The sequence below is a fragment of the Vidua macroura genome, assembly GCF_024509145.1.
Source record: "Vidua macroura isolate BioBank_ID:100142 chromosome W unlocalized genomic scaffold, ASM2450914v1 whyW_random_scaffold_30, whole genome shotgun sequence".
NCBI classification, from domain to species: domain Eukaryota; kingdom Metazoa; phylum Chordata; class Aves; order Passeriformes; family Viduidae; genus Vidua; species Vidua macroura.
This window is the reverse complement of record NW_026530534.1, coordinates 1473466-1545554: the sequence shown is the minus strand read 5'-3', so window position 1 is coordinate 1545554 and position 72089 is coordinate 1473466. Positions and strand designations below refer to the sequence as shown.

Genomic DNA, 72089 nt, shown 5'->3' with positions numbered 1-72089 from the left:
AAATCTTCACAGCCATGTCCATGTGCTAGTAAAAGAAAGTCAATAGCAGCTCTATTTTGTAAAGTGGCATGTTTCACTGCTTCTTCATCTGTTAGCAAATCACTGATTATAGTAGAGGTAGCATTTACTTCTTTACTGAGCCAACACCCTAACTTGTTTAACTGTTTCAATGCAATCGAGGAACTTATCTGAGGTAGAAAAACACTTATAAGAGTCGATTTTCCTGAGTTCCAAGGGTGAAAATCACTATCACAGTCGTTCTCATATTGATGTCCCCAGGAGGATCTAATCCTCCTGCTTTTCTTTTTTACTACCCTTTTTACACTAGGAGAAATTATTGTAAGTTGCCCCATGGCACAAGGGCCACCATCTATTTTTGAAGGTATACCTTGCCAGGCCCTGTCTCCACAGATGAGCCAAATTCCTTTAGGAAATCGAATAGGAAGTTTGTTAAAATGATCTGCGTGAGGCTCATCATATATGAGAAGCTTAGTTTGATTGCACCAAGAGGTTATATTGCTATAAACTGGGTGATAAGGGGTAACGTTTAAATAAGGGCCGCCTTCACCTAGGAAATGAAAGAAGTAGCAGGTGTCCATAGTTAATGAACCCAGGATTTCTAGCTCTTGAAGGTCAGATTTATCAATTTTAGAATTATCAATATAAGTTTGGTGTCTTTGGCTAGGAGTGGGAGATACGTGATGATCGTCGTATGGCCAGTATTTGTCAAGAGTAACATTATCAAAACCTTCTGGAAGAGGTACCCCAACTAAGCAGGTTGAAAAAGGTTTGTCAGGGCTTGTGTCAGATAGACAGATGGTATCAGAGCCTGCAGACTTGGCTAAAGCAACCCAGACATTCGTCTTTGGTTGACTTACAGGTAAAGCTTCACTACAAGAACTAAAACAAAAGAACAAAAGCAACATGCACACGCACAAACGATAAAACTTCATTCTTTTCTTGAGCTGTTCCTGGCAGATCACTTTATCCTGATGATTCTGCGCAGCTCAGGTCTGGGTGCTTGCTTCTTGGTTTGTACTTGTGGAAGTACTGGCTGATGTGAGGGTGTCAGCGGGCTTCGATGTGTGGTAGGGCTTCACGTTCTTTGCTGGGACCCACTTAAGTCCTCCACCTGTGGAAACACATGCAAACCCCTTTCCCCATGTTATAAGATTGTATGGTCCTTCTATTTGTCCTGAATCTAAGTTTTTAATCAAAACTGGGGGGTGCTCTTTTAGTTTTGCTTTTTTGTTGTTCAAAAAGTGTCTGTAAATGGGGGGGTCAGGCTCTTCTGCAGAGCTATTTAGAAAATTGTAAACATACAGAGCCTTATTCAGCCTCCTTTGAGGTGCAGCCTGGTCTTCTCCCCCTTTCTGTTGATCTAAAATGCGTTTCAAGGTTTGATGTGTTCTTTCTATTATACCTTGACTCGTGGGAGAGTAGGGAATGCCAAATGTATGGCGAACACCCCAGTCATTCAGGAACGCAGCTAATTCTTGTGAAGCATATGAAGGGCCATTATCTGTTTTGATTTCTTGGGGGACACCCAAATAGGAGAAAGCTTGTGAAAAATGCTGGCAGACATGCTTAGCTGTTTCTCCTGTATGTACGGAGGCAAAAACTGCGTTTGAAAATGTATCAATGGAGACATGGATATTTTTAAATTTCCCGAAAGAGGGGTACTTAGTAACATCTGTTTGCCATTTCTGTAAGCTCTCCAACCCTCGTGGGTTGGTGGCTCCTGAAGAGGGGACCGGCTGAACATGCTGACAGTTTGGGCAAGCCCGTACAATATTTTGTGCTTGCTCTAGGGTAATGCGAAAGTCTCGTTTGATTGCCTGTGCATTTTGATGCAAAAATGCATGACTCAATTTGGCTTGTTCAATAATGTTAGGTAAGGTGGTTGCAGCAAGCACTGAGGTGGAATTTTCAATGCCTGCTGCACCTTCCTCATCAGACGTTGCTGATGCCAGTGCATCAGCTCGTGCATTTCCCTCTGCCATGAATCCTGGAAGACCAGAATGAGCTCTGATGTGAGAAACAAAATAAGGATTAATTCTGTGTGATAAAGTTTGATAGAGACAGGTGAGCCAAAGACACAACTTGTCGTTGTTCACATCCTTTAGAACAGATCCTTCAATTCTCTTAATAATATTAGCAACGTATGCCGAATCAGTGATCAAGTTGAAAGGTTCTGGAAAGAGCTGAAATGCTCTTACAACTGCTGCCAATTCGACAATCTGAGGGGAACCTTCAACTTTTTGAACATCCTGTTCCCAGGACTTAGTATTTTTATTTTGCCATGTAACAACCGAATTGTGCGTTCGCCCTGACCCATCAGTGAAGATAGTGACCGCATCTAAGGGTTCTTCACTGATCAGGGGTTTTTCTTTGTAACATAATTTAGCTTTGATCATTTTGTGTGATGGATAATGAATAGAGCAAGTGCCTGGGAAATCGAGCAAAGCATACAGCAGATCTTCTGATTTTTGCATTGCCCAGTCAAAATAGGCTTTCTTCATGGGCAAATATATAATTGCAAATTCATGACCTGCTATAGAAAGAAGCCTTGCTCTGCCTTTGATGATGATTTGAGACATCATTTCTAGAGGTGTGAGGATTGTCTTTGGCGACCTGTAAGAAATAAAAACCCATTCAATTATTAGCAATGGATCTTTGTGAGAAGAATCCCATTGAAAAATGAGACCGCACAGTCTCAGCTTTTCTCCTAAAATCGCAAGGAAAAAGGGTTTATCAGAAGCACAGCGATGCGCCTGCCTGTTCTGCAGAGCATCAGTAATGTTTTCCAGGGCCTTGTAAGCCTCTGGAGTGAGACATCTAGGGGATCTGATGTTATTGTCCCCTTTCAACAAATCAAAAAGTGGGGAAAGTTCATCAGCAGTGATTCCAAGGACAGGTCTAACCCAATTAATTTCCCCTAAAAGCTGTTGTAAGTCCTGCAAGGTACAAACATCAGTTCGGATTTGTATCTTTTGAGGAGTAATAGACTGTTCTGTTAGTTTCCAACCTAAATACTTCCAGGGAGCAGTCTCTTGTATTTTTGATTCGGATATTACCAGTCCAGCCTTTTTGATCTCAGCAACAATACAATCACGGGTCTCTTCCATCTGTTTTTGTGTTGGTGCTGCAATGAGCAAATCGTCCATGTAGTGGAGAATAACTGACTGTGGGAACTGTGCGCGGACTGGAGACAGCACGCGGGCCACAAAATATTGGCAGATAGTCGGCGAATTTCTCATCCCTTGTGGCAAAACTAACCAATGGTATCTCTGGAGTGGTTCTTGTAAGTTTGTGCTTGGAACGGAAAAGGCAAAACGAGGAGCGTCATCCGGATGCAGTGGGATGTTGAAGAAACAGTCTTTTAGGTCAATGATTACAAGTGGCCAGTTTCTCGGGATCATAGAAAGGTTGGGCAGGCCAGGTTGGAGAGGCCCCATGTTCTCAATTACTGCATTGATCTTTCTGAGATCATGTAACAATCGCCAAGTGTCAGAAGTTTTCTTATGGATCACAAACACAGGTGAATTCCAGGGGCTGTTAGTGGGCTTAATGTGGCCTTTTTGCAGTTGTTCGGCCACTAGATTTTTGAGGGCACTCAGCTTATTGTCTGGCAGGGGCCACTGGTCGACCCAGACAGGGGTGTCAGTTTTCCAGGTCAGTTTCAGGGTGCTGAGTGCTTTAGTGGCCCCTACGAAAAACCCAGTTCAATTTTTGCTCCCCATTCAGAAAGTAAGTCCCTTCCCCACACTGTGATGGGTTTCTGCACTACATAGGGACGGATTGACGCTCTCTTCTTGTCAGGCCCTGTAATGTTGATTACAGATTCACTTTGCAAGCAAGGAGTGACACCTCCAATGCCTGTGAGAGTACCTGGGGGAATGACCAACTTCCAGTCTGTTGGCCAACAGTAAGAAGAGATCACAGAAACATCCGCCCCCGTATCAATCATCCCCTTGATGTAAACTTAAACCCCACCATTTGACAATTCACAAGTTAGCATTGGTCGTTGCTGACTTATGTGTTGAACCCATAGAACTTCAGGATTTTCAGAAGCAACTGGGAAACAGCGTGGTGGCATTTGATCCATAGTCCCCATAGGCAGTGCTATAGCAATAGCTATAGGGGTTCTAGGTGGAATATGCAATGGGGGGTAGCAGGCATTGGCTAGCACCAGTAATTCTTCACTGCAGTTAACAGACATTACACAAGGCAAAACAAGCAGTCCCAAGATGCTATTCCTTTCTTTACCAACAACTAAAAAGTCTTGTCTTTGTTGTGAAGGCCCAGTAATCCCTGTTGAAATATAGTCATAGCCATCATCCTTTAAAAAGGTTGTTGGCTTGGAGGTTGCCAAAGTGCACCAGGTCCTTGGGGGTAGTAGGCTTGGGTCATAACTTGGGATTGTGCTGGTGATGAAGCGAAGAGCTTCTGGGTCGGGGTATTCACAAATTTTGCCTCGGGAGCTTGGGGTGCCATTACTTGTTTCATCGCGTGATGGCGCTGCGCGCTCACCTTGGAGTTTTTTGGATTGTATTTCCTGCTTACATCTTGTCTGGATCGACACTGCCAGGCAAGATGTTTTCCCTTCTTGCAGATAGAGCAGCGATCGGTGGCTTGTGCACTTCGTGCGACCTCTGGGCAATCCCTCATGATGTGGCCAGGTTTTTTACAGAAGTAGCAAGGTCCTGGAGGTGCAGCAGCTTGCATGACAGCTACAGTGTTGTCTCTTTGCTGGGAACTTAGATGCAAGGCAGTTAGGATTTCAGTAAGTTTTTGGTCTCGTGCTTCTGCTTGTGCTGCTTGTGCTTCTGCTTGCGCTACCTGTGCTGTAAGAGCCCTTTCAATTTTCTCTCCCAGAGTTTCTCCAAGTTCATTTACTCGAACTGTTGCTACATGCTGTGGGCTCCCAATTTTGCTGCAGGCATCAATCATTTCAGGCACTGTAGGTCTTTCTTTTCCCAGGGCTTTGATGACTCTCTTGCATTCCACGTTTGCATTATTTTCAATGATGTCCCGTATCACTATTGGACGGGCTATATCATCACCGCATTGTCTTTCTGCTGCTTGGATCACCCGGTCCACAAATGAGGTGAATGGTTCAGATGACTCTTGACTAATTAGATTGTAGGCTTTTTCAAAAGTTCCTGCAGGCTGAACTTGCAAAAAAGCTTTGCGAGCCATCTTTTTTATGTCATCTAACACCATTCTGGGTAAATTCACTTGATTTTCATTCTGGTCATCAGGTGGGTCACCTATTAATTTAGACAGGGTGAGGGCACGAAGGTCTGCATCAGTACATTGTCTATGAGTGTTTAGTACCCCTGTAAGCAGTCTCTTCCATTTAAGTTCCCATAGTATATACTGTGAGTCTGTAAGAATTATAGCAGCAAGATTTTTACAGTCATTTGGTGTGAGTGTATGTCCTTCCAGGGTACTTTTCAGCAGTTGTCTAAAATATGGAGAGGAGATACCATTGTCCTTTATTGCTTTTCGCAATTCTTTCACCTCATGAGATGGGATAGCTGTCCAAGTTCTGGGACCACTGGCTTGCTGGCTGAATATCACAGGCAGTGCTATAGGGTTTAGGCTTTCCTCTTTGCAAATGTCACGTGTGATTTCATGCCAGTCTGTCAGTTGAAGATTGTCAAAACTTTTCTGGGGATTTTCTGAATTTGCGATTGATGCTGGTGACTTTTCAGCATTAAGAGGGTTGGCATTTGGAAATGCAATACAGTTCTCTATGTGTGTCACATTCGACCCTCCCCCTTCTCGTTGCACAGTTTGTGTGCTTGGTTGTAGTCCAGTCCTGCTTGGGTCAGGTGCAGGATGCGGTGGCAGCAGCACGGTACCCAGTGGCGATGGAGGCAGGTGAAGGGCGGCTGGAGGCTGCGTCTGGGCAGGAGGTGCTGATGGCTGTAGCGTTGGGGTTTCCAGAGGCTGTGCGAGGCGCGCTGCAGTGGGGGCTAATTGTGATGAGGCTGTAACAGGAACCGGCTGGGCTGGTGGTGTGGGCGGAGACACTTGTAGATGCAGTAAACCCGGAAGTTCTGGCGACGCGGGCTGGTGTCCTGCGTCTGGAATTGGGAGCGGTGGTGCTGGCGTGGGAGGGCACGGTGATGTCGGCTGGGGGTAGACTGCAGCATGGAGCGTGTGGGCGCCGGGAGGCTGGATCAAAGGCGTGGTGGAGCCGGCGTGGGGGGGCGGCGGTGGTGTCGCGGCATGAGGCTGGACTTCCGAGGGTCGCAGGGACTGCGCATGTGGGGGGCGTGTCACGGGGTCCGCATGGTGAGCCATCATGGCGGCCGCCTCGGGGAGCGCAGCAGGGACCGTCTCTGTGGCCACAGAAGGGAACGCCAGGGCGCCGCCGCCCGCAGGGGGGTGGCAGCGCCGCGGCGTGTAGCCCCGGGGCACCCCTGCGCGATGGGGGCAAGTCGGGCCGCGGCGGCGCCGCGGCACTCCGAGCCGGCAGCGGCGCCGCAAACAGAGGTGCACTGGGGGGCTCAGAGGCAGGGGGCTGGGCTGCTCTCGCGGTTCCGGCGGTGGCCGCAGTCCCCGGCGCAGCTGCAGTGGTGGTAGGGACGGGAGGGCTGGCTAGGGACCGCCACGGAGTGGGGACAGGGCGCGGAGGGCTAGGCGGCGTCTGTGCCGCGGAGCTCAGCCGCTGGTAGCTCACAAGCTGGGCTGGAGCAGGGACCGGGCGGTCGGGGAGGCACGGGACCATGGCGGTGGGCGTGTCTGAGGGGGGGCGGTGACAACGGTGGGGGAGCCACCGCGCGGGAGGCGCGGGGCGGCTTGGCAGGCTGGACCGCTCCGTCCCGCGGCACAAAGGACGCTGCCGTGTCAGGCAGCGCCGCGGCAGCGACGGGAGCATGAGCTGCTTGCAGAAACGTGGCCGCGTGACTCTGCAGGAGGCCGGCAATGGCGGCAGCCACAGAGGCACAGCACATGGCTGGGGGAGCGGCGGGACTCGCGGTGGGGAGGGGGGGGTACAGCCGGGGCCGCGGGGGGAGGGGGGGGCCGGGGCCGGTGCAGCGCCAGCAGCGGGGGGTGTTGCCGCAATCACATTGCTGGGCGGGCTCGCTGGGGCGGAGGCGGAGGAGGGGCCCGACACGGAGCGGGGGGGGCGAACCGCGCCAACCGGAACAGCAGAGGTTAGTGGAGTGGGGGGTGTGGGGATGGAGGGAGCGGCGGGAGGGGCCGCGGGGTCCGGTGGGGGGGCTGGGGCAACGGACGCCGCGACCGCATGGGCGGGGGGAGGGGCCGCGGGGTCCGGTGGGGGGGCCGGGGCAACGGACGCCGCGACCACGAGGGCGGGGGGAGGGGCCGCAGGTGCCGCAGCCGCGCGGCACGGGGGGGAGGCGGGGGGCGTGCCCCGCTGCAGACTCGCGGCAGCATGGAGGGGATTTTCAGGGACAGCGTGGCCAGGCTGAGCGGCTGCCGCGGGCTTTTGCTGTGCAGCAAAGAGCTCAACCAATGCTCTGCACGCTGGGAGGAGATGGACGCCAGTCAAATCCCGGCGTGAAATATCATTAAAGAGTCTATTTCCAACTGAGTCCCAAAAGTCTCTGGTAAAGACGGCTGAACAGTCCGCATTCGGGAAATTAACTAGAGTCCATTCTAAAAGGTTTTTTAGCTCTTGTTTAGGTAAAGTACTGTTACTGCAGCGTAGAGAATGCTTAAGTTCCTTATAGAGATCCCGATCAGGGGCAGAGTGGGATTGTCCCATTTTTACACCAGTGTAGCTCACCTCGATATCGCAGGGGCAGGGTCCTCACTCAGAACTCCGACGTGGGGGGCTGGCCAGGCACTCCAGTCGGCGCTCAGGACTCTGCTTGAGGTCCCCCTCAGAGCTCCGGTTTCAGGCGTCGCTCAGGAACATCTTTCCGTGCTCGGGGCCTCCAGACTCCACTCAGAGCTTCAGTGCGGGCAGTGCAGAGCAATGCTCGCCTGTGCTCAGTGCACGTGGCGGGGTGCCATGGCAAGGTTCCTCAGAGAGCTCTAGGTAGCTGCCGCGCAGCAGCGGCTGCCTATGCTCGAGGATTACCAGGCAAATTCCTCCAAGAGGTACAGGTACTCGCTACCTTGTAACGAATTCCCGTGCTCGAGGATTGCCTCGGCAAAGTTATAGAGCTCCGGCTTCTACGCTGCTCAGCAACGATATGCTGTGCTCACGACACCGATTAGGAGGCTACAACTGGTTATTTAGTTACCATCCATGGAGAAGTGTCCCACAGGTAGAAAAGCTGAAGAGGTCTTCAGACACGTGGGGTTGCCGGTCTGCGGGGGTCAGTCTTCCTCGTTGGGCGCCAATCTGCGGGGATTGCTGGACTCCAGGACGGTTTGGGTGGGTGCTAACGAAGGATCTCTGAGGCCCGGTCTTTAGAGCATAGGGTTTATTATAAAGGATGAAGGGCCCTGCTTAGAGTTGCTAGCCACAACTCGTGGCAGGCCCTGGGAGAGCGGGGGGGAGAGAGAGGGAGAGAGAGAGATGGTGCCAGGTGGGTGTCCCAGCAGGAAGGTCCGAGAGAGAGAGCGTCCGGTCCCTCGGCCACACCTTATCAGGGGGCTTCAAGGTGAGATGGGACAGGACTTGGGCCAATGGGGTTACAGACATCGGATACTTCAGGGGAGGGTTACAGGTATGGGATGAACCATACATTGGGGGGTGAGACAGGACATTCCATTTGACCTTAGGATCTATCAGAAAGGGGGGATTGCTTTCAGCTTGGCTGTATCATTGTTTTCGGGATGCTCAGTAATGAAGGTTTGGTATTTCAAACCTCGTTTTCATCTCGATATCTGTATTCTCTGATTCTTTTGCCAGGCCCTCATATTTATAGGGCCTTGCTATTTCATCTTCCCCAACAGATGTCTATTTTAACACGCATGTGGAATTGGAGGATGTTAAAACGCGTGGCCATTCTGACCTCACTCTCTAGAACTCATGGAATCCTGCTGAAGGAGAACTGTCATGATGGTAGATCAGAATTTAAATCGAGACCCCTGTAGTAAAAGAATTTACTATATTTTAAGAAAAGGGGGGACTGAAATACAGATTTTTGGAGTTCACTTAAGTTAACAAAATGAATTTAGCATTTATAATTTAGCTTGTAGAGTTATGTATTGAATTTAAACCTTTTACTTAAGAAACCTCTGCCTGGTACAAAGGGCATAGGAAAATGCAAATTTCTGAATCTTCTTGCATAAAGAACAATACCAGAAGAGGCAAAGAACCCAGATAAAGAAGCTCCTCTGTCTCCAAGCCTATCAAGACTGACAGACGTACTCAGATAAGCACCAAAGGACTGAAAACATACGCGCAGAGAGGAAAAGTTCAAAAGTTCAATCATGAGGAAGACCACAATCTTCAGCCTCAGGACCACCGAGAGACCCCCGTACAACCACCACAGCAAACCACGCATGCCCAGAAGGGCGTGGACTTATTTAGCATGAGAGGCGAGGACAGGCGGGGCCAGGAGTTGAATATGCATGAAAAAGTTGTGCAATGTATTGCATATGGAACATCTTTGGGAATAAAGGTGTGGGTCAGACTGAGGCTCGGGGCACAAGTTTTGGAGAGCTATCTCACTTGTGCCGGGTGCTGACATACATACCCACTTCATAACTACCCCAGGTCGTGGAGTCTATTTATTTATTCCGTGTATCGTTTCAGAGGTTTAGACTGTGACCAGCAAGTCAAGGAGCCCTGCCAACTTGACACGGGTGAAGAGTTTACTGTGAGGAAGACATATTACTTCCTCCCCAGAAGCCCACCGACCCAATTAAAGAGGACAATTGCACAGCCGCAATGGATATTCAGCTGATTATAATATGAAGCAGGCAGGTAATGATTATGTATTATGCATCCTTAGAAACCGCATTGTCCTAGGGTGACGGTATGATGCTTGTATCCCAAATCATCTGTTCTGTTCATGCCTGATATTATGTTCTGTGCCTTCAGGACTGACTCTGAAAGTGAAGGATTGTTTTGTCTTGTTATCAGCCGGCTCACCTCCCCCCATGGTCTGTGTCTAGGAGAGGCTTGGCTTTGCTTTGCTTGCTTGCTTGCTTGCTTTTGCTTATTAGTTAGTTTAGCTAGGCAGTCCAATTTTTACCCTGGACTGTTTCTTTTTCCCTTCCCTTTCCCTTTCCTGAATATCATCTGAACCTGCTCTGGACCTGGACCTGGGAAACATCAAGAAACACCGAGAGTCTGCATTTTTGTGACCTTCAGCAGCCATCCCTAGCACCAGAGACTGATAGCTGGGCGACCACTCCCAGGAGAGACTTTCTGAATTTGTCATCTCTTCAGAAAGGTGAAAAAGTTTTGTCATCTGGTGTTGTTTTTTTGTATTGGGGAGTATTTTGCTTGTTAAATAAACAGGTTTTTTTCCACTTCTCTCTGAGGAAATTCTTCCCAAACCAGATGGGGGAGGGGCCGTGGGGGGTTTGTTTTCTGGGGGCTCCATCCGGAGGTCTTCTCCCAAATTTGCCCTAATCTAGGACACGCATGAATATGTAAAACCTTTTCTGTATACTCCTCATGCCTTTGGAAACGATTCTACAGGCGTCCAGCACTGTAATAAATACCCTTCTTTTCAACTTTAAGTAGTTGAAGAGTCCTCTGTCTGTGCTTCGAGGCTCTCAGGCAAAGATATGGGAGTAGGAATAACAGTTCTTCATTAGGGAAGAAAATTTTAAACAATAAAATAAACAATGCAGTAATACAAACCAACACTGACAGAGTCAGAATACGACCTGACACCCTGTTGGTTTTGTAGCAGTCCGATTAAATGGTGGCTGCAGTCCTCCTGGAGTGACAAATGTGGTTCTGTTGAAACAGTGATCTTGCAGAAGGGTGTAGTTTTCCTCTGAAGGTCCAGTGGTGGTGTAGATGGTCTTGGTCTTCCACTGAGAATCCAGTGGAAAAGAAAGCTGCTCCTCTGGGAATCCAGTGGAATAGGCTGTCTCTGGTGTTCTAAATCTCAGATTATATCCAGGTAGGAATGCTTGGCTCCTCCCCCTGGACAGAGCATCTCACAATGGGATGATGTAATTTTATCAGTCATGCAGTGAAACTCAATGGCCCATTAACAGAAGATATTTTCTGCAGGGAGGATTGGTTGTGGAAGAGATAAAGTAAACTTCCCCACCTGGTTTTAACAGGTGGCCCAATTAACAGAAGATAACTGCCCAAGTCTAACAGATGGCAATAGAATACACACCCCCAGCCATAATTTGCATTTTCAACCTAAGACACCCCCCCACCCCACAGGCTCACAAATGAGAAGGTAAAGTGAAGGCCATGACAGTTTATTTGGGAAAACTGTTTCTGATAATGTTGCATGTATACATATCGCAGCTTAATTTTTCCCTGGACATGTGTATGTCATTAATGCTAACTTCCTAGAATACTTAAAGTGGAACAAGATCAATTTTTGAACAGATTTTAATACCTCCATGTAGAATTAATTTGATTGTAGTTTGATCTAATTATTGCAAAGACATTTAATAAGACAATATCTGGCTTAAGTAAATGCAAGCCAAGGAACTCAGCTCAAACATAGCTCATCACTATCTCATGTAATTGAACACCGTAATGGAAGTTGGAGTACTGCTGGGAAGTGGCATTATGGGAACTGGCAAGTTTTGAATGTAGAACAAAACATCATGAGGATGATAAAGAGCAAGTCAGCCCTATGACTATGGTCCTTATATTGTCAACCTTGTTTGCAGCACTCTTTTAATAATTTGGAAATGGAGTCTTTCCTCACTGATTGTCCTTTCTTTTACACATACTGGTTTTTTTCCTCTCTGTTATTCTGTATTTTACTTCTTTGAGTACATAATAGCAGCACTGCCAAATAAAACATGATCAAAATGGCAATCTCCAAGCTTCTGGGGATGAATCAAAACCAACACTACATTACTACATTTATCCCTCTAAAACAGAGATGTGAGGTTAAGCTACAGAAACTCACGATTGAGCAAAAGAACAGTACATTTCTGCTGCATAGGTAAGGAATGGGTTGCACTTGAATGCAACTATTGCTTAACTTCCTTTTCCAGGCTTTCACTTGTTTAACTCTGATTAATTTAATTTAAGAAAAAAAAAACAAAGTAAACATTTTGCTTCCTTGGGTTGTTTTGTTATTTTTGTTTAGAAGAAAAAATATAGGATAAATAAAAACCCTCTTTCATACTGACCTATATGAAGAAAACCAGTAGGTTATAAACACAGACTTCAGACTTCATTCAAGGGAAATAATCCAGAAAACTCTTTAAAAGATATTTACATATATATATATAAATGCACCCTGCTTGTAAAAAATATTTATGCAAAAATTAAGACAACTGTTCATTCTCAAGTGTTATAAGTATAAAAATGTAACCTGTTTTCCAAGTCAGTTCAGCCAAAACTTATTTCAGATCATTTATATTACTGAACATCCCTGAAAATTTGGAACTAGTAAACTAATGAATCACAGTGGAGTCTCAAATCAGACAATTGGAAACGGAGATGGAAATCTGAATATAAACGAAATCAGCAATCAACAAGGACCAGATCAGTTCAAAAATAAAAAAAAATGTTCTAGCCATACCGCTTGTACTCATATCATCTTAATAAATTAAAATTTCATTTTTATCACATTAGCTCTTTAAATTTGCACTCACAGTAATGTTTTATGCAACACCCCCCCCCCCCCAAGCAACCTCACTGTAATATTCATTTTGGAAAGGGGATTTAGTGGTGTATTTTTGTATATGTGCTTAAATTCCTAGTGATATACCACTGGGCTTCCAAATAGATAAATTATGTTTAACATCTCAGTAATTGCAGCTTTAATAAGCTTCAGTAACTGCAGCTATAGAGAAAGAATAGAAAAAAAAAGAAACTTGAAGTAATATATCAAGTGAAACCAGACATAACAGAATGCTGAAAGCAGCTAACCAAGGACACTTGGTGAAACAACCAAGGCTAGAAGAAGGAACAAACAAAGCCAATCATCAATATAAAGTGCTAATTTGGGTAGAAGGTAATTCTGGCAGGAAGAGATCGTGACCACTGACTCAACACCACCAACCCAAGAAACCCATCAACTCAAAAGAAGACTGAACATACAGACTAATTAGCATAAGAAGTAAGAGAATAATTTAACCAATAGAAAGTAGAATACAAATTAATGAGAAAACTATGTAACTTGTTGCCAATGAACACTGGTGCCTTTGTATGCTAAAATGAATAAAAGTGAAAATTTTTGATACTCATGCTGCTGGCTTTGTGGATTTGCCATCCAGTGCCCCTTTCTGTACAGAACTGTGAGTAAATCAAATACCTCAACTGTGTGTGGATTGGCTTCTTGCACACCAGGTGATAGAATCTGTCTTAGGACAATAGTAGTCCATGTAACAAGTAGTTGCCATTTTCAGGGGAAGTGTGAATACATTTAAGTTCTCCTTTTTGAGATAACATTTGTCATAAGACATTCCTTGCTGTTCAAACTGGATGGGAGCTGATTTTTTTCCAGTCAATAATCAGTTTCATAATCAGTTCCTGTTATGGGCATCAATCCTTCATTCATTCAATCATAAAAATGTGGCTTATTAGAAAAGGAGAAATAGAGTCTAAAGGCACAGAATCATGTGGCTGCTCTACTAGGAATCTGTAAACAAAGAATCACTTTAAAATAAGAAATCCAAATCTAGGAAAGTAAAAAGGCATTTGAAGCCAGCTTTTAGCTAGTCAACTTCCTTAAAGATTCAAACGGTTTTGAGGTCTACAAAGTATGCACTAAGATACCATATTTCAAAAAGCAATAAGGCAAATAGTATACTCATTATTTTTAAAAAGTTACTACGGTAGTATAGGCATACACAGTATAACTTGGTTACAATGTGTGGTACTGTTTCTACTACATAGCCCTATAACTGTTTCCTTTCTACATAATCAGAGATTAAATTAAGATTACAGGTGAACACAAAACCACCCTTGTAACACAATCTATCACTGGCAACAGTTTTTCAGCAGCAGCAATGTTTGCTTTGCTTGTTGAGTCACATTCATACTGAGGAAAGTCCACAAATCAAAGTTCAGAGATTAAATACTGTCATACTTGTGAAGAGCTTCCTCTAGCTTGTGTGTCACTTTTTGAAAAAAGAGTATTTGCTGCTGCAAGAAATGCTTCATTTGTAATTTAAAGTCCCTCACACAAATTTTGTGGAAATGATTAATTTCTGCTAGGGTTGCAAAAGAAATAACGTTACAACGTTCTTGAATGCCCTCAGCTTTTAGGAGTTCCATCTTCCCCTCTTCCACATGTCTCTTGCTCTCCTTTACTTTGGTAAGGGCTCCTGTGTAAAGAACAAAACAAAATAGTTGAACTGTGAGGACAGTGTTGATTCAACTCTTGTACTTTAACAAGTGATTTAATAACAACAACAAGGATTAATAGAAGGCTCATTCTAAATATATTTATATGTGTGCATATATATATAGAAATGAAAAGGAATAAAATTAAAGCTTTTTCAGATCAAAAATCACAGAATAGTGAATCTTGTCAAAAAACCCCAAAACTTTAAGGTGTTAGCTTGCAAAAATTGCCTATTTCACAATCTTAAAAACTGATGGTATACTTCAGAGAATATCTGATAAATATATGCCATGGGTTGATGCTGGTCAGATGCCAGGCACCCACAAAAGCCACTCACTCACTTCCCTCTGCAGCTGGACAGAGGAGAGAAATTTAAATAAGGGTTCATGAGTTGAGATAAGGACTGGGAGAGATCATTCATTAAATACCATAATGGGCCAAACAGGCTCCACTTAGAGATATAAAGTGAATTTATTACTAACAAAATCAGAGCAGAATAATGAGAAGCAAAATAAGGCCTTAAAAACACCTTCCCCCCACCCCTCCCCTCCTTCCCAGCTCTGCTGCCTACCCCAAGTGGCTCACGGAGGCAGGGAATGAGGGTTATGGTCAGTTCATCACCCAAGATTTTCTTCCGCTGCTCAGGGAAAGGAGTCATTCCTCTGCTACACTGTGTGGTCCCTCCCACGGACAAACAGTCCTCCCAAAACTGCTGTGGTGTTGGTCACTTCCACAGGATGTAATCCTTCAAGGAGAGTCTGTTCCAGCCTAGGAGCAGGGCCCCTCTCTCCACGGGGCTCCCACAAGATCACAGCCTCCTCCCAGGCATCCACCTGGGAATCCATCTGGAATGGGAACCTCCCCTACAGGCTGCAAGTGGATCTCTGCATTCCCCGTGGATCCCCACAGGCTGCAGGGGGACAGCCTGCTTCACCATGGTCCTCCTCACAGCCTGCAGAGGCATCTTGGCTCTGGTGCCTGGAGTACCTCCTCCCCCTCCTTCTTCACTGACCTTGGTGTCTGCATAGTTGTTTGTCTCAAATATTCTCATTCTGTTCTTCTCTGATTGAAAAGTAAAACTGCCCCACAACTTTTGTTTTGATTTCTTCTTAAATATGTTCTTGCAGAGGCCTTACCACAATTTCTAATTGGCCCAGCCTTGGCCAGCAGCACATCCATCTTCAGAGTCAACAGGAATTGGCTCTGCCAGACATGGTGGAAGCTTCTAGCAGCTTCTCACAGAAGCTACCTCTGTAGCCCCCCCTCTACCAAAAACCAGGCCATGCAAACCCAGTACAGTATACCAGCAGTGGAAAGAACATGAAAGCACTAGAGAGCTAGTCAGATCAATTTAAGCCTACATAAACACCAGAAAAATAGCCTCATTCAGAATTCGGACTTTGTGGAACATCACATTTTACAATTTTTGTGAAATATAAAAAGGAGATCTGGATACACAAAATCTTGCTAATACACCATTCTGCTTTTATACTGCAGATATTCCAAAATTAATTATTGATTACTAGATTAGCTAAAAGTTTATTTCAAAGTTGTAGAAATCCAGGTAGAGCTAACACAAGTTTGCAAGAGCTAGAAGAAACACAGAGCAAAATAACTGATAGTCTTCCTTGTCCAAATAGCTAATTAAAGCATACACATCTTACAAAACCAAAATATCGCCCAAACTAGATTTGCCTAAAGCAGACTCATCTAGTGACACATAATACCAAGATGAGCCTTAGACATTTTTTTGTCTCATTTTCCCATAAGAGCAACTTCTTTGCCTTAAATATTATATACAAATTTTATTCATATAACTGAAACTCCTCAGACCAATAAAGCTTTTACCTTCTCACAAAATGTTAGTAATATGGCATTTTTCACAACCTTTGTGATCACACTTAAATTACTCGTTCTTTCAACTATTTGTAATGTCTTAACTAATTTACTCCTTTCACATTACATTTCTTAACATACATGTAGGGTTGACCCTGGCTGAATGCCAGATGCCCACCAAAGCTGCCCTATCACTCCCCTCCTTGGCTGGACAGGGGAAAAAACTATAACAAAAGGCTTCTGGGTGGACATAAAGACAGGGAGAGATCACCCATTGATTACTGTCATGGGCAAAACAGACTTGACTTGGGGAAATTATTGAATTTATTACCAAGAAAAAACAGAGCAGGATAATGAGCAATAAACCCAAAACTTAAAACACCCCTGCCTCCCCCTGTGAAGGACTGGAATGTTAATGGCTCAAACAATCAGGGTGCAAGTTGAGGATGTGCAAAATAACTGCCCAGGTGCAGAGGGTGAGCACACCTCAGGCTACAGCTGGGTGTTGAACAAGATAAGGGAAGAGGTTGATAAGAGGCAAATCCTTCGAGGTGGGATAATGCTTTTTATCATGCCAAAGTCCTTACACAAGTGGTTCAGCTGTGAAAACTCCCCTCTGGGAATCACCAGGACATTCACACGTAGCCCAAAAGTAATCACCCCTTCTGATGGGCCATAACTGACTCAACTGTGCTGACCTGAGAGGCAGCTGTGGCATCTTCAAGAGGTGTCATAAACCATCAAAGACTCAAAAAGTGTCCCATGATCTACAGCATTGCATCATTCAGTGTGAAACTCCCCACCCCAGGGGAGGTACCTGGGCATTCCCACCTGGACCTGAGGTATATAACCCATGGAACTTAATCAAGAACTGCTCCAGCAGGGGGTCCCTCATGAGGTCATGAGTCGTGACAACAAATCTGCTCCAATGTGGGCTTCTTTCCACAGGGTCACAGCCTCCTTCAGGCATCCACCTGCTCCAGCATGGAGTCCTCCATGGGCTGCAGGGGAATCTCTGCTCTGGCACCTGGAGTGCCTCCTTCTCTCCTTCTTCCCTGACCTTGGTGTCTTCAGGGTTGCTTTTCTCACATATTCTCACTCTTCTCTCCAGCTGCAGGTTCTCGCCACAATTTTTCTTTTCCCCCTTCTTAAATATGTTATCCCAGGGATACTACTACTGTCACTGATTGGCTCAGCCTTGGCCAGTGGAAGGTCTGTCCTGGAGTTGGCTGGCATTGGCTCTGCCAGACATGAGGGAAGCTTCTAGCTTCTTCACAGAAACCCCCCTTCTAGTTGCCCCGCCCGCCCCTACCCTCCCCCCCCGGCCCCGCTACCAAAACCTGTCCGCGCAAACCCAATACACCATACTGTGACTACAGTTCACAGACAGAACTCCCTATACATTGCCTTCAATTAATGTTTTCCTATGGTCTCTACAGTGACTCTAGCCAGAAAGCTAACAGAGAAAGTTCTCTGCCAATCTTTCAGGAGGACAATCTTCATGCTATCTGCTGCAGAAGCAGGTTTGTCTTCTTGTCAGCTGGAATCCACACATGTAGTAAACACGATTAAACAGTAAAAATGCAGTTTATTACCAGTGATGTTATCTTCCTTTCCTTTGCATATCCATTTAACAAGCCAGTTCTTATAATTCTTCCCCCAGTGCCCTGACATCTTCAATTCAGATTTGGAATATGAGATTGTGCACAGCAGTGTCTGAGTTTTCTCTATGGGCAGTGATTTGGGAGGCAATCGGGCAGCACAGCTGCTGCTCTGTGTCTTTTGCTCCCACTTCTCTTATTCCCCTGCCTGCTGTGGCTCACCACCTGCCCATCTCCAGCCCCTCACCAGGCAGTCAGGTAGAATGGAAGACCAAGGTATGCTCTTACTACAGTGTGCTAGTTTGGGCTGGTATAGAGCTAACTTTCTTCCCAGTGGCTGGTATGGGGCTGTGTTTTGGATTTGTGCTGAACACAGGGTTCAGAGCTATGGAACAACCCCTTATCCCCATATTGTCAACATAGTACCAAACATCATGCATTTTAATCACATAAAAAATTCCATCTGCTCCTCCGCAAAAATTACAATCAATACCCATCATGCCCCTGTCGTATTCCCACACCAAATTACTGAATCCAGGCCCCAGACTACAGCTGCAAGATTCCCCACTTTCATTTTACTCAGTCAAAACTCCATCTTTCACTTGCTCAGACCTTTGACACTTACACATTTCCTTCTATCTCATGTCTGTGTGGTTTAATGTACAGACAATGGCAGTAACATCCAGCAAACAGTGATATTTGCATATGAGTCTCACCCCACAATCAGATCTCCCTGAGGTACACATCATGTTGTTCCATCTCTCTGCATTATCCACCATGTGCAACCTGGTCCCTGAGCAAAGACAACCCCACAAATGGGTCTGTCTGTACTCGAGGCAGAATTCATCCACACTGTCTTCCCTAACAAACCTCTGACATGTACCACTGGGACTTTATCTCCGTCTACTATATTCAGGGACTCAGACTGGGCAGGACCTGCTCAGTTGGTGGAACCTCGGGTGTTAACTAACCAGGTGGCCTTTGCTAAATGCAGCTCCCAATTTTTGAAAGATCCCCCACCCAATGCTTTCAAGGTGTTTTTTAACAGTCCATCGTACCTCTCCACTTTGCCTGCAGATGGTGCATGGTAGGGTATCGCGGCTTGAGGTCCCAGGGGTCCGTCTGGCCCCCGGGGCAGCAGACGCCGTAGGTGTCCCGGATAGCACTGTGCTGATGAGGCGCAGCCTGTCTGGGCCCCCCAGCTAGCTCCGAGCCGCTGGCTACTTTAGCAAGCACTTGTGGAGTGATTTCAGCTCTTAGTGATTTGAGCTCTTAGTGATTTCAGCACTGTGCTCGCAAAGTGCCTCAGCAGACGCAGGGATGGAGAGAGGTGAAGGCTGTGTGGAGTTCTGCGGAGATGTCTTTATTGGCAGCTTCTGCAAAGGGTTCCAGTGACAGCTCTTCTGTCTGAACAGGGCAAAGGTATGGGTTTAAGTAGACTGTTGGGGGATCGGGAATTGTCCAATGGCTGAGGTCGAGGAGAATACGACCTATAGCCTTACAGAGAGATAACAGGTGTCTGATGTGCAGAAGAGAGACAGCTCTGGTCCACTCATCATGACTCTGCATTTCTTATCTTAGGCTAGTGACCGCCATGGAGGCTTTTCAGGGCCTCTGACTGCTACAGTAGGGGGATATGGTACACCCACTCAATGCCACTTTCCCTAGCCCAGGTGTTGATAAGGCTGTTCTTGAAATGAGTCCCATTGTCTGACTCAATCCTCTCAGGGGTGCCATGTCTCCACAGGACTTGCATTTCCAGGCCCAAGATGGTGTTACGGGCAGTAGCATGAGACACAGGGTAGGTTTCCAACCATCCCGTGGTGGCTTCTACCATGGTCAGCACACAGCGCTTGCTTTGGTGTGTCTGGGGCAGTGTGATGCAGTCAATCTGCCAGGCCTCTCCATACTTGTACTTGGACCACCGCCCACCATACCATAAGGGCTTCACTCGCTTGGCCTGTTTGATGGCAGCACACCTCTTACAGTCACGGATAACCTGCGAAATACTGTCCATGGTTAAATCCACCCCTCGGTCTCGTGCCTACTTGTAGGTGGCATCTCTACCCTGATGGCCTGAGGCATCATGGGCCCATCATGCTAGGAACAACTCCCCCTTGTGTTGCCAGTCTAAATCTATCTTTGAAACCCCAGTCTTTGCAGCCTGATCTACCTGCTGATTGTTTTGCTGTTCTTCATTAGCTCTGCTCTTGGGGACATGAGCATCTACATGGCGAACCTTCACAGGTAGTTTCTCTACCCGGGTAGCAATGTCTTTCCATTGTTCAGCAGCCCAGATTGGTTTTCCTCTATGCTGCCAGTTAGCCCCTTTCCATCACTCCAGCCATCCCCACAGAACATTGGCTACCATCCATGAATCAGTGTAGAGGTAGAGCTTTGGCCACTTCTCCCTTTCTGCAATGCCTAGGGCCAGTTGAACGTCTTTGAGTCCAGCAAGTTGACATGATCCACCTTCTCCTTCAGTGGACTCTGTGACCCGTCGTGTGAGGCTCCATACAGCTGCTTTCCACTTCCGATTAATCCCTACGATGCGACAGGAACTGTCAGTGAAAAGAGCATAGCGTGTTTCCTCTGCTGGCAATTGGTTGTAGGGTGGAGCTTCTTCAGCCCGTGTCAGTGGTTCTTGTTCTTCATCTGTGACACCAAAGTTTTCACCTTCAGGCCAATTTGTAATTACTTCCAAAATCCAAGAGCGATTCAGTTTACCAATACGGGCGCACTGCGTGATGAGAGCAATCCACTTGCTCCATGTAGCACTGGTGGCATGGTAGGTGAAGGGAGCCTTTCTTCTGAACATCCACCCCAGCACCGGTAGTCGGGGTGCCAGGAGGAGTTGCCCTTCTGTACCAATCACCTCTGAGGCGGCTTGGACTCCTTCATAGGCAGCCAAGATTTCCTTCTCTGTTGGGGTGTAGTTGGCTTCAGACCCTCTGTAGCTCCGACTCCAAAATCCTAGCGGTCGGCCTCTAGTCTCATCAGGCACTTTCTGCCAAAGGCTCCAGGACAGACCATGGCTCCCGGCTGCCGAGTAGAGCACGTTCTTCATATCTGGTCCTGTCCTGACTGGGCCAAGGGCTACTGCATGAGCAGTTTCCTGCTTAATCTGGGCTAAAGCTTGTTGCTGCTCAGGGCCCCAGTGGACATCATTCTTCTTGCAGGTGACCAGGCAAAGAGGGCTCACAATCTGGCTGTACTCAGGAATATGCATTCTCCAAAAACCTATGGCGCCTAAGAAAGCTTGTGTTTCCTTCTTATTGGTTGGTGGAGACATAGCTGTGATCTTGTTGATGTCATCTGGAGGAATCTGATGCCGTCCATCTTGCCACTTGACTCCCAGGAACCGGATCTCACAAGCTGGTCGCTTAATTTTACGCTTCTTGATGGCGAAACCAGCTTCCAGGAGGATTTGGATGATTTCTTCTCCTTTCTCAAACACTTCTGCTGCTGTGTTCCCCCACACAATGATGTCATCAATATACTGTAGATGTTCTGGAGACTCACCCTTTTCTAATGCAGTCTGGATCAGTCCATGGCAGATGGTGGGACTGTGCTTCCACCCCTGGGGCAGTCGGCTCCAGGTATACTGCACTCCCCTCCATGTGAAGGCAAACTAAAGCCTGCATTCTGCTGCCAGAGGAATGGAGAAAAATGCATTGGCAATATCGATAGCGGCGTACCACTTCGCTGCCTTGCACTCAAGCTTGTACTGGATCTCTAACATGTCTGGCACAGCAGCGCTCAATGGTGGAGTCACTTCATTCAATGCACAGTAGTCCACAGTCAATCTCCATTCTCCTTCAGATTTACGCACAGGCCAAATGGGACTGTTGAAGGGTGAGTGGGTTTTGCTGACCACCCCTTGGCTCTCCAGCTCTCGAATCATCTTATGGATGGGAACTACAGCATCTCGAGTTGTTCTGTACTGTCGGCGATGCACTGTTGAAGTGGCAGTTGGTACCTTTTGCTCTTCTCCCTTCAGAAGTCCTACTGTAGTTGGATTCTCAGACAGTGCAGGAAAGGTGTTCAATTGCTGGAGGTCCTCTGTCACTGCAGCTGCTATCCCAAATGCCCACCTGAGTCCTTTTGGGTCTTTGAAATACCCCCTTCAGAGGTAATCTATGCCCAAAACGCATGGGGCCTCTGGGCCAGTCACAATAGGGTGTTTTTTCCACTCATTTCCAGTCAGTGTCACCTCAGCTTCCACCAAGGTAAAGTCCTGTGATCCCCCTGTCACGCCAGCAATAGAAACAGATTCTGTCCCCACATGTCTTGATGGGATTAATGTGCACTGCGCACCAGTATGGACTAAAGCTTTATATTCTTGTGATTCAGATGTGCCAGGCCAACAAATGCACACAGTCCAGAAAACACGTTTTTCCCTAGCCTCTACCTGGCTAGAGGCAGGGCCCCTCTAAGCCTGGTTATCCATCTTTCCTTGGGCATATGTCTTAGAGGTTCCTTCCAGGGGATCGGACATGTCATCATCATCATCATACCTGGAGGCTTGGCTACGGGCAATTGGGGCTGCTTTCCTTTTGGTGGAACTTCCTCTCTGAGTCTTGTCTTCCTTCAATTCACGCACCCGTTGTGCCAGAGCAGCAGTAGATATTCCATCCCATGTCCTCATGTTTTCTCCGCAATCACGCAGGAAGAACCACAGCTCAGCTCGTAGGGTCTACCTTCTCTCCCCATCTGGGGAACGTCTGCGTTGGATACCAGGGCCTCTAATTTGTACTGCTGAGATTTGGAGAAGGTCCTCTTTAATCTCCTCCTGGAGTTTCTTGTGATTCTCTTCTATCTAGTCATCTAATTTCTGCAGACATGTTTCAACGGCTGCGATTCTGGCATGTGTTGGGGCTTGTACAGCATCTGCATATGCTCAGAGCTTCTTTGCCATATCAAGCATGTTCTCATCCTTGTCATCCCGCTTCATTATTGCTAAAGCAGAAGCGTATTCATGTGGCCCAAGCCGTACAAGTTTCCGCCACATCACAGATGTACATGGTACTAAGTCTGGATTCCTAGTTGTTATGTCATCTGAGAAGATAATCTCTGCCACTGCCATTTCTCTCAGGCATTGAATCCCTTGTTCTATGGTCTTCCACTGGGTTTGCTGCATATAAAGATCATCTGCACACAGGTATCTTTGTGCTACACTTTCCAGGACCCGTGCCCAGAGGCTGTGAGGGTTAGCCCCCCTCAACATACCTTGGTCGATGACAGGAACATGTGATCACAAATGCCTCGCTTCAGTGCCATCCAGAATTGTAGCCTCGCCTGCAGCATCCCAAAGATGGACTAACCAACTAATTATAGGTTCATCAGATCATCGAGTGTAATCCTTCCTTAGGCCACGAAGGTCCTTCAGGGAAAAGGACTCAGTATTAGCTTCTGAACTTGTGCCTGTTGCTTTGACTTCTGATTTTATGTCAGGAAGAGTTGAGGGTCCTTCTCCTGCATCATAATCATCCACTAGTCGATCGGTCTTGTCTGTGCACTTTCCACTTCTTGTGCTAGTAGCAACAGCCATTGGTTGAGCCTTACTGTCTGGTTTCTAGCCTGGGATGTTGGCTGCAGCCTGAGTGACTGGGATAGCTGCTGATTTATCTCCCTACCCCCCTTCCTCTGTCTGCTGCCCTACAGTATCAAGCAGAGTGCGATAAGCATATGCCAGGGCCCACCTCATTGCAATGATCTTTTTCTCCTTAGGGTCATCATGGCACTTCTCTTTCAGGTATTTCCCAATCTCAGCTGGGTTCTGAATTTGTTCACGTGTGAAGTCCCAAACTATAGGGTCAGAAAATTCCTTGAAGATTTGGCCCATACCCTCCCATTTCCCACACTACTTAGGATTTCCCACGCCTGGGTCTACTCCTGGGTCAGGGGTCTCATCAGCCCTTCTAGAAATCTCAGCCCTCATTCTAGAGAAACTGCAGACTGTATAGAGAAAGCTTACCACATTAAATACCAGAAAGATGGTCTCTTTAACATTCAGGGGAAACTGAACATTCTCCACTAGGAATGTAACAGAGGAGAAGAAGGAAAGCAAAGGCTGAAAAGCCTCATCTCCTGCTTCTCCTCTAACAAACTTGGTGCAGAACCATACCTGTGAACCATATATTCCTGGAACAGACTCCAGTACCTTCATAAACTTCCTACAAGCCATTACAACCAAGCCCAGCCCGACTGCTATTCTGGTCGGTGCCCCTCTGCTGCAAAAACTATGTGTTAGGGACAATACTGGAGCTATTCCTGGATAAGAAAATAAACCTAGGGACCATAGAGGAATTAAGACCTCAAAAAAGCCTAGGGACCAAAACCACATGCAAGCCTCCACCCCAAGAGACATTATGAATTCAAACAACGTGGCTACTAACTGCTCTATACCAACACAGAGTAATTGAAACCAAAATACAATCAGAACAGGGTTTTTTCCTCTCTCTCGAGGCAGACATTTGGAGCCAAAATATTTGTCCTAGTTTAGGGCAAATTTGGGAGAAAACCTCCAGAAGGAGTCCCCAGAAAGCAAACCCCCATGGCCCCTCCCCCCACCTGGTTTGGGAAGAATTTCCTTGGAGAGAAGTGGAAAAAAACCTGTTTATTTAACAGGCAAAGCACTCCCCAGCACAAAAAATGAACAACACCAGATCACAAAACTCTTTCACTGCTCTGAAGAGATGACAAATTCAGAAAGTCTCTCCTTGGAGTGGTCACTGTGTTATCGGTCCCTCCGCCGCTGGGTATGGCTGCTGCAGGCCACAAAGTGCAAAACTCTCGGTGTTTTCCCAGGTCTCAGTCCGGAGCAGGTTCGAATGGTTTCAAGAAAAGGGAAAGAAAAACGGTCCAGGGAAAATTCGGACTGCCTAGCTAAACTAACTAACAAGCAAAAAGCAAAATCAAGCACAAGCAGGAGCAAGAGCAAAAGCAAAAGCAAAAAGCAAAAGCCGCAGTATGTACCACCGTCTGTGTCCAGCAGTCTGTGGGGGAGTGAGCAGGCTGATAATAAAACAAAACTTCGCTTTTCAGAGCCAGTCTTGAAGGCACAGAACATAATATCCAGCATAAACAGAACAGATGACTGGGGATACAAGCATCATAACATCACCCTACGAAAATCCTTTAGATGAACTTTGAGGTTGGCAACTTCCCTCTGTCCTGGATTGCAAGGCAAGATGTATTCAATTGCCATCTGTTAGAGGTGTGGCTGTTATCTTCTCTTAATTTGGAAGTTTCCTTTATCTCTTCCACAAGCCAATCCTCCCTCCTGGGGAGACATCTGCTGTTAATGGCCTATTGAATGCCACTGCATGACTGATAAAAGTTGCAGCATCTCATTGTGAGATGCTCTGCCCAGAGGGAGGAGCCAAGCATTTCTACCTGGATATAATCTTGAGTTTCTGAAACAGCAGCATGGCTTTTTCTGCACTGGATTTCCCAAAGGAACAGCTGCCTCTTCCACTGCATCTTCAGAGGAAGACTACACCCTTTTCTACAGGATCACTGCTCCAACAGAACCACATCTGTCACTCCAGGAGGACTGCAGCCACCATTTCAATTGGACTGCTGCCAACACCCTGACTAACAGGGTGTCAGGCTGTATTCTGTGTCAGTGTTGTTTTGGTTCACTGCATTGTTTATTTTATCTTTTTATTTTCTTCCCTAATGAAGAACTGTTATTCCTACTCCCATATTTTTGCCTGAGAGCCCCCCTTAATTTCAAATTTATAACAATTTGGAGGGACGGGGTCTACTCTTTTTTTTCCATTTCAAGTGAGGCTCCTGCCTTCCTTAGCAGACACCTGTCTTTCCAAACCAAGACACCCACACATGCGCATTCCACTTTTGCTGAGTCCCAGTTTTCTTATTCTTTTAATTACCACTACGACAGTGCATTTCTCTTTAGTTAAAAGATAACTCAAACCTCTTCTTAGCGAAACAATACCTTATTGGATTTGCTCCTCTAACTAAACAATTCTCTATTGATTTAGTTTTCTGGGGTGTATAGGTCTATGGAGCAATTTCCTGCAGGTGCAGTTAGGCTTCTCCTTAATTTTCCCAGGGTTTCTATCTTGTTCTACTGAAACACAGATTTAAACTGAAAACAGTTAAGATAATAAAGTCCAAAAAACCATAAATCCCTTAGTTAACTAAAACACAGCTCCTTGCAAAATTCGGAGGACCACAATACTGCTAGCTAAATAAGATATAACTCCTTTTCAATGGGAATTTGGGAAGACACACATCCTGGACAGGTGACCCAAACTGACCAAAGGAATATTCCAGGCTACATCATGCTTAGTATATAAAGCTGAATGAAAAAAAAGGAAGAGTGAGATATTCAGAGTTGCAGTGTTTGTCTACCCAAGTCATCTCTCCTGCACATAGCTGAACACCTGCCTGCCCATAGGAAGCAGGGAATTAATTCCGTGCTTTGCTTTTGCTGTGTGTGTGGCTTTTGTTTTCCCTATTAAACTGTCTTTATCTCAAACTATGAGTTTTCTAGCTTTTGCCCCTCCAGTTCTCTCCCTGATCCCATGGTGGGGGAGTGAGCGAGTGGCTGTGTGGGGTTTTGCTGGCTGGAGTTAAACCACCAGGAATTTAAAATACCATATGATTTGGCAGACTTAGGGAGAAAGAGCTTTTTTGCATTTTTGAAATGGGGGTTGTGACTTGCATTATAAATAAAACCTGTAATTTCTAAAATTCAGAGAAGCATGTGTGATTTTTCTCTGTACAGCTTCTAACAACAACTTGTTAACTTGGCTGGGGGGTGTTTTGAATAGCAAATATGCAGGAAATATTTTCTTTGTTCTCAGTATTTGTCTACTCTTAAAATAATGTTTTTCTCCTTAATTTGCATTTAGGCTGCTCTCTTCATGGCATGTCCTGTCTGCAGCCCTGGTACGAACTCTCAGTTGTGAGCATAAGAAATTCCCCTCTGGTGTGACACACTTGCAGAAAGACAGTAGAGAATATTTTCCTTTTTTTTTTTAACTGTGGCAGGGAAATTATTAGCAAGGTTAAGTGTACACTGAAGACTGCATGACCAAGGATGCTGGTATTTGAGTGGCAGAGGCCATACTCTGAAGCTGGTGTGCCAAAGAGTTGCTGGGAGATCAAGAGCAGTGACTCTCCCCTGGGGCTGTGAGGTGGTGGCAGGGCCTGGCTTCACAACTTCCTAGTCCCCATGGCCCACCAGCATGAAGGCTAAAAGCTTGGCACCAGCTACTACAGCTGATTGACCTCACCATCTCCAGCCTAGCCCAAAAAAACAACAAACAAAAATCTTTTTCACATGCAGGGGTGCCAGCAGCAGGATCATGCAAGATGATCAGTATTTTCTCTTTCAAGGAGTGAGGAATCTCTGAGGTAGGGCACAATTTGAAAAATATTAAATCCCCTCTTCTGCAAAAAGATCACTTCTTTCAACAAACAAATCCAAGCTTAGCAAAAATTTTCTCTGTGTTCTGCTGTCAGAGCAGAAATCCATGCAAGGCTGTGGAAAACCTGAATTTGGGACATACTGGAAGCCAGATGGAGCTAGTTAAATAAACATGACAACTCTTCAGTTGTCATGTGAGAAAGAGCTTTAGATGTTCTTTCTAGAATGACAGAATTGGAAATTATCATGAAAGCATAACTAAGTTCTGGAGCAGGTATATACTCCAAATTATTTTTCATCAATAAAAGCAATTCATTACCATTATATAGTCATAACCTTCTCTGTAGTGGATTGACCATGGCGCTCTATCATTCCCCTTTCCCAGTGGAACAGGGAGAGAAAATAAGATGGAAAACAAATAGTAGGTAGAGATAAGGCAGTTTACCAAAATGAAAAAAGAAATGGGAAAGTTTGTGTGAGCATAAGCAAAGGGAAAAGTTCATCTCTATGTCCCATCAGTGAGTGATGTTCAGACACTTCCCAAAAAGCAGGGCTTCAGCATGTGTAACGGTTGCTCCGAGTGAAAAATGCGTATTTTATGATTGGCTCTTCACAAATATTAGATTGAATACTATATTATGGAGGGTTATTTTGTAGATTTTATAGATTCTACAAACTACTAAGATCACACTTCTTGATTGGAGCTTTTGTCTTGTTCCCTCCTTCTCTGCCTCCATTTCTCAGTGTCTGTGATTGGTTACTGTGCAGGCGTTCTACAGTCCTCTGTTATCTAGTTCTTGGGATCCTGGTATGCGGTTTCTCAGCTTCTTCGTTCTTATTTTAGCACAGTTTATATCTTGGTAACCTTGATGAATTCCACAGTGCCCTGAGAAAATTCTGATAAGAACAGTTACAGACGGTATGGCTGGTACACACTGAAGCCTAAGTTGTTCAGATACATTGCTACACTGACAGATGCTGGTGAGAGCACTATTGCCTCCTGCACACTTCACAGGCTGGCAATGAAGCAGCTTCATCCACATGGAGGGGAATCACAGCTTCTTCAGGCACATATAACCCAGGAGCAAGCATCTGCAATTAAAGCATGAGCTAGGGCTCCTTCTCCTGTCTTCGTTTGCAGAAGAATACCAAGGGAGGTTGTGAGATGAAATCATGACTGTGAGGCACATTGTTCTGAGCATTTACTGCCAGGGATTCCTCCTCCCAGGGCTGCATTTTACACCAAGCAATAATGGATTTTAAAGGATGTCTTGGGGATGTTTTTTTTTTTATCCCATATCCATTTTTTTGGCTTTATTTTTGCTTTGTGTCTGGGGTGGTCATTCCCCCCCACCCTGGCAGGACATCTACCCCTCCCACCACCACAGATGGTTGGTGGATAAAGAGATAACCTGGGTTGAAAGGCCCAGCAAAGGGTCATCTCTGATGCCAAAAGGGCTCAGGCCTCAGCTAAGAATCAACATCTTAGTCTAGAGATCAGATGTGGGAAGAGATAAAAGAAATATTCTTGACTGAGACGCTGTTTTATAAACTATAAAAGACACATGGGTTATCACAGAGGCAGATGCCTCCTACACACACACCCTGAAAGTGTGGGAGACCTCTCTCTGGAGTTTGGTTGCAGATTCCGTGGTTACTTCCCTGGGGATTGAGGGAAAGGATCTCAATGTGTGCCCCATCAGCAATTGGATGGTATGATACATTGAATCCTAACTTATATTATTTCTTCGCTAGCTGTAACATTATTAAGTACCGTTAACTTTGCGCTGTATATATCTACTGTTAAAAACGGGACCACACTCCTGGTACTAAAAGTGATTTCAGCATTTATTATAATAAGGCCTAAAGGATGGGGGCCTGCAGGTCGAGCAGGAGAATTCCTGTCGAAGATGCTGCAGCGCCGGGTCTTCTTTCTTGAGCAGCGATGTCCCCAATGTTCCAGGTGGAGCGGCACAGATTCACCGCACAGATTCACTGCGTCAGATGCCCCCTTATCTTGTTTTTTGTTCCTTTGGATTGGTTTCTGTTTGGATCCTTCATTTGCATGAAGGTTTAAGGCACTTGATTGGCCCCTTACAGTTCTGTCAAGGCTGGCTTGGGTGGAGGGGTGCACTTTACTTAGGTGTAATACGGTACATTGAGTACTGTATTTCTTATAACTACCCTTTTAACCTCTTTTACACTATAATAACCAAACTAACAGTACATGCTTAACAATTATCAACTATTTTGCAACAGTTTCTAACCTATTTTTGACATCTACTAGCAGTCCTTTTTTTGTCTTTATTCCTGTGTAGTATTAGTTTGTTTTAAATCTTATATCTGTTTGTTTTCTGTCTATTAAATAAATAATTAATTCTATAATAGACCGAATTATCCATTATTAAAGAACTTGTGAATGAGAGTGGGTTTTCAGGTGCTGGCCATCTCAACAAAGCTACGGCCTGAGGCCAGAGGCCTGGGCAAAAGGCAAGGACTTATCTAAACCCCCACATCCATTCATAACACCCTCCCCCCGGCTCCGGGAGTATTGTGATGGGTGAGAGCCAGCCCGGGATTCTTGAGAGAGTTGGGGGTGAGGGGCAGTTACTTCCTTCCAGTGGGGTGATTAGTCTCTGGGGCCATGGGGTGTGGTACCTCTGGTAAGAGATACTGTTTGTGAAAAATGTGTATTTTATGATTGGCTCTTCGCAAATATTAAATTGAATACTATATGTATTATGGAGGGCTATTTTGTAATACTGTATTAATCCTTTTTAAGTAGTGTGTTAAATATAGGTTTAGGTTACAACATAATGTTAAAATAGAAACTCTGCAATGTAAGATATTTTTTACTAGCTCAAGAAAAGAGATAAGATAATCAAGAAACTCTTCGCACAGAGATAACAGCAACAGGAAATCTAAAGAGTTACAGCCTCCTTATCAGAAAAGACAAACATTCTTCCACCTTCTCTCTGTCTTTATGGAACCACCAGGATTAAGGTGAAGAAGTTGACAAAAACCAGAAAAATTCTTAACTTGCAAGGAATGTATGCATCATGTATGAGATATATGAATATGCAACAGGCTATTGCTTTTAAGGGTTATTCCTTTGTTCGCAAGGCATGTTTTTGGCAGCTTAGTGCCCAAAAACATCCCAGCGTCCGTAATTCTTTGCTTTTTATTGTCTCGTAGTGTCCTAATCCTCATTGTCCAAATTTTTATTACTCTAATTTTATTACTATTTTTAAAAACTATTTTATTGCTAATAAACTTTTAAGATTTAAAAAAAACAAGTGATTGGTGTTTTTCACAATTATGGTAGCAGAGGATGGTTTCTAACACCTCTCTGCCGGTGCCTTAGGAGTGTCAGGGTGAGGAAGACGCGTCCTACCCTGTTAAGCAGCCTCGCTCTGTTCCCCTGGTGTGACCGACAGAGACAGATGACAGATGCAGGTTACGATCAGATGGACAAAAGGAGACAATAAAACAAAGAAAAGGGAAAGGATTCCCTAAAACCATGGTAATTAGCCCCTAAGACTAAAGTGTACACAAAGAACAAAGACCTAAGGCCAAAGAATAGGTAAGTATTTGTTTGGATGGGGCGGATAAGGGGGGGGATGAATGTGTGTGAATGAGAGGCGGGCTGGTTATCCCAGACCTGCCGAGTGCCGTAGTCTCCCATGCTGCAGTTTAGTCTTTTCGCGAGAAAAGCAGCCAGTAAAGAGACAAAGCGAGTGGAGAAAAAAAAAAAAAAAAAGTGAGAGAATCCCCCCCGAAGAAACTGAGACTGGATCTCAGGGAAGGAGTGGAACCCCTTGGGGAGAAGAAGCCAAGGGTTTTCCTGGCATAATTCACTGTGGAAAATAGAAGAAATAGTGTGGAAGGGGCCCCTAAAAATTCTGCTGGACTGAGGGATAAGAGTGCCTGAGACCATCCAGGATTCAAACCTGCTGGGTTGAGGGATTAACATTCCAAGAGCATCCAGGGTTGAGCAAAATTCTGCCAGATTGAGGATATGCCCAAGAGAATGTGGGGTTGGACAACACAGCTGGCTTGAGGGATAAAAATGCCCAAGAGCATCTAGGGTTGGACAACACAGCTGGATTGAGGGATATCCAAGATCACCGGGACTGGCCAGTAACACCTAAAAATGTAATAGGTGAATTGAAAGTAAAAGGTACCTTGTTGTCTTGTTGTGTGTGTGAGGGTGGGTCCCGCACCAACAAGCAGTTGTTTCCCCAGCGGGTGGGGGCTGAGGCATGACCCGCAAAACAAGCCTTGTTCCCCGGGCGTGTGGGGGAAGATGTGACTACAAAGTGTGAGTCACACGCAGACAGCCTCAAAGGTGAACTGGCACCAGAGGCAACCAAATTCAAGGCACTTCCTGGAGGCCTGGCGATACTGAAGCCCAGAGAGGCTGACCCCAAAGCAAGGATGGCACAGTATCACAGGACCTTTTAGCACCGCAGCTGCGCAGGGTAGTCGTGTAACCCATTCTAACCCATTCCCCTGGGGGGGCTGGGGAGCCCAGATCCGGCAAGGTGCGGAGGCCTGAACCCCTGACTCTGAGGTTATCTCCAGGGAAGAGGGATAGCCAAACCTCGGGGAAGTGGAAGGGGTCAGGGTGGGGGCTTACACGATCTGTGATTCTCTGGTAACAGAAATCCCTTTGTGTAAGTCTAAGAGGTTTGCTAACATTTCCTTCCTCTCTGCAATAAAATAAAGGGAAATGTATTAAGTGCTGAACCTAAGTCAGTAGGAAACTTAGGTGTATGAGTACTTAAGGTTCTGAGAAGTCGAATAAAATCTTACACAGTCCAGGTGGGCAAGATACAAGAACCAAAAACTCGGTTAAGCAGAAGTCAAGAAGTATGAATGAACAGGCCTTAGGGTGTGAATGTGCGTGAGAGTGAGAAAGAAAGGTGAGTAAATGTAGATGAATTAAAGTATATGTAATGTAGATTGTTTATTTTGAGCTTCACTTTATCTCCTTGGAGAGAGGTGTATTGTGTTGAATAGTATTGTGAGAAAAAGGATTTTTTGGGTGGGTAGTTGAAAGAAGGTGGTATTCAGGTTGTTAAGAGAAAGTGGGAAACAGAGGCAGGGGACGAATAGATAAGATCTTGAAAAACGGGACAGAAAACCAGTAAGTTGGGTACAAAAAAAAAAAAAAAAAAAAAAAAAAGAAAGAAAAAGGGAGTAAAAGGGTACCAGCAGAGATACCCCAAGATAGCCCTTTGAGGGGTTATGTTAACTAACAGATCCAAATCCCTGTACCAAGAGAAAATATGCAGTAGTTGATGGGAAAAACCTGCAAACTTTTGAAAAAGGGAAATTAACCTTAAACTGGTAAGCTCAAACTTGTGAATTATATGTTCTAAAAAGAGCACTGGAATAAGTAACACACAAGAAAGGAGCTATGGATGCATTGGGATTTTTTTCGGAGTAGCAAGGCAAATGACTGAAAGATGTATAACTTGCCAAAGGATAAATAAAAAGGTCATGAGAAAAACAACATTAGGAGGCCGTGAGTTAGCTCTTCGACCATTTCAAAGTATCCAAGTAGAAGTTTAGATTTGTTAGGATCTAAAATTTATTTATAAATTCAAAAGAACCGTTCAATCCAGAAGAAAGAATATGCCATATGCTGGACGGGAGATTTTGGGAGAATAAAAATCTTTAAAGTATCAGAAACCACCGAGACAACGCAAGAAAAGAAAAAAGGGGGGAAAGAAAAGGGCTGGGAACAGGAGGAAGAGAGGAAAGAAGAAGAGTGGGATCCTTTGCAAGTGTTGCCTCCTCCGTTCCCACTCGCCCCCCCACACCGCCCGCGGCTGCCCCGCCAGTCCCGGTACCCGTCCCGGCCCCGGTCTCGTCGCTCGGGGCTGCACCGCCGGTCCCCGCCTCCATCCCGGCTCCGGCCCCGCCGGTGAATTTGCCCCGGTCCTGGCCGCCTGGCCCGCGGACGCTCCGCCGGCCGTGTCGGGGGTCCGTCATGCCGCGTGGTCTGGGGTCGCCGCGCTGACCGCGCCGGAGGGGCTTCCGTCTGCCTTGCCCGTGCCGGCTGCGCTGGGCGCCGCCGCTGCTGCCGGAGCCGCCCCGCCTGCTTTGTGTTGGCCGAGAGCTACCGAATCAGCCGCGTGCGGCTCGGTCTCCACCGGAAGATCCCCCTTTGGCGGTTCCGGCAGTGGACCCCGCCTGCGCCTTGAAGGACTAAGCCTCGGCGCGGATCCCTCCCCTAAACCCCTCTCCTGCTCTGCGTTCCGTTCCCTCGGTAACCACAACTCCGGCTGGTCAGGGAAACTACCTCTACAGGAAGCACCTCCTGAGTGGGGTCAAAATGATGAGGAGGGGAGGAAACATAAGAATGTGATAAACTGTGGTAACTTGTTTGTTCATCAAAAGAATTAGGATATTAAAGGGGGAAATATAAAATTAAAGTATAAGGGACCAGCTTGCTTGTTAAGAGATAGGGGAAGCATCTGTGAAGTTGGGAAACAGGAAGCAACTGCTACAAACCGCAAGGCTATAGGCATATTGCAAGGCTATAGACATATTGCAAAACTCAAGACCACAAGTATGATTAATCACCATATAGGGAGCTTTTCTTAGCTTCTTTTGCAGACACAGGTTAAGGATGTTGGGGGACGGCTGGAGCTGATTGTGAAATCAGCGACCACCGGGCGGCGGCCACCGGAGTGGACGGCGTGGGAGTGCTCCGGGTACGCCCATCACTGTCCGGAACCGATTGTGAAACCAACGATCACCTGCCTCGACACAATGCAGACACGATGCAGAGGGATGCTCAAGCTACGCCCACCGCTATCGCAAGAGACACGAATGAAGAAACCTCCAAGAAACTATAAAAAGAGACTGAATAAGGGAGTGGGGCGTGGGGCACTGCAGTGTGGGACACTGCAGGAGGGGCGGTTAGGAGACCCCTACCCACCCAGCGCTGTTTTGCTTGCTACTGCTTGCTGTAATTAATAAAATTCTAATTGACCTTAAAAAGGCTGAATCAAATTATTTGCCTCAATTTATCACAATTTGGTGCCGTGACTCGGATAAAGGAAACCCGGGAGGGAGGCCCCACTAGGGTGAGGCGCCCCACCGCCTTTTTGCGGTGGACCTAAGGGGGGGCTTCCTCCTTGGGCCTTTACCGACGAACCTAAAACTCAGTAGCAAGCAAAGTTACCCCCGTTAATCTTTGTGCATGAAGAACCGCGGAAGAGTGAACACGCAGGAAGCGTAAGTAGCCCCCGGTGGGTGGTGGGCCTCCTTTTTCCAGGGTTGATTCAAACCTGCTGGATTGAGGGATTAATATTCCAAGAGCATCCAGGGTTGATTCAAACCTGCTGGATTGAGGGATTAATATTCCAAGAGCATCCAGGGTTGATTCAAACCTGCTGGATTGAGGGACTAACGTTCCAAGAGCATCCAGGGTTGCTTCAAACCTGCTGGATTGAGGGACTAATGTTCCAAGAGCATCCAGGGTTGGGGGACGTAGGAGGAGGGGAGCTGCACCCCCCTCGGCATCGAGTTACCCTCGGTGGGGAGGCTCCTGGGTTAGGAGGAGAGCAAGCAGGCCTAACCCAGATGCGGAGGTGGACTGCGTCAAAGTTCCTGGGGCGGGGGATCCCCGGAGAAACTTCCCCAAGTTTCGGCTTACTAATTTAGTATAAGTGTATGTGCTCGGTGGGCCCCGTACAAGCGGGCTCCGGAATGCGTGTGCGTGTGAAAAAGACGGTGGGCCCCGTACAAGCGGGCTCCGGAGTGCATGTGAAAAGGACAAAGCCTTGACCCCGGAAACGGGGTCTTTAAGAGTCGTTTAGGGGTGTGTAGTCCCGGGGTGATTGAGGTGAATAAGAAGACACACAGGGCGAAGCCCCGGTCGAGAAACAGAGGCGCCGGAAAGATGTGAGTAGTCCGGTCCGGTCCGCCCAGTCGCTCGGTCAGGGGTGGGACTCCTGGAGTGCAGCGAATGCGAACGTGTGTGTGAGAGGGGAACTGGCAGCTCAGATTCCCCAAGTGAGTGTGGACCCCATAGTAGTGCGTTTCCCATATCCGGCGACGGAGTGGGCCACAAATTGGGGGAAGCAACTGTCGTATTGTTTGTGTTGAGTGTGAGAAGGCACTCTAGAAGATGGGTCAGAGAAAAAGTAAATCTGCTGAACCCATGGGTGGGAGAATCTCGGTAAAACTTCCACTAGGCTTAATGGTAAAATATTGGGATGCCTTTCCTTCTAGAAAAGGAAAAGATAGAGTTAAAATGATCCATTATTGTATGAAAATTTGGGGGGAGTAAACGGATAGGGGGAGACCAGCTGTATTGGCCCGTGTTTGGGTCGTTTGAGGATTGGATCTGTCAAGCTCTAAATATATATATATATTAACTCCAAAGAGCCCTTTAACCAAGAGGAGAGCGAATATGCAGCTCTTTGGATAGTGGGAGAGATGGAAGAAAGCTTTCCAGTTGTATTCAGGGGTGGACCCCAATACCCCAGAGGGTGAGACACTTTTGAAGGTGCATTTTGTGGTCGATTCTTGGGTGGACATTCGGAAGAATTTGGAGAGGTTGGAGGGATGGCAGGCGAGAGGATTGGATGAGTTGTTGTGAGAGGCTCAAAAGGTGTGTGTTGGGAGAGAGGATGAGAGTTTTAAAAAGCAGTCTGGAATCGTGTTAGCAGCAGTGGGGGGGACAGCGGAGTCCCCGGGGGGGGAACTGGAGGTCAGTCCAGAGGTCGGACTGACATCCAGCGAAGTTGGTTTGAAGGGAAGTCGAGAGTTGGTTTGAAGGGAAGTCGAGAGGTGGAGAGAGCATTGTCTGTTTCTATTGTGGGAAGAAGGGACACATGAGGAGAGAGTGTCGGCAGAAGATTGCTGATGAGGAACAGTTCAAAGAAGATTAAGGGGGTCGGGGGCTCTATCTACTGGGGACAAGAGAAAGAACAGAGCTCCTGGTAAAATTAAAAATAGGTCCCCAGCAACAAGAATATGAGTTCCTTGTAGACTCAGGGGCGGAGAGATCAACCGTCCAGACCCTTCCCCAAGGGTGTAAGGTTTCATCTAAAATGATACAGGTGATTGGGGCCAAAGGGGAACCCTTTGGAGTACCTGTAATTAAGGATGTACTCTTAGAAAGTGATTCTAAATTAGGAATTGGGTCATTTTTACTAGTTCCAGAAGCAGATTATAATCTATTAGGGAGAGATTTGATGGTCGAGTTGGAGATAGGGATAGAGGCAAAAAAAAGGGAGAACTAACAGTAAAACTATATCCTCTCCGGGCTGAAGACGAGAAAAAGATTAACACAGAAGTTCGGTATACCCCCGACAGTGTGGGGAAATTAAATATTGAACCCTTTGAGGTAACTATCAGGAACCCAGAAATCCCTGTCAGGATTCGGCAATATCCCATACCCAAAGAGGGGAGGGAAGGACTAAAAACAGAAATAAAGAGACCTTTGGAAAAGGGACTTTTAGAACCCTGTATGTCCCCTTTCAATACCCCCATTCTGCCGGTAAAGAAACCGAATGGCAGTTACAGATTGGTGCATGACTTGCGGGAAATCAATAAAAGAACAGTTGAAAGATTCCCGGTCGTAGCCAATCCACATACTATTTTAAGCCAACTTGGCCCAGAAAACCAGTGGTATAGTGTGATAGATCTTAAAGATGCTTTTTGGGCCTGTCCCCTTAAGGAAACTTCTAGAGATTATTTTGCTTTCAAATGGGAAGACCCGGATACACATAGAAAACAACAATTGAGGTGGATAGTCCTTCCCCAGGGGTTTACCGAATCCCCAAATTTGTTTGGGCAAGCTCTGGAACAAATATTGGCAGAATATTCACAGGGGGAGGGGATTGTGCTTCTACAATACGTAGATGATTTATTAATTGCAGGGAAAGAAGAAGAAAGAGTAAGGGAAGAAACTATAAAACTCCTAAATTATTTAAGCCTTAAGGGACTCAAAGTTTCAAAGTCGAAATTACAATTCGTGGAAGAGGAAGTTAAGTACCTCGGACACTGGCTGACTCAGGGGACTAAGAAATTGGATCCTGATAGAGTCCAAGGAATACTTTCCCTGGAAGCTCCAAAAACTAAAAGGCAGGTTCGACAGTTACTGGGACTTTTTGGGTATTGCAGACAATGGATTGAAAATTTTAGTGGGAAAGTTAAATTTCTGTATGAAAAATTAACAACAGACGGGCTATTAAAATGGAGCTCCGAGGATGAGACCTGGTTAAAATCATTAAAAACTGAATTGGTCAATGCCCTGGTTCTCAGCCTCCCAGATCTAAAAAGACCATTCTTTTTATTCATTAATGTCAATGAAGGGGTGGCGTACGGGGTGTTAGCCCAAGAATGGGCTGGAGGAAAGAAACCAGTGGCATATCTTTCAAAGCTTCTCGACCCTGTTAGTCGAGGGTGGCCTGCCTGTTTGCAATCGATAGTGGCTGCTGCCCTTTTGGTAGAAGAAGCAGGAAAGATAACTTTTGGGAGTGAACTGAAGGTTCTATCTCCTCATAACATCCGTGGAGTACTACAACAAAAAGCGGATAAATGGATAACAGATGCCAGACTCCTAAAGTATGAAGGCATCCTAATTTCTTCTCCTAGGTTAAGTATTGAAACCACAAGCTTACAAAATCCAGCCCAGTTTCTATACGGGGAACCAGTTGTGGGACTAACTCATGATTGTCTTTTGCAAATAGAGGAACAAACAAAAATAAGACCAGATCTCGAAGAGGAGCAATTAGAGGAAGGATATCGATATTATGTAGATGGATCCTCTCGGGTCCTTGAAGGGAAAAGGAAATCTGGGTATGCTATTGTGGATGGGAAGATTTTTAAGAAAATAGAATCTGGTCCTCTTAGCCCCAGCTGGTCAGCACAAGCATGTGAATTGTATGCAGTGCTCAGAGCTTTAGAACTGCTAAGAGGAAAGGTTGGGACCATTTATACTAATTCAAAATATGCTTATGGGGTGGTTCATACATTTGGTAAAATCTGGGAAGAAAGGGGACTTACCAATTCACAGGGAAAGGGGTTGATACATGGGGAATTAATTCAGAAAGTGCTCCAGGCCTTGAGAGGTCCGGAAAGAATAGCTATTGTTCATGTAAAAGGACATCAAGTGGAGATGGGAAACTCAGTACGGGGAAATAACTTAGCCAACCAGGAGGTGAAAAAGGCAGCTCTAATGAGTTTAAAACCATATAAGGGGGGGGTCGCACAAAGGGAAAATTGCTCCACTTGTGGAGCTGACTTAGAGGAAGAACCATGTTGGGCTTGTTGGGATGCATACGGGATTGATTCGATACAGTGTGCCTGTGATAACCCCCAAGACAAACATTGCCGGTTCCATGAACCCATTAACCATGTGTTAGCCTTCACGGTACAGGAAAAACAAAAATTAAACCAAATAGGGGTGAAGGAAAAAGAGGGAGGCAAGTGGATACTACCGGATGGGCGAGAGGTACTCCCAAAAGGAATGGCAATGAGGGCCCTGCAAGCAATCCATGAGAAAACCCACTGGGGAACTCAAGCCCTGGTTGACCAATTTGCAATTAAATATATGTGCATAGGGGTCTATAATCTTGCAAAACAGGTAACCCAACAATGTTTAACCTGTCAAAGAATAAATAAACAACAATTAAGAGAAAGACCAATGGGCAGAAGGGAACTGGCACAACGACCCTTTTCACATATACAAATAGATTTTACAGAATTACCAAAGGTGGGGAGGTATAAATATTTATTGGTACTGGTAGACCACTTAACCCATTACGTAGAAGCTTATCCTATGGCCCGAGCTACTTCGAACACTGTGGTAAAAGTATTATTAGAGCAAATTATCCCCCGGTATGGATTAATTGAGTGTTTAGACTCGGACCGGGGACCCCATTTCACCTCTAAAATTGCAAAAGATGTCCTGACAGCTTTGGGAACTCAATGGAAATATCACACCCCATAGCATCCACAGAGCTCGGGAGGGTGGAAAGGATGAATGGAGAAAAAAAAAAAAAACAAAAAAAAAAAACAACTCACAAAGTTAATGCTGGAAACAAAAATGTCATGGGTTAAGTGCCTACCTCTTGCCTTATTGAACATTCGAACTCAACCCCGAACTGATGTGGGGATCTCCCCATTTGAAATGTTATTTGGAATGCCTTATGATATGGAAGCCCCCACAGATCACCCCTGCCTAAAAGATTCTCATATTAAATTTTACATCACCCAAATTATGAGCAGAAGGCAGGAATTGAGGAAGAAAGGAGTGTTGGCACAGAGACCACCTCTGGATATCACAATCCATAAGATAAAACCAGGGGATCAAGTATCACAGAAACGGCAGTCAGGACGGCCGAAAAGGGGTGGACTCACGCCAGCCGAGTGAAAGGCCCGGTTGCCACAAATAACCAGTGGAGAGTGACTAGCCAGCGTGGGAACTTGAAAGCGACTCTTAAGAAAAACTAATGAACTCTGTGGACATTATCCAAATCAACCATAAGGGGAAGCAAAAGGGATACAATTACAAACTAGCTAAAGACTATATAGTGATTTGTAATAAGGAAGGTTGTGGAGATTGTTATCCTTTTGTGTGCTTTATATGTAAAATTTGCCAAGAACGGTGGTGGGTCCATTGCCAGAGGGGAAGACCACCAGTTGGGGTTTGTACTGAGTGCTATAAAACTCAGAGAAAACTAACTGAAACTGTGCTAAGGATAGGAGAATTGGAAAATCGCTGGGTCAGTTTTGGATCTGAGTGATGGGAAATATTTACCAAGGGAGTATACCCTGAGTATTTTTTGTTTTCATACTAACGAGCCCACTCCATTTGCTGCTCAGATAATAAAAGAGTGTTGTCGAAAGGAACTGAAGGGGATTCCTTGCAACCCACCTCTGGTCAAAGATAAGAACTGGGAACAGTACAAGGCTAGGCAGGAGCTGAAAAGGGGACGCTCAGGCGAGTACTGCTGCTGCCGAGAAGATGGTTTACCTCGCGGCTCGAAGCACCCGAGTCGGCGAGCGAGGCAGAGAGGAAAAGGCCAAGCCCCCTCTAAGTGGAACAATGCTGAAATGCTCCAACTATTGCCAGTCGAGTACTAGGATCCCTCAAAGGACCAGTCTAAGTGCCTCCGAAACACCAAGGGAGCAGCAAGCCAAAAAGGGGAAAACAGGATATTACGAAACAAAACCAAGGCTAGGACTCCACCCTTATTGGCAAATTATTAGTTTTCTATTACTCTGTCCTAGTGGTGTTTCTAGTCAGGACAATGCTGAACACTTTACTTCTAGCCTACGAAGCAGCAAAGCGATTTGATGAACAAAATGGTAAAAGACAAAATGGGGGATTGTGATAAACTGTGGTAACTTGTTTGTTCATCAAAGAATTGGAATATTAAAGGAGGAAATCTAAAATTAAAGTATGAGGGACTAGCTTGCTTGTTAGGAGATAGGGGAAGCATCTGTGAAGTTGGGAAACAGCAACTACAAACCGCAAGGCTACAGGCATATTGCAAGGCTATAAACATATTGAAAAACGCAAGATCACAAGTATGATTAATCACCATATAGGGAGCTTTTCTTAGCTTCTCTTGCAGACACAGGCTAAGGATGTTGGGGGATGGCCGGAGCTGATTATGAAATCAGCGACCACCAGGCAACGGCCACCGGACTAGACAACGTACGAGTGCTCCGGGTACGCCCATCACTGTCGGGAACCGATTGTGAAATCAACGATCACCTGCCTCGACACAACGCAGACACGATGCAGAGGGATGCTCAAGCTACGCACACCACTATCGCAAGAGACACGAATGAAGAAACCTCCAAGAAACTATAAAAATAGACTGAATAAGGGAGTGGGGTGTGGGGCACTGCAGTGTGGGACACTGCAGGAGGGGCGGCTTGGAGACCCCTACCCACCCAGCGCTGTTTTGCTTGCTACTGCTTGCTGTAATTAATAAAATTCTAATTGACCTTAAAAAGGCTGAATCAAATTATTCGCCTCAATTTATCACACTCATGTAAAAAACGAAAAATCTCGGGAATTTTCTCTTTCTTTTTTGGTCAGCAAAGAGGGAATAGGGGCCGGGCCGGGTGGCCCCTGCGACAGGGCGCCTGCCGGGCCGTCCCCCTCCCCCTCACCCCCCGCCCCCATCGGCTGTCGGGCAGGGAGAAGGGAGACTGTGGGGCTGAGGCTGGGCTGGGTTGTGGCTGATTGCTAACACTTTGCTGCTACTAAACCCTGCTCCCGGCTGCCAGTCCGGGGCCGAGCCGGGTCCGCCGGGCCCCAGGGGCAGCCCCGGGCCGGAACCGGCTCGGCCAAGTTTCTACCACCGTTGAGATTCACCCACAACCACCGGGCAGGGGAGAGGAGAAGCCATCAACCCTGGTGTGCTGGCTGCTGAGATTCTAGCCGCTCCCCCCAGCCCAGCCGCATTTCCCACCGCAAGCTACTGAGCCCGGCTGAGGTCACGTGACCATCTGCAGGCCCTGGGCGAGAAATTACTTCTTTCAGTGCTTCAATCCTCCCTCGAATGAGAGAACAGGACAAAAGTGCAGACATGTAAAGAAACAACATGAAAACACCGAAGTCACTGAAGAAGAATTCACAGAATTCACAGAATTACTAGGTTGGAAGAGACCGTAAAGATCATCGAGTCCAACCCATGCCCTAACACCTCAACTAAACCATGGCACTGAGTGCCACATCCAGTCTTTTTTTAAACACATCCAGGGATGGTGACTCCACCACCTCCCTGGGCAGACCATTCCAGAACTTTATCACCCTTTCTGTAAAAAACATTTTCCTAATATCCAACCTATATTTCCCTTGATGCATCTTGAGACTGTGTCCTCTTGTTCTGTCAGTTGCTGCCTGGAGAAAGAGACCAACCATCACCTGACTACAACCACCTTTCAGGAAGTTGTAGAGAGTGATAATGTCGCCTCTGTTTCCTTTTCTCCAGGCTAAACAACCCCAGCTCCCTCAGTTGTTCCTCATAGGACTTATGTTCCAAGCCCCTCACCAACCTAGTGAAGAAGCCAAGTCCCCGATGAGAGGGATGAGGAGATGCCTTTAGTTTTAGGCTGAAATCCTCTTGTAAAGCTACAGAGAAGGATGTAATTGATACATCAGACTTTTTTTTCCCCCTATAACGCATGAAAGTATGAGGAGATGAAAGTGTTCAAATTGTAGATATCGAACAAAGGCCTCCATGCCAAGCATATGTTGAAGTAGCTGATCCATGAGAAGTTTGAACAGAAAAAGAAAGAGTGATGAAGACCCTATACCCTCAGAGAGAAAAGAAGACTTCTATTCCCAGAGATAAAGATGATTTCAAAGATAGATTAAGAGAACCTTTGCTCTTGAATAGCTCGTCTTTAAACTAGTACCCCATAAGTTGACATAGCCCATAGAAACAGTTGTGAGAAAAACTATGAAAAAATAGGAGGGATTTCACTATTGCAGATTTCCCCAGGCAGCTGCTATTCGTGAAAAATTAAAAGCCATGAAAAACTGTTTCCTTGTGGAGAAGTGTCCATAACATTAACAAGAGGGACTTCTCTCTCTAACTTAAAAAAATAATATTTTAGAAGTGCTAAACTAACTAAATTGCTTCTGTATGTTGTAAGAAAGAAAAAGTTGTGGGAGCACGAGAAGTATTCTCAAAGTTTTATTCTGATTCTTATTACTCTTTTTTTAAATTACTATTGATAATTTTTTTTATATCCTTTTACAGTTTTCAGCCTACTTTGCCTTTCTCCTAATCCTATCTCACAGTAAAAAATGAGTAAGTACATTCTAGTGAGTGCACTGGTAATTAGCCAACACTGAACCCACCACACTAATCCAAGTTTTTCTTCTGCTGCTCAGGGAAAGAAGTCATTCCCCTGTTACACTGTGGGGTCCCTTCCCACAGCAGTCAGTTCTACTTTAACTTCTCCAGTGTGGGTCCAATCTCACGAGCAGCAGTCCTCCCCAAACTGCTACAACATGATTTCCTCCCACAGGCAGAAAGTCCTTCCAAAACTGCTACGGTGTGGGTCAGTCACTCTTCCATGGGGTGCAGTCCTCCAAGGACATGCTGCTCTAGCCTGAGAGCAGGGGTTCCCTCTCTCCACCAGATCTCCCACTGGATCACCGCCTCCTCCAGGCATCTACCCACTCCGGCATGGGCACCTCCCCCACAGGTTGCAGGTGGATCTCTGCATTCCCCATGGACCTCCATGGGCTGCAAGGGGACAGCCTGCTTCCCCATGGTCCTCACCATGGCCTGCAGAGGAATCTTGACTCTGGCACCTAAAGCACCTCCTTCCCCTCCTTCTTCACTGACCTTGGTGTCAGTTAGTCTTGTGACTCTCCTTCATATATTACAATGAACATTATTTTCTGAAATATATTTCTAATGGAGCTGGGGTAAGGAAGGAGAGTTAAGCAGTAAGCTAAGTGCTAGCCCAACAATATGTGCAGCTCCTCACATGACAGCTCTTTGCATTTTCCCAGCTGGCTTCAGCACTTATGGGCGGCGGACAAGCGTGGGCTAGTACACTGCCAGGACTGCTAGTCATGCTGCAGGTGAGAAGCAGTAACCATTCTGAGGGATGGAAATATCACAGCTGGCTACCAGCTGCTTAAGCACAAATCAATACTACTACTATTTGTAAACCCTACTGTAAATGACACTGAAAAACCAATAGCCATAAAAATGGCAGAATCAAAAAAAAGCTGAGGAGAGTGATCATTCCAGAGTTGACATCAGTGGTAACTGTGGAAAACCAAAGAGTGACAGATTCCTGATTGCTACCTTTGAGAAGTCCCCTGGCCAACAAGCTTTGGTGCAACAGCCTCCCCCAAGACACTGTGTCAAAGTCCAAAGGCTCTCTGAGACATGGCTCCCTCGTGGAGAAAGACAGCTATGGTGAGAAAACATTGTGCTCCTACAAGAAACCCCAAGTATGACAAAGAAAATTTTTCAGCAGTTGTACCTGAGAAATCTTGTGCAAATAAAATGACCTGTGCAATAAACTATTTTTAATCTTTCCACTGTCAGCAAGTTAAACAATAAAATTTGGTACATTACTTACTAGAAAGTAAAACAACTTGCATTTCCACACCATTTAGCTGCCCATCATATTAAATGGTAGACATGATGTGTCCTTCAAAGCAGACTACTCGCTATTGAAGGCAGAGCTTTTAATGGGTCTAACAACTCCTTTTGCTTTACTTTTACTACAAGACACTGTCTCTAATATGACACACCATCTCTGAAAAGAAGGGAAACACCAATATATTCATAATTTTGCTTTTAGTGGTTTTCATAAAAGGATGCAAAAGCAGAAAATGAAATAATTTTACTTTGTCCTTACCAAATAACCTAATCATGAGCTTATTTATCTACAGCTCTTTGCCTAAATCTGAAAGGGCAAGCCCTGGGTAGCCCATGTGCACATAGCACATTTTTTTATTTGCCTTCTCTCTGAAAGAAACAACATTATCTCTAATCCAGCAGACTGATGCCAGAACAATCCTGTCTACATGGCCGTCCCACTTAGAAGAGATCTAGTAAAGATATTATAGGATGACTCAAATGACTAATCCAATTTTTAAAAAGGATTTGGCCTGGAGGGAGTGGAGATGGTGGCTTAGTTTTATCAATGGCTTAGGTATTTGATCCAACTTAGCTCAAAGCTACACAATCAAAACATTAAATCCAACATGGGGGAAGATGCAGAAGCACTAAATGAGATTACATATAGCATGAAATCCTACTCTAAAAAAAGCCCCCAAACTTCCCTCCCTCGACTCAAAGTGAAATGTTGAAATTGTATGAAGAAGAATAAAGATTTTACTACATTGACAGATAATTTGCTTAAGAATGCTTTGAACACAGATTATCAAAAGAAGCCTACATGTCTTGGTTTGAAAGACAGGTGTCTGCTAACATGGCAGGAGCCTCCCTTGGAATGGAAAATGTAAACCCCCTCTCTCTGAATTATTAGAATTTTGAAATTAAGGGGCTCTCAGGCAAAGATATGAGAATAGTAATAACAGTTCTTTACTAATATGCATTCTATTTTCTGACCATGATTTACAATGGAAAGCAGCATAATGGGGATTTGCTTGACATTAAAAACAGAATTTATCAGTAAAAAATTTAACTATATAAAATAAATGTCACAGGGGAAAAGTAGCATTGCAGTAACTAATGTAGGAATTACTTGCTTCTTTAAAATCTGGTTTTACATTTGTAAACAGGAAAAAGCAAGTCACCTTTAGCATCAAAAGCAAAATGATTAAGTAAATTTTTTTTTTCCGTAAATGCCAACACAATAGGCTGTGGCAGCAGTTCTCTGGCCACAAAGAGAAACAATTTTCCCAGGCATTCTCCTTGGGAAAAGTCCATGAGAAGATCAAAGAATGAGAAACAATTCTTATCTTAACTTGCTGGACTTAATTAGCCAATGGTGATGGTGTTCAGATTGGAGGACCAATTAGGTCCAGGTGTATCATAACTGTCTATAAAAGCAATGGGCTTCTTAATAATGATATAATAATAAAGAGATTGATCAGTTTTCTGTGAATCATGGAGTCAATGCTAATTATTGTCCATTTGGGGATTGCCTGGAATGGCAATAGTTTTCAAAAAAAGGCTTTCTAATTCAAAGATTATATGCTTCTTGATGGTGGAAAACTATTTTAACCAAGTTCTATTTTCCATAATGAAAATTAGAAATATAAAAATAAAACCTATCAAATTTTAATTCCTTTACTACTGGGGGTATGTGTATAGATATGCGAAAATGGCTCTAATGCTTTTAGAAACTGCAACCTAACAACAGTTATATCCAATGAAGTTTATTTTTTATTTAATTGACCATTGGTCAAAAAAAAAAAAACCAAACAAAAAACAAAACAAACCCAAAACCAACTCCAGAATAAAATACTAGTATCTTATAAATCTAGGCTCATAATTTATGCCACTCTGCATTCTTCAGTTCACAATTAAATCATATTCTAATCTACACAATTCAGAGATCACACAAAAATAGAACTCTTTCCTAGAGATTTTGGAAACTTGATTAATTTTCATCTGGTAGTGTCACAGACTCAAATGTTATAATTTATGGCTTAAACATTTCCATAAAAGACTTTTGCCCATTTTGGCAAAAGTGTAAAATGAAGCTGCACCAACAAAGCCCACCTCATCCTGAATGGGCCTCCTGACTGAAACCCTGAACTGTGAGTTAAGCCACCTAAGACAAATTGAGATAAGATAAAGTGACACTTTTGTTCAATCATCTCAGGTCTGGGAAGAAACAGATAAGGCTGGGAAAGCATTAATGGGAGGGCCAAGCCCAATAGCTGTCATGAAAATCATCCCTTGCTGACTTCAGGCTGGAGGAGGCCATAGCCCCCAAGCTTATCTCTTGCTGCCAGGTTTGCACAGACTCCCCCTCCCCAAACAAGGGGGGAAGATAAGGAGGTTTTTGAGTGTGTGGTACAACCTCTGGTTAGAGACAGTGAATACCCATCCTCCCTTACACAAACTAGCTCAGTTGTAAAAAACCTCCCCCCTACCCTGGGAAACTGCATCCACAGGACATTCATGTGAGGGGCAGCTGAGGAGGTGTCATAATCCATCAAAGATCCCCGAAGTGCTCCTCACACATTCCTGAAGCCTTGCACCAAAGCACTGCACGTGATGCAAAATGATGCAACCAATCCAGTCTTGAAACAAAGTGTCAAACTCGCCCTCCTCCAGGGGAGGTGCCTGGGCGTTCCCACCTGGCCCAAATGTATATGAATCCATTGAATTCTATGCCTTTCAGTGGGGATCCCTCACCACCAAGAAGACCAGATGGAGGGAAGCAACAAGATGTTGTCGTAACCCATGGAGGGGTGATATATTTCTACTTAATCTGTCTCTGTCACTCTTCCTGTCCCTCCCCACCTCTTTTTCTATTTCTTTCTTTTTCTTTCTCATTTACTGTTAAATAAAATATATGTCTTTTTTGGGTATCAACACTTAACCTCGTTTGGTTTTAATCACGTTTTGGGGAATATTAGAACCTAACGTTTCTATCTGCAGCCCACTGAGAGCTCACTTTGCTCCTCTATAATTAGCAGATTGTAACAGGTGCTTTCAAAATTTACATTGATTTAATTAATATATAAACAATTAATGATGGTGTTAGAATGTAGTGTCAAATGTCACTCAGTTAAAAAAAGCTACCAGTGTTAATGGACATGATAAATGTTTATTTTTTTAATAATGCCATATTTAAGATCTGATTAGACTCATCACGCATACACCTGCAAATTGGTGTACACAGACATAGGAAGAGCATACATGGCCAATTTATATATCCAGATCTACAAGGACTGTAATCATACCTGTGCAGGTTGAGTGTCTTCAAAATGCTCATGCTACTGGAAAATTATTAAGTTATTCCATTGACAATGTTCAGTTCAGCTCTAGAGTCCCCTCCAAAAATCTAAAAGTTTTGGTGTGCAGCACCTCCAGTGTGAATGTTTCACTGGGTCGTTACACCACACTGCTATGCAAGCAACAAACCATAGTTTTTCATTGAAAATCACTGACAAGACCTAAACAGATTTTTAAATGTATCTATTCTGTTACTAGTTTCATGAGACAACCACTCCAAACCCCACTTTTCACTTTTTAAAAAATTTTTAATTTAAATTCTCATGGCCTTAGTGAAAGAGATAAACAAGATTGTGTAGAAAGCATTTGCCATTTGTTTGCTCTAGTCTGCCAATAAAACTAATGTTTTGGAGGCTAAGCCAAGTGTGATTTCATTTTTTATTTGAATTTCCAGTTATTTGAACCAGGCAATTTAAAATAAAGTATCAGCTAGATGAGCTTATACAGTCTGCACACATTAACTTGGCATTTTAACTGTCCAAATAAAGTGTAAAAATGAAGTTGTGGAAAGAGGCTGGAAAGGTTGAGACATGTCCTTGTGTTGTGGTTTTACCCCAGCTGGCACCCAAGTACCATGCAGCCTCTCACTCACTTCCCCCACCAGTAGAATCAGGGAGACAATTGGAAGGGTAAAACCTAGAAAACTCATGGGTTGAGATAAAGACAGTTTAATAGAGAAAGCAGGGCCCCATCATGTGTAACAGCTACTTGGGTAGACAAACGCCATCACTAAAAATGTCCTCCCCCTTCCTCCTTCCTTCCACTTTCTATACTGAGCATGATGTCATATGGTCTGGAATATCCCTTTGGTCAGTTGGGGTTCCCTGTCCCGGTTGTCTCCTCCCAACCTCCCATGTACCACTGCCAATCCCCTTGCCAGCATGGCAGTAAGAAAAGCAGTAAAGGCTTTGGCTCTGTGCAAGCCCTGCTCATCAATAACAAAAACATTTCTGTATTCTCAACCCTGTGGTCAGCATAAATCCAAAACATAGCCCCTTACAGGCCACTGTGAAGACAATTAATTCTACCCCAGCCAAAACCAGAACACTTTGTTTCAAAGGTGACTTGCAAAATTGGACAGGTCATTTATTTTTAATTATGTGCTTACAAAGACTTGGAAAAGATCTGAGAGCTACTTTCTGGTTTTAGTCTACCAATTCTTGTCTTCCCTGTTTGGATGGAAATCCTTTTAGCAAGACCTGGATTTCTTTCAGCTGCAAGAGAGAACCATCTGACTATCTAGATTCTTCATAAGCTTCAAGCTGAAAAGGTATTACATAGTCTTTAAAATAAAAGTACTTCCTCTTTCTCCAAAACAATTTTTACTTTTCCAATATCTACACTGTCCTGCTACTCTCTAACTGTCCACAAGGTTTTCCCAGTAGACAGGATCTTACTGCCTGCGGTGAACAAGTACCCATAAGAACATGAGAGCTGACGATGTACTGTCTTTGGTCGAATCTATGTGTGTGAGCTCTAATCAAAACTTCTCCACTCTGTTGGAGCTAAATAGGCAATATGGATAGACTTTCTGATGTGCAGCAATACATGTAGTCTTTGCCATGGGAGGAACAGTTATACAAGAAGCTACCGGCTACCAGCTTGTTGTTAAAAAAAAATCACTGGGGTTTTATCAGCTATTAAACATCTATCCATCATCTAATTTATATATCATGTTAATAGGTTCTAAACTGATTACCTGAACTGAGAAACACATCATGACTGACTAAGTGAATCTTGCTCTTTCAGAAAGGTAAGGTAAGGTAAGGTAAGGTAAGGTAAGGTAAGGTAAGGTAAGGTGAGATTGGAGGAGGGATAGGAAAATAGAAAAAACAAACATATTTAAGAATACCTATGTGTCACCAGATGACACAAGGAAAAATGACGCACCACAGCTTTGGTCATGATGAAGAGACTAATTTATTTCCTCTGACTCAAATCTTTTATAGTTCTCAAAAGGTGCCAGTGGATTGGAGGGTGAATGTGCCACCTCTCCAACGACACTGGACAAACTACCTGTACATCAAATTTCTCCACCTCTATGAAAGAATGCAAAACAATAGGTTGTTTACAGAAAGTTGTGTGGGAAAGTTCTCTACAAGAATGTAAACTCAGAAGGCTTTAGAAAACTCTTAAAAATCAGGGTGACAACCTATGCATATTTTTGGTAGACAGGACATTAATTCAAATTTTTTCCCCTGTTTAATCTTCTTCAAATAAAGCCATTGCTCAGTTTTAGTCCTGCTCATTATTGTCTTCTGTGTGACTTACAAACACCAAGGAACCTAGAATTTTATATGGTTTCTAGATTCTTTCATATTTTAGACATGCAGAAGTCTCAGTTTCCTTCAGGTTACTGGGAGGTAATATTGAGTGATTTAGCAGCAAGCAGACAACACTACATCATTGCTGTAATAGAAATGGGGAACCTGAGAGGGCAAGAAATAAGAGTCATCCTAGAGTAATCCAACCATTTTAATAAAAATCCTTAAACAGATGATATGTAAATATCCAACTCTTTTTTCCTGTTGTGAGGGTCATCTGGCTAGGTTTACATGCTTAGCTCTCAGACAATAAATTTGGACCTCTGATGCCTAAAGATTTTTGCTTTTTATGCGTTTTCTATATATTGGTAACTTTGTAGACTGTTAATACATGGTTATATAGCTCCTAGTATTTTTCCGACCCTTTCTCTTAGATTTTAGAATAAGCTAACCCTTCAACCATTCCTGAAATTCTATCTAGTCTTATTCTCAAGAAAAGAACCTCTAACAAGGACATTTTGCTTTTCAACCAGAGTTTGAAAAGATATTACAAGAAATAGGGCAAAGAAGCCCCTGGAACAATTCCAAGGGGCAGACCCAAGGGTGAGTTACTGGGGTGTTATGGTTTGACACTGGCGCAATGTTAGACTGTCTTTTTTTTCTTTCAAATTGGCCTACCTCTCCTAGGCCGCATGGCTTCCCCTCCCCCACCCAGCTTGTGGCTGGGCAGGGAAGAGTCTGCACTCCTTGCTGACTAGAATTAAAAAGAGAGTTCCCCTAAGAGTTCTCTGCTTTTAACCCCCTGTGTTCTCAGAAGTGTGTCTAATACCTTCAGTAATCACTCTAAGTGTCAGTATCCAAACCTGACTACTAATTAGTTTGACCTTAACTTCCTAAGAAAATTCACTTCCCTGTGAAACCATGACATGGGGTAACTGATTTCCTATTGGATGTATCGGCTAGATATACTAATTAATTAACCTTATAAAAATTGTAGCAATTCTTTATCACTTGTGCACATACTCATGTTTTGTCCACCTGAAAACTTTCATTAAAGATCTGCTTTTTATTTTACCATTTTAACACTTGTTGCAAGGTTTTGTCCTTTTGTTCTTTGGCAACACCCCTTGGAAACTGTATGTATCGGAGGGATGGAGGGGGGGAAAGTGGATAAAGGAAAAATAGGGACAGAAAAACCATGTCTGTGCAACAAATTTAAGAGGCAAGAAAGCAAGCAAGAGAAGATAACTGTTTTTAAATTGTGATATAAATTTTTAGGTGTGCATTTTGTCCAGTCTGATTTACTTATGAACACACATACACCCACTCAAAAAAACTTAAAATCGTTATAAAAATCCAGGTTTCAGTGCTGCTTGGGGTTTTTCTATGCTTGAAATTTTTATGTATTCCCAGATGGAATGGGTTTTTTTACTATAATTTGGTGAGATATTCTAAAAATATTCCTAGTATATTGTTCAAATATTCTGTAGACATTTTTTGAATTAAGTTTGCTTTAGGTAAATAAGATGATTTGCCTTATTTTACTTTAACAAAAGGTGTCCAAGAAGCAAAAGAGTAATTCAGATATTTTTGAAAATAATTCTTATAAATATTGCCCTGCAGACAAAATGGAATTGCTGCTTACATCTTAGAAAACATTTAGGCCACTTTCTCAAATCTGTTTAAATTTTCCCCAAGTCAAGTCTGTTTTGCCCATGATCTTTCCCTGTCATTATCTTCCCCCACGAGCCTTTTGTTATATTTTTTCTTCCTTGTCTAGTTGAGGAGGGAAGTGACAGAGAGGCCTCCAGCCAGGGTCAACCCATCATAGTAGACCTTAAAAACATGGAAAAAAAGGGATTATCCATTTCAAATGAAGATGAGAGGCTGCTTTTCTTCTTGAAATTAGAGCCACTAAAATTAGCATTTCTTAAAAGATACACCAGTTCTGCAAAAGAAATTACAGAAGTGCAACTTATTTTTCAAGCCTGTGGAGGACCAGGTGTAAGCATGTTTTGTCTCAAACATTCTGTTACAAGAAAGATGTGATTGGAAGAGAGGGTCCAGCAGAGGTGGAGTAGCACTGTTCTGAGCCAACTTGCTGCTCTGCCTTGAGACTCGTGCCCCCACCAACTCTCCCTCCCCCCCCAACTCACGTCCTGAAGGAGGGCTCAAATGCCTGACTGTGCACACATGAATAAAACAGCGTGAAAAGTCTAGTTTACATGAGGCATGCACCAGATTAACTATAAAAGGAAACTGATAGCTTTCCCTCTTCTCTTTTCCCTCTTTTGCTTTTTTTGCTTCACCAGCTCCAGACTATCCATGCAGCAGTACCTATGGGGGCTCTAAGGATTAGTGATCTTTATTTTCTCTCTCTTTTTTGCCTTTATTTCTCTTCTCCCTTGCTTTGCCTGGGCAAAGCACATCTATCATATTCTATCCGGTACTCTGTACGAAAGTTTGTCGTGGGAGTGAGGAGCTTGTGTTAGTGTGTTGTGGCTTGTGAGTCAGCACCTTTGAGAAGTTTGTTGCAGGAGTTGAGAGCTTAGTGAAGTGTACTGTAAATTAAGGGCTTATTAGCCAATACCTTTTGAGAAGTGTATTGTAAAACGTAAGGACTTGTTAGCCAACAGCTTTTGAGTCTAAGCAGTGGGCTAGTTGCCAGAGTTAAGATGATTGTAGAATAAAACATACGAGTTCCCTGACCCTTGGTCTGGTGTCTTTGTTCTGCCGGATGAAAACTTATAACGAGCGTCACATCCCCTACCAGTGGGTCGTGACAAAGCCTACTAAAATAGAAGTTGGTCCTCAACTGACATATGGGAATTCAAATATTTCCTCTGTCTCTTCCAGAGCAGGAAGTTCAACTTTTTCTTTTCTCACAGAGCATTCCTTAAACACTGGGTGCTCTAGATGAAGGTGAGAAATCTTTTAAGACCTCCTATTAAAGTTATTGCAATTTCATAAAATACTTATAATATTAATAAGATAATAAACAGCTTGAAAATATTCACACAGTCCAGTGGTCCACATATTTTACACAAGTGACCAAAATGACAACCTCTTTTGGCACATTCAGATCATGTATGGTATCCTCAACATGGGAGGCAGAAAGACCTGGACTCCACAACAATAGAAGATCACAATAGTTAACACATTTTCCTGCTGATACACAGACAAAGCAATAGTGATGCTTACATGGCTTTGGTTCATAATTCTAAGAGAAAAGATAAAGCCTGAATGGAGGGACTTTTTTGTCTCTGGCTCAGAGATCCTCTGGCTTTCTTTTTGCAGAAGAAGAGTTGCAGAAATTAAGCAAAAACCCCAGACATGCAGACTTCTCAGTCCATACCACAAAACACACTTCCAAATCATATTAAGCACCTGCTCAACTACCTGATGTAGAGCAAACCTATAACAGGACAAGGGAGTCATATTCTACCCTCAGATATGGGTATGTTTTGAGCATAGCAGCCTTTATTTTTTGGTCCTTCTTAGGTCTAGGACAATATAGAAATGGAGTCTAGAAAATGCTTCAAGTTTTGCCCCAAGCGGACAATACATTTGCACAGTGTAGAAGAAAAATGGAAAAGTACTCCTAACTTCAGAGTTCATCTTTTTAAAGTCATGGCCATGTAAGCAATATATCAAACAACTTGTTGTTTCTACCACTTCTAAGGACACACACAAAGAAGTTGCACACTAGAAAACACTGAAAGATTTTTGCTTGGTCTATACAGACAATAATTCTCAAATACTGACAACTATCACAGTTAGTAAATTTAAAAGAAAGCTCTTATGTTGCAAGAACACCAAACAGTTCATATTTTCATCTGATCCAAAAAGTTATACCTTGTTACAAGTAATTTTTTAAAGTAATAAAACAGCAGTATACTGGGAGTAAAAAAACATCTTCCTCTCAGTTTTCTTCCAGTTTGCCTATTTTGTAAAGGGAACAATAAAAGCAAACATTTAACCTGGCTCTAACCCTATTCCTATGATTAACATGGACACTCAAAAGACCAATATCTCAAACGCATGTGTCTTGGTTAGACACTGGTCAAACACCAGGCACCCACAACAGCCATTCATTCACCCTCCCCTCACACAGCTGGAATGAGGAGAGAAAACACTCCAAGGGCAAAACAGGCCTGACTCAGAGCTATAAAGTGCATTTATTATTAAGAAGATCATAGCACAAAAATGAGAAGTAAAATAAGACCTTAAAAACACCTTTTTTCCCCCAGCCCCTCTCTCCTTCCCAACAACAATGCATGGAGACAGGGAGTGGGGGTTCTGGTCAGTACATCACCTGAGGTTTTCTTCTACTGCTCAGGGAGAGGAGTCCTTCCCCTGCTACACTGTGGGGTCCCTTCCCACAGGGGAGAGTTCTCCGCCAACTTCTCCAGCGTGGTTCCAATCTCATGAGCAGCAGTCCTCCCAAAACTGCTGCAACATGAGTCCCTCCCACAGGCAAACAGTCCTCCCAAAACTGCTGTAGTGTAGGTCACTCTTCCACAGGGTGCAGTCTTCCAAGGACAGGCTGCTTCAGCCTGGAAGCAGGGGCTCCCTCTCTCCACCATGTGTCCCACTGGATCACAGCCTCCTCCAGGCATCCACCCACCCTGGCATGGGCACCTCCCCCACGGGCTGAGGGTGGATCTCTGCATTCCCCATGGACCTCCATAGGCTGAAGGGGGACAGCCTGCTTCCCCATGGTCTTCACCACAGCTTGCAGAGGAATCTTGGCTCTGGCGCCTGGACCACCTCATCCCCCTCCTTCTCCACTGACCTTAGTGTCTCCATGTTGTTTCCCTCACATGTTCTCATCTCCTCCTCTTCTCTAGCTGGAACTAAAACTGCCCCCACTTTGTTTTGATTTTCTTCTTAAATATGTTATCACAGAGGCATTACCATAATCTTTAATTGGCCCAGCCTTAGCCAGCGGCATGTCCATCTTCAGAGCCATCAGGGATTGGCTCTGCCGGACATGGTAGAAGCTTCTAGCAGCTTGTCACAGAAGCCACCTCTGTGGCCCCCCTGCTACCAAAAAACAGGCCATGCAAAACCAACACAGCATGACATTTTCTAAAGGCAAATATGTACCAGGGATAATAGCTTTAAAGGCAGTTTTAGACAAGAGGTGCTGGAGCATCAACACCTGTACACAGATTGACTATACATTTCTCCAACCAGTTCCAAGACAGTGCTCTGGCACAAAATCAGCTCTTCATACATCATGCTCATGCACTGCTCTAGTGGAAGCTCAGTTAGATGATCTTTCTCTGGTTCCACATGGTAAACCTAAACAATAAGTGCAGATTTAAACAGAACTATAAAGGAAACAGACCTATGCAAACTGAAGGAAATATGGGTTAAGCACATTACTTATTATTCACAATCCTCAGAGTAAAGTCTCCAAGAATATTACATTGAAGAACTTTATACAATCTTAAATCTTGAGGATACAGTATTTAAATAGTACATATCATCTGCTGTCTTATTCCACCTAATTAAAAATCTTTCCCTCTGATTTTTTCCAGAAGCTTACAAATAATCCTATTATTATTTGACAACTCACTCCAAAATTCTTTACTCTCAAACACGAGGCATTATCAAGGTCATCCTTCTTCCAAATTTAAAATACTTTAAAGTTGTTATCAGAACACAATGACACAGCAACTAACAGAACAACTCCTTTAAGATTAGATTACACACTTCCCTTTTCTATTCAAAACAATATTTATTAAGTTTCCACTCATAATTTTCAAGATTTGACAGAAGAATGGAAATCTGACTTTGATACATGTAATTTTAATGAAAAGCTTACTTTTTTAAAATAACAATTTGTTCACTTTATACCAACTTTGCCTCCTCAGTTTTTCCCAGCAATAATGCACACCTCCTGGAAGCCTGCCTTTTTGATCTATTGAAAAACTCTTCCAACTTTTTTACCATAAAATTCAAGGTACTGTTCCAGATGTAAAAATTTTGGAAATGACACATAAGGGTAGAAAAGATTGATTCACCATGGATGACAATTCAAGCTCTGCCTCTTGCGGAGTACAACATGGCCTATTAATCTCCAGAATAATTTTCAATAAAGAAACTTGCACATTTTGTCAAATAACTGTTACACATACCCATTTCTGTACTGAATATGTAATGTTTTCTCGGTTTCTTTTACAGCTCTAATCCCCACACATCCCTGATCATATATAACAGCAAAAAGAATGAATGATGGGCTAGTCTTTTCATAATGATGACTATATGATTAGTATTAACTTCACAGCTGGGAAATCATCTACACATATGCTATAAGCTTAGATTTATCTGAACAAGTGTCACTAGTTATATAGCAGATGATTTTTTTATATTTGGAGTTCCTTTTTCTCCAGTGGATCACAAAGCATCATACAAACAGCAACCTGAACCTCAGAAGCATGTTTCAGTTAGAAAGATGATAAAAGGATAACAGGTGAGCAACATCTTTTTGTGATAGTAAGGGCAAAGGATAAACAACTCCAACTAAGAACATCATGGCAGACCATCATCCTTAAAAAGGTAGCAAGAGAGTTTAATGTATGGCTGAACTGACAAACCTCAGCAGCTTTAAACATCTCATCTGAATGTCCGACACTGAAAAATGCACACACCACCATATGCACCTCAAACAAACTAGCCAATCAGACTATCTCCATCTTCCATTTACTTCATATTTATCTACTAGATCAGAGATTTAAGATAACTAACATACATGAAAGAGTAATAGATGTTTTCATACCACTTCGTCTTCAAGCTTTGTAAACAAGCCCATTAATCTTTAATGTATCAACAGTATAGGCATATGTGGTTTCTTTCAGACATACAACCAAACACAGTAATCTCTGACCAATAAAATTCCCAACAATGTATAGACCTTTGGCACAGAATGTAAATTGCCACTGATGTGGTATTTTGTATTTTTAGCAACAGCTTACCTGAGTAAACACTGAAAGATTTAACTCAAGGCCAGCAAGCCAGATGCAGAGTAAATTTAGCCCTTTGTCTCCATATCTGTGTGCATACCACTGAAACATAAAACTTCATTGTTTCAGAAAACATGTAAGGATGTTACCTTTCTGGACGTGGATGATATCTGGAAAGTTGGCCAAATGCCCCTGATACAGTGCTAACAAATCCATCAGAGCATCGAGGTCCTGCCGGGGCTGATCTGCAAAGAGGTCCCCGATGGCATCATAGGCTTCTGCAGTGAAGGCTATGGCTTGGTTGAGGCTAGCTGAAAAGGCCTGCTGGTCCAGCTCAAATGCCTGACTGAGACACTTAAAGGAGTGTCCCACCTTCTGGTATTCCTTCTTGAAACCAGTGACTTGTTTGCGAGCAAATTCATTGGCTGTGTGATTAAGCTGCAGGGCACTTTCATCCATCTTCTTCATGAAGGCTTTGAAGCCATCCACCTGACTTTCTACTTCATGCAAGTCCAGGCCAGCCCCAGAGCCAGCAGGGACACTGATGGTCAGGAAAAAGTTGGCACCCACCATCTCATCCTTCTCAGCCTTGCGCTTGCCTTGTTTCCAGGTCTTTTCATCTGTGCTGGGACAGGTGAGGAAGTGCTGGAAGGCATCGCACTGAGCCAACACGGGGTGGCTGCACATGTGGTCCATCCACCAGGACAGGCCTTTGCGACGTTTGGAGATAAAGTCCTCCTCAAAGCGGCCAGTGGCCTGCTTCTCTGGCAAGTGGGGCACAGAGATGACAGGGAACTTCTCAGCCAGGCGCCCATAGAGCCAGTCAAAGTGCTTGTAGCGGCGGTGCACCTGCTGCCCAGTGTGGCTGGACACTAGCTTGTAGGCAATGTAACTCTTCATGCCCTTGAATTTAGTCTGTTTGGTGGGGTCCTCGATGGAGCACTGGAAGGGATAGGGGTTCTCCTGCCACTCAGGGCCCCGGGGACCCAGCACCACACACAGCTTGTCCCCGTCCTTCACAAAGCCTGATACCTCACCCAGCACGAAGGCCTCCCCACCGGACTTGACGAAGGTTGAGAAGCGGTTGAGGTTGCGGCTTACCGTGGTCAAACTCTTAGTGCTGCTGCTGGGCGGGTGCAGGTGGCCTGCCAGGTGGCCACTGCGGGAGCTAAGGGATATCTCAGACTGCATGGACAGGTGGTAGTGGCCAGAGGCCCCTCTGCCCGCCGTCTCGTAGACGGGGTAGGAGCTGCTCAGGGAGCCTGGCTTATCGGCCACCGTGGAGCTTTCGTCCCAGTCATCGTCCCAGTCGTCATCGCTGCCCTGGCTGAGCTGGTAGGAGCCGCCATAGGGCGACGGCAGGAAAGGGTACCCGGCGGCGGCGGGGGACAGCGAGAAGGGCTCAGGCGCCGCCGCCGGCGGGGCCTCTAGTGTCGCCGGCTTGAAGGCGGCGGGGGGCAGCAGCGTCTCTAAACCGACGGCAGGCAGGTTGGCGTAGCGGGCGGGTGGCGGCGTCTCGGCGGAGCGGATCACCCGCACGTAGGAGGCCGGGAAGAGACCGCGGTCGCCGTGGCTGTTGATACCCTCCAGCCAACCCTCGATGTCCTGCTCACTGCAGAGGCTCAGCACCTCGTGCTCCCGCAGCGAGATTTCCCCCGGGTTTTCCGATCTGAAATCGTACAGCGCCCGGGCCTGCAGCGCCATGGCCCCACCGCCCAACCGCCCGCCGGGAGCTTCCCGCCGCCGCCCCTCACCTCACCACGCCGGCGGAGCTGTGCAAGAGAGTGCCGCGGCCCTCTGTGTCTGGCCCGCGGGGACGCTGCGGCGGGAGACTCCCAGTCCCGGCTTCACTTCGGCGGGCGAGGCAGGCGCAGAGGCCGAGCCGGCGGATATCCCACGTCGCCAGTTTCGGTAATCCAGAGCCGAGAGGCAGGACAGAAGAGCCGAGAACAGAGCAGCCGCCCCCATCGATGGGCACAGTCCGGCCCGCCCCTTCCCCGCCCGGACATTAACGTCCGACTGGCCGAGGAGCGAGCGCCAAACTCCGGTCGTACTCGCTCTCGCCCTCCCTTCCGCGGCCTCTGCCCTGACACGAGAAAGGCACCCCATTCTCACAGCCAGAATAACAACACGGTTATAATCTGGTAGAGTTTTGAGTGGATTTTACCAAGTTTTGAAGGTTGGAATATTGCAAGTTCAGCCTCTTTAAATCTGTTGATTAAATTTTCATAAGTTGACAAGATTTCCATGACTCGAATACATGATGATTACTTCCAACCCTCCTCAAAGATGTTTCAGCACTTCTCCAAGTTTGGCAAAGAACTTTGTGGGTCTTCTCAGATGCTTTGTTTTCTTTTCAGGGTTTCCATGTTGTGATAAGAATTTATGCTGTCCCTTCCTGAACTTTTCATCAGTAAGTGTATTACAGAATCACAGAATCACAGAATGAACAATGTTGGAAAAGACCTTTGAGATCATCAAGTCCAACCTATGACCTAACCTAACACCTCCTCATCAACCAAACCATGGCACTGAGTGCCTTGTCCAGTCTTTTTTTAAACACATCCAGGGATGGTGACTCCACCACCTCCCTGGGCAGACAATTCCATTGCCCAATCACTCTTTCAGTGAAGAATTTTTTTTCTAACGTCTAACCTAAACTTGCCCTGGTGCAGCTTAAGACTATGTCCTCTTGTTCTGTCAGTGGTTGCCTGGGAGAAGAGACCAATCCTCACTTGACTACAACCATCTTTCAGGTAGTTGTACAGAGTGATAAGGTCTCATCTGATCCTCCTTTTTTCCAGGCTAAACAACCCCAGCTCCCTCAGCTGTTCTTCATAGGGCTTGTGTTCCAAGCCCCTCACCAGCCTTGTTGCCCTCCTCTGGACATGTTTGAGCATCTCAACATCATTCCTAAATTGAGGGGCCCAGAACTGGACACAGTACTCAAGGTGCGGCTTTGCCAGTGCCGAGTACAGGGAAGAATGACCTCCCTGCTCCTGCTGGCCACACTATTCCTGATACAAGCCAGGATGCCATTGGCTTTTTTGGCCAGCTGGGCACACTGCTGGCTCACATTCAGTCGGCTGTTAACCAGCATCCCCAGGTCCCTTTCTTCCTGGGCACTGTCCAGCCACTCTGTCCCCAGCCTATAGTGCTGCCGGGAGTTGTTGTGGCCAAAGTGCAGGACCCAGCACTTGGACTTGTTAAACTTCATGTTGTTTGGCTTCTCCCATCTATCCAGCCTGTCCAGGTCCCTTTGCAGAGCCCTCCTATCTTCCAACAGATTGACACATGCTCCCAGCTTGGTGCCATGTGCAAATTTACTGATGGTGGATTCAATCCCCTCGTCCAGATCATCAGTGAAGATATTAAACAGGACTGGCCCCAGCACAGATCCCTGGGGTACACCATTAGTGACTGGCTGCCAACTGGATGCAGCACCATGCACCACCACTCTCTGAGCCTGGCCATCCAGCCAGTTCTTAACCCAGCGAAAAGTGCACCTGTCCAAGCTGTGGGCTGCCAGCTTTTCCAGGAGTATGCTGTGGGAGACAGTGTCAAAGGCCTTGATGACATCCAGGTAGACAATATCCACAGTCTTTCCCACATCCACCAGGCAGGTCACCTGGTCATAAAAAGACATCAGGTTGGTCATGCACGACCTGCCCCTCCTAAACCTGTGCTGGCTGGGTCTGATCCCCTGGCCATCCTGTAGGTGCTGTGTGATTGTCTTAGGTTGGAAATGGGGGTGTGTATTCTATTCCTATCTGTTAGATGTGGGGCAGTTATCTTCTGTTAATTGGGCAGTTTATCTCTTCCTCAACCAATCCTCCCTCTGGGGAGATATCTTCTGTTAATGGGCCATTGAGTCTCACTGCATGACTGATAAAATTACATCATCCCATTGTGAGATGCTCCACACAGAGGGAGGAGTCAAGCATTCCTACCTGGATATAATCAGAGATATGGAAGACCACAGCCAGCCTTTCACACTGGATTCCCAGAGGAGCAACCCTTTCCCACTGGATTCCCAGAGGAAGACCAGGCCCATCTACACCACCACTGGACCTTCAGAGGAAGACTACACCCTTCTACAGGATCACTGCTTCAACAGAACCACATCTGTCACTCCAGGAGGACTGCAGCCACCATTTCAATTGGAATGCTACCAACACCCTGAACAACAACGTGTCAGGTTGTATTCTGACTCTGTCAGTCTTGTTTTGTATTACTACATTTTAAAAAAAAATTTCTTCCCTAATAAAGAACTGTTATTCCTGCTCCCATATCTTTGCCTGCAAGCCCCTTAATTTCAAAATTATAACAATTTAGTGGGAGGGGGTTTACATTTTCCATTTCAGGGGAGGCTTCTGCCTTCCTTAGCAGACACTTGTCTTTTCAAACCAAGATAGTGATGGCACTCAGGATGATCTGTTCCATAATCTTACTGGGCACTGAGGTCAGGCTGACTGGCCTGTAGTTACCCGGATCATCCTTCCAGCCCTTCTTGTGAATGGGCGTCACATTGGCCAGCTTCCAGTCATCTGGGACCTCCCTGGTGAGCCAGGACTGATGTCAAATGATGGAGAGCAGCTTCGCAAGCTCATCTGCCAGCTTCCTCATCACCCTAAGATAAATCCCATCCAGTCCTATAGATTTGTGAACATCTAAGTGGCTCAGCAGGTCTCTGACTGCTTCCTCCTGGATAACAGGGGGATTATTCTGCTCCCTGACACTATCTACCAACCCAGGAGGACAGTTGCCATGAGGACAACCTGTCTTTCTGTTGTAAACTGAGGCAAAGAAGGTGTTAAGTATTAGGCAGATGCTATGGGAAGGTTACACTGTTTCTGGTGGTCCTTCTTCAGCTGGTTTGTTTACAAAGAAGCAAGAAAAGTACCGTTAGAAATAGGAAAGCATGCATTTTAGTTGTGGATAATACATATTTTATCCCTCCCGAAAAAATGTGGTCATGCTGCTTATGTTGGTTTTCTGTGGAACAGCCTCAATCCTATCCCCATGGGTTTTTCCCTGCCCTGATAATTTCTTCTCATAACTCCTGTGACACTTGGTCCAGTGTTGTCTGATCACATGGATTCCATCCCATTAATGATGAGCTGTCTTTGGATCCCTGAATACAAGTTTCTCTCAAGATTTCTACCTGTTAAAGAACAATTTGAAATAAATTTTGTGTCATGCACTGGCTAAAAATATTTTTCCTGCCTGCTCTCTTCCTCCTTGGTGTAAACACTGCCTTTGCCATGTGTGGAGACCCTGGGGGGCATCCCCTAGGTTAGGGAGACACAAGAAGCTTCCCTCAAAGCTGTTCTACCCCATTGGCTCCTTCCCTTGTTCCTATGTCCCTCGGCCACTTCCTCCCTAATCCCTGATTGTCCCTTATCCTTGTACTGCCCCGAGACCAGGTTCATCCTTGGGGCCCCTCGGCAGAGAGAAACCTGGACCCTCCACATGTGTGTGCCTGGGACCTGAACATCTTACTGGGTGGCTGAATTAAACATCTGTGGATACCATGCAAAGGCCCTTTTGCTTCCTTACCCTGGACTTTACTAGCAGCAATCCAGGCTGCAACAGCCATGTGTTGAGCTTTTTTGCCCCTGCTAGGAAAGAAGTCCTCTGGAGGAGATTGTTCTTGTTTGGCTCTCAGTTCTTCATGTTTTCCCATCAAAATCCTGCCAGATACACAATTCTCATTTATTTATTTGACATAGTTCAAAGGGTATGTTACTTCTCAAAGGTTTTTGTGCCAAATAATTTGTCTGGGTCAATTCACTAGAATCCTACAAGATCCACTGCTTGCTTTCATTGCTGGTTTTCATGTTTCATATCTGGGTTTTGCTTTTATTCATTTTTTTCATCTGACCTTCATTTTTTTCAATATTAGTGCATATATCACAGTGCTTTTCTATTACTGTTGCTTGGCTTGTATACTTAACATTTTTTGAATACATCAGCTCACCCCAGCTTAACATGTTAGACCACCGGAAAGGACCCTCACCACCTACTCGGGTGCCTCAGGGGAATGTGGCACATGGATACATGGCTATCACACACTACATGTATGTTTTTGGGGTTTCATCATTAATTGTACCCATTGTGAAGAGGTAACACCAGGGGAAGTTTTCTCTCAACTCTTCACCCAGTTCTTTGGGCCTACCCCACCAGCTTTTGAAAGGGTCAAATATTCTCTAGATGCTAACCATATCATACAATGGCTGGTGCTGCTGATAGGCCTATTATCTTTAGCATTGAGAGATAAGGTGAGATTGCCTTGGGTAACTACTCTAACATCCCAGAGACTAGGGATGCTGCCCCACAGCCTGACACTGCCCCACATCCTGACACTGCCCAACAGCACACCTCAGAAATAAACCACTTGGATTGGATGGAGGTAATGGAGAAGGTACCCCAGACGCTGAGGGAATACACTTCCCCAGCTGGTGGGAAACCCTCTCCCTGCCTCAAAGAGGCAGAGTCTGATGGTGCAGATGTGGAACTCTCAGACATTACAACAGTCCAGATTCCAGCTGAACCACAAGGGCAGACACAGCCAGCAGCAGTTGCCCCTGTGCAGAGGAGGAAGTATAAGGCCAAATCAGTATGCCCAGTTAATGATGATGGGGAACCAGGACCCTCACAACCAGCAGGAGAGCTGGAGCCTGAAATCATCACCGAGTCCCTGTCGCACAACAGTCTCTGTAATCTGCACAAACACATTGTGCGATGGGGGCGTGAGGCTTACTGACCTGGCTACTTCAGGTTTGTGACCTTATCGGTCCAGGCATGCTACTGGATAGTGGCAAAGCAAGGAATTTGGGGTCACTGACCCAGGATGCAGGTATTGATGTGGTGTTTCTGAGGGAGCCAGGGCCCCTTTTTCTCTGGGAGCAGCTTTTAACGAGTGTAAAAGAGATTTGTCTACAGAGACAGAATGCAAGAGTACCATCATAGAATTCCCTGGAAGATCATTGAGGAAATGATCCAACACACCTGAGAGAAGTGACAGTACTAGAGGTACTCTTTGGAAGGGACGGACAGCACGATAATGAACCTGACAAGGTCAGGTGCACAGGGCAATTGTTGCAGAACCTGGCAAACCTAGGGCCATCTCAATACACAACCTTCATTGCAATGATTAATGCCGATAACAACCGAGAGACAGTGGGTTCCGTAGCCAAGAAACTCAGGAATTATGAGAGCGTGATCAGTGGCTCAATGCATGCTCATGTCTCTGCTGTGGTTAAGAGCCTCCAAGAGGAGATTAGGGAGGTGATGGAGGACGTTAGGAGGAACAGCTCCCATGTGGCACCAGTGCAAGTCACAGGCCCCAATGTCAGAGCCCTACACCCCCCAGCTAGGGAGAGGGGGTACACCCCATGAGCTGACCTGTGGTTCTTGCTGTGTGACCATGGGGAAGATATTGAGAAGGTGGGATGGAAAACCCCCTCCTGTCTTGGCAGCATGGGTGCATCAGCTCAAGGAGGAAAACACTAACTGAGGGAGTTCTGCTAAAGTGAAGGTAGCCTCAGCCTCCTATGACTGAGCTGCTAGGTATAACAGAAGGGAGGATGATGTGTTGGATGTCATTGAAGGAACCTCTAGAATTTATGCCCAAGGAGAGAATGAAAACCAGGGCTAGAGGGGCCCTGCCTCTAACCAAATAGAGGCACAGGAGAATGTGTTTTTTTGGACTGTGTGGATCCAATGGCCTGGCAAATCAGAGTTACAGAAATTAGAAGCTTTGGTAAATACTGGTGCGCAGTGTACCCTAATGCCATGGGGACATGTGGGGGCAGAACCCATTTCTATTGCTGGGGTGATGGGGATCACAGCAGTTGACCCTGTTGGAAGCTGAGGTGAACTTGATGGGGAAGGAGTGGCAGAAACAGCCTATTGTGACTGGTCCAGAGCCCCCATGTATTCTGGGAATATATTTCCTCTGGAGCAGGTGTTTCAAAGACCCAAAGGGACTCAGGTGGGCTTTTGGGATACCTGCTGTGGAGTCAGAGGGTATCAGGCAATTGAACACCTTGCCTGGACTGTCAGAGAATCCTTCTGCAGTTGGACTCCTGAAGGTGGAAGAACAACAAGAACCGATTACCACCTCAACAGTGCACCGCCAGCTGTATCAGACAAATTGGGATGCTGTGATCCCCATCTACAAGATGACCTGTGAGCTGGAGAGCCAAGGGGTCCTCAGCAAGGCCCACTCACCCTTCAACAGTCCCATTTACCCTGCGCACAAGTCTGATGGGGAATGGAGATTGACTGGACTATCACGGCTAGAAGGAAGCAACCCCACCACTGAGCACTGCTGTGCTGGACATGCTGGAGCTCCAGTATGAGCTTGAGTCCAAGGTAGCGAAGTGGTACACCACTATTGACATCGCTAATGCGTTTTTCTCCATTCCTTTGGCAGCAGAAGGCAGGCCTCAATTTGCCTTGCTTGGAGGGGCGTACATTATACTTGGAACCTACTGTGGAAGCACAGTCCCACCATTTGCCATGGACTGATCCAGACTGCACTGGAAAAGGGTGAGGCTCTGGAACATCTGCAGTACATCGGTGACATCATTGTGTGGGGCAACATGGCAATGGAAGTATTTGAGAAAGGAGAGAAGATCATCCAGATTCTCCTGGAAGCCAGCTTTGCCATCAATAAGAGTAAAGTCAAGAGACGTGATCTAGTTCCTGGAAGTGAAGTGGCAAGACAGATGATGTCAGATTCCCACTGAAGTCATCAATAAGATCACAGTAATGTCTCCACTGACCAGAAAGAAGGAAATGCAAGCTTTCCTAGGTGCCATAGGTTCCTGGAGAATGCACATTCCCGAGTATAGCTAGATTGTGAGCCCTCTCTACCTGGTGACCAGCATGAAGAATGTTTTCCACTGGGGCCCTGAACATCAACAAGCTTTTGCCCAGATCATGCAAGAGACTGCTCATGCAATAACCCTTGGCCCAGTCAAGACAGGACCAGAGGTGAAGAATGTGCTGTACTCTGCAGCTGGGAGAAATGGTCTTTCCTGGAGCCTTTGGCAGAAAGTGCTTGGGGAGACTTGAGGTTGTCCCCTTGGATTCTGGAGCCGAAGTTACAGAGGGTCCGAAGCGAACTACACCCCAACAGAGAAGGAATTCTTGGCAGCCTATGAAGGAGTCCAAGCCGCCTCAGAGGTGTTTGGCACGGAAGCACAACTCGTCCTGGCATTCCAACTACCGGTGCTGGGGTGGATGTTCAGAGGAAAGGTTCCCTCTATCCACCATGCCATCAATGCCACATGGAGCAAATGGATTGCCCTCATCACACGGCACACCCATATTTGAAACCTGAATTGCCCTGGGATTTTTGAAATAATCACTAATTGGCGTGAAGGTGAAAGCTTTTGTTTTACTGATGAATAGGAGCAGGAACAAGCAACGCATGCTGAGGAAGCTCCAGCATACAGCCAACTGCCAGCAGAAGAAACACGCTACAGTCTTTTCACTGGTGGTTTCTGTCGCATCTTAGGGATGAACCAGAAGTGGAAAGCAGATGTATGGAACACCACACGACAGGTTGCAGAAGCTACTGAAAGAGAACATGGATTGAGCCAACTTGTTGAATTGAACACCATCAAGTTGGCCCTTGACATTGCTGAAATAGAGAAGTAGCCAAATCTATACCTTTACACAGATTTATGGATGGTAGCCAATGCTCTGTGGGGGTGGCTGGAAAGGTGAAAAAAGGCCAACTGGCAGCATAGAGGAAGACCAATCTGGGCTACTGAAGAGTGGAAAGACATTTCCACTCAGGTAGAGAAGCTACCTGTGAAAGTCCATCATGTAGATGTTCATGTGCCCAAGATTCAGGGTAATGAGGAGCACCAAAACAATGAACAGGTAAATCAGGCTTCAAAAATAGAGGTGTAGCAGATAGATTTGGACTGGCAACGCAAGGGAGAGTTGTTCCTAGCTCGATGGGCCCATGATGCTCCAGGCCATCGGGGCAGAGATGCCACCTATAAGTGGGCACGAGACCGAGGAGTGGATTTAACCATGAAGAGTATCTCCCAGGTTATCCATGACTGTGAGATATGCTCTGCAATTAAGCAGGCCAAGTGGGTGAAGTCCCTGCTGCATGGTGGGCAGTGGTCCAAATATAGGTATGGGGAGGCCTGGCAGATTGACTACATCACACTGCCTCAAACCTGCCAAGGCAAGAGTTACGTGCTCACAATGATGAAAGCCACCACTGGATGGTTAGACACCTACCCCGTGCTTCATGCTACTGCCCAGAACACCATCTTGGGCCTTGAAAAGCAGGTCCTTTGAAGGCATGGTACCCCTGAGAGAATCGAGTCTGACAACAGGACTCATTTAAAGAACAGCCTTATCAACACCTGGGCTAGAGAACATGGTATTGAATGGGTGTACCATATTCCTTACCATGCACCAGTGATGCTGTTTGAGTTTTGCCTTTTTCTTTTACATGTTCTGTGTATTCTTTGTACATCTATTTGTAGATCCGTAGCCTACTGTATTAGTGGCTAGTTTTCCTAATACTTTTCCATGGTCTTTCCCAAGGCAGAAAGACAAAACAAATTCCAGAGCTCCATGCCCCAGGAGGTACAAGTCCCCTATCCTGTCTTGGTTCTTCCTGGGAACCAAGGCCAAGAACAACTCTTCAAGATACATTTCAGGGACAAAATACAGCTAGTGCTGAGGGGGAGACTGCAGAGAAGGGGCTTGACCTGGAGGAAAATTGCACCACCTGTCATCCTAATTGGTGCGTTTTATCAGTTATGCTAATTTCCTAAAACCTGTAAAAATGTACTCACCCCTAGGGGGTGGGCTTTTGTGGTCATCTTTCCATAACTGCTCCTGAAGGCCTTCAAATAAAGATCCACTCTTTTATTACCTCCTTACTAAAATTATCTTGAGTTTCATTTCCAGGTTGGGAAAAAGGCAACATCAGCTTCTCGGAAAGCTGAAGGGTGCAACAGAATGCTAAAAACCACCTTGAAGGCACTGGGCGAGGGGACTTTCAAAAACTGGGAGTTGCATTTAGCAAAGGCCACCTGGTTAGTTAACACCAGAGGCTCCACTAACTGAGCTGGACCTGCCCAATCTGAACCCTTGCGAACAACAGATGGGAATAAGGTTTCAGTGGTACATATGAAAGGTATGTTATGAAAGACTGTTTGGATTAATTCTGCCTTGAGCAAAGACAAACCCATCCATGGGGTTGTCTTTGCTCAGGGACCAGGTTGTGTGGGAAAACAGGACTCCTGTAACACTAACCAGTATGATTAAGCAGAAGCCATTTACTGTTTATATTATGCACTTATTTATAGATTCTAAAACTACTGCACACACTAGTCACGCATTTCTTCATTGGTGCCTCTATCTTGTTGACACATTCTGCATTCACTCTTCAGAGTATGTGATTGGTTACAGTCCAGGTGGTTCATCACCCTCTGTTATCTAGTTCTTGCGGCCTTGGTATTCTGTTTCTCAGGCTCCTCTTTCTTAATTTAGCACAGTTTATGTCTTAGTAACCTTGATGAATTCCAGAGGGTGCTGATAAGAATAACTAGAAGCAGCTTGGCTGGTGCACACTGTAGCCTAAACCTCGCAAATACATTGCTATGAGGTTGTATCTGGTGGGTCATGAAGAAGGATGGAGAGACATGATGCATACCTCAAGGGGACCTTATTTTGCGGTGTGTCGGGGACTGAAATGATTAGTGCCTTAAACATTGTTATAGAAGTGCTTTGTCCATTATAACAAAAACTGTATAAAGAAGCTAGAACCAAAGAAGCCTCTCTGAAAATACCTGACTGGAACATTGGACTGTAATTTAAGCTGCCTAAGTAACACTATTGTTCCAACATCTCAGGTCTAGGGAAAAACAAACAAGGCTGAGGTGACGCCTGGAGAGGCTACATAGAACAGAAGCTAGACAGAGTTAGAGAATAAAGTAGGTATTTGTGGATGCGACAGTTCAGTCAGAGAGAGAGAAACAGATAAACTTTCCTAGGAATTATTCTGGGGAGTTTTGAGAAGGCTGAGAGAAAGAATTAAAACAATCTTGCAGATGGTGTTTTGAACAGTTGTTTTCTTATAAGATGTTTACCAAAGGGTGTCTTCTTGATTAGCCAATGGTGTGAGGGGTGTTGATTAAATGACCAATCAGGTCCACCTATATTGGAACGGTGTATAATAGAATGAGTTTCTAATAAACTTGGATTTAGCCTTCTGAAGATGAAATTGAGGTTTTGGGGGTTCACAATAAGAATTAAGCATTTAAATTTTAGCTTGTAGAATTTTGTGTTGAATTTTAACCTTTTACTTAAGAAACCTCTGCCATGGTACAAAGGGCATAAGAAAATGCAAATTTCTGAAGCTTCTTCCAATAAAGAACAATACCGGGAGAAGACCAAGGAATGCAAGAAACCTAGATAAAGGAGCTCCTCTGTCTCCAAGCCGATCAAAATCGACAGACATACTCAGATAAGCACCAAGGGACCAAAGCGCACACGCAAAGGAGAAAAATTCAAAAGTTCAGTCATGAGGAAGACCATGACCTTCAGCCTCAAAGACCACCGAAAGACCCCCATACGACCACCACGGTGAACAACCCATGCTCAGAAGGGCGTGGATCTAATTACCATGTGAGGCGAGGACAGGCAGGGCCAGCGGTTAAATATGCATGAACAGGTGATGCAATATAATGTATATGGAACACCTTTGTGTGTTGCGGTGTGCCTTCATGGGTTACCCCAGAACCCCGGTTTTCTCCCCTGAAGATTTCCTCCCAGGTGTGTCAATCACTCCTCCTTTCCCCACCCTGATCCCCACTGAGCACTGTCTGTCACTCCTGGCATTACAGAAGTGCTCGAGTGATTGGCAGATCCAAAGGATGCTCTCCACCCCCGGGGGGGTATTGGGCCATCCAGCTGTCCTTTGTCCCTTGAGACCTCCTCTCTGAAATGAACAGGGCTAATGCCTTTATTAATGTTCAGCTCTTTATTAAAAAGATCAGCTGGGCAGGGGGCTCGACGCAGAGCTCGCCCCCGCGGTTGTAGCTTTCCCAGGCAGCCGGAAGGAAGGTGGCGTGCAGAGCCGGTCACTGGAGTCCCGAGCAGCAGCTGTCCTTTCTCCTTCCTTGTGGCACACCGGTGGCCCGAGGATGAGGCGTGGTGTGCAGAGTCTGTTGCTGAAGTCCAGAACAACAGCTGTCCCCGCTCCTTCCGTGGTGGCAGCACCAGGGCTCTCTGTCTCTATCTCCCTGCTTCTCAGAGCCTAATATAGTCTGTTCTCTCTTAGGTGATGGCGACGGTTAAAAGCCAGTCAGGGGATGTGTTTCCCTCTTCCTCAGCTAGGGCATTTATCTAGACTCCTCTATTGTGTTCAGTTTTTGATTTATATTCATTTTTATCTCCTAAAAATACTCCCATGATCCTTAGGGGTTTTTATTTGCATGTTAGTCCCAGAATGGCAGCGTGGAGGGGTGGGAGGCCAGGTAGTTTAGAGAAAACAAACAGAGCAATTAGCTAATTAGCATTTCAATATCGGTACTTAGCTAGAGTTAGTAGTTTTCTTTTAGTGTTGCTATGGGAACTAGGAAAGCCCTGCCCGTGTCTCTGGGGAACACCTGGAAACTGTTCATAACACTCTCCTGTACCTGGTTGGTGGGCTCCCTATCCCTTCCCCCCTCCCCTCCCCCAGGTAAAAGAGAGGGGAGCCACGTGGTCTGGGGGAGTTCTGATGAAGCAGTGACAGGATTCAGAGGCCTGCAGGGAGTTCTGCTTGGAGCTGTTGCTACAGTCAGAGGCCTGCGGGCCAGAATAAAAACTCTGGATTAAACCCTCCATCAGAACCGACTTCTTTCCTTCACCATTGCCTTAAAGGATTCTCCGACAGTGGGAAACCTGAGGAGCAGACCCTCTGCGAGACGAAGCTCCATCTCGCCGCCACCTGAGCTCCGGAATGTCTGGGCTTGTCTGCATGCACCCAGCTGTGACATCCAGCTAGCCAAAGGTGTCTCTGGGGTGAAACACCATAGTTGCTGCCATTTGGTCCAGCAGCAGGGGCCAGACAAGCCAAGGCACGTCCCGTTCTCTATATTGCAGCCTCCAATATTTGTGAATAAAGATGTGGCCCATACCAGGGTTTAGTGCACAGGTTTTCACGAAAGCTATCTCGCTTGTGCCGGGCGCTGACAATACATACCCACTTCACAACTACATGTGGTTGTGGAATCTATTTATTCTGCGTATCACTTCAAAGAGACCTAGAGTCTATGTGTCGCCTTCACTTCTGTTCCTGACTCAACGGTGACAGGTATTTATTAAATGTCACACTGTGACATGAAATGACTCACAGAAGGAGGCTAGATGTAAAAGGAAAGAAAAAGATCCCAAAAAAGCAAACTTTATTTTCTGACTCCAGTATATATATAATAGTAAAAGTGACAGTGGATTGGAGGGTGAAACTGCCACCTCTCCAACCACACTGGTCAAACCAACAGTCCATCAATTCTCTCCACCCACAAAGAAGAATGCAAAACAATCATTATTTACATGAACATGCGTGAGAAAATTCAGATGAAATATGTAAATATCAGAAGGCGTAAGAAACTTTTAGAAGAATTTTAAAACTCTCAAAAGAACAGGGTGATATCTCATCCTTTTTCCGTTAAAAAAAAAGAAAAAGAAAAATGAACAATGTTAAAAGAGAAAATTTTTGAACAATGTTCAGTGTCCACTCAGGGAGGAATCATCGGAGTGATCACTCGCATCATCTGCATGTGAGTCATCACTCAATGATTCATCCACTTTATGACTTTCAGTTTGGTCACGGTTTCCATTTTGCCAGTCAGCCGAATTCTGTCTCTGTGGTCGCAGGTCAGGATGAACACACTTCGAAGGTACCCAGCGTACCCCAGTATCTGTGGATACGCACGCATACCCACGCCCCGAAGCGATAAGGTCATAGGGACCTTCCCACTGATTGGTGACTAAATTCTGCACCCGAACCTTCGCTCGAGGCTGATGTGTCTTGTCTGAAGCCTGCAACAAAAGGTGATGATTCAAAATGACAAGGTTATTTGAATTCTACAGCACAGTAAGATGATTGATGGTATACAAAGCTTT

At 45.3% G+C, this 72089-nt stretch overlaps 1 protein-coding gene across 1 annotated transcript; it reads right to left on the bottom strand.

Annotated features, from left to right (window-relative positions):
- Window positions 1-13231: 13231 nt before the first annotated feature.
- LOC128822717 (sorting nexin-18-like) lies at window positions 13232-58732 on the bottom strand. The gene is made up of 2 exons (XM_054004531.1): window positions 57080-58732; window positions 13232-14373 (listed from the first exon to the last, which is right to left on the bottom strand). The coding sequence occupies exons 1-2, from the start codon at window positions 58632-58634 to the stop codon at window positions 14120-14122; spliced, it is 1809 nt and encodes a 602-aa protein (XP_053860506.1). The 5' UTR covers window positions 58635-58732; the 3' UTR covers window positions 13232-14119.
- Window positions 58733-72089: the final 13357 nt, after the last annotated feature.

Coding starts and splice junctions, on each gene's coding strand:
- LOC128822717 (XM_054004531.1), bottom strand. CDS start 58,634: ATGGCGCTGCAGGCCCGGGCGCTGTACGATTTCAGATCGGAAAACCCG. Junction 14,374..57,079: donor TATCATCCACGTCCAGAAAG/GTAACATCCTTA, acceptor TTCTTTACACAG/GAGCCCTTACCAAAGTAAAG.